The sequence below is a fragment of the Sphaerodactylus townsendi genome, linkage group LG09 (genome assembly GCF_021028975.2).
Source record: "Sphaerodactylus townsendi isolate TG3544 linkage group LG09, MPM_Stown_v2.3, whole genome shotgun sequence".
Classification (NCBI taxonomy): Eukaryota; Metazoa; Chordata; class Lepidosauria; order Squamata; family Sphaerodactylidae; genus Sphaerodactylus; species Sphaerodactylus townsendi.
The window spans coordinates 75,598,717-75,670,805 of NC_059433.1; the positions used below are offsets into that span (position 1 = coordinate 75,598,717).

The 72,089-nt window shown below is 45.2% G+C and overlaps 1 protein-coding gene across 3 annotated transcripts; it reads right to left on the reverse strand.

Moving 5' to 3' along the window:
- Positions 1-2,095: 2,095 nt before the first annotated feature.
- Positions 2,096-54,422, reverse strand: ZHX2 (zinc fingers and homeoboxes 2). 3 transcript variants are annotated; one of them, XM_048508098.1, is made up of 4 exons: positions 54,165-54,421; positions 19,984-20,087; positions 4,532-7,099; positions 2,096-3,302 (listed from the first exon to the last, which is right to left on the reverse strand). In XM_048508098.1, exon 3 carries the CDS (start codon positions 6,927-6,929, stop codon positions 4,536-4,538), a length of 2,394 nt encoding a protein of 797 aa, XP_048364055.1. In that variant the 5' UTR covers positions 6,930-7,099; positions 19,984-20,087; positions 54,165-54,421; the 3' UTR covers positions 2,096-3,302; positions 4,532-4,535. The 3 variants fall into 3 exon arrangements, with proteins under 3 accessions (XP_048364055.1, XP_048364056.1, XP_048364054.1); XM_048508099.1 differs by lacking the exon at positions 19,984-20,087 and having other exon boundaries at positions 4,622-7,099; positions 54,165-54,422; XM_048508097.1 differs by lacking the exon at positions 19,984-20,087.
- Between the last annotated feature and the right edge of the window lie 17,667 nt (positions 54,423-72,089).

Sequence of the window (72,089 nt, forward strand, 5' to 3'; positions counted from 1 at the left end):
GGGTATGGGATCCAAGCTTGTGTGTGGCCAACCCGACTGCACAAGAAGATTCTTGACTGAAGCGCTGAGATGTTCACAGGGAAAAGCAGTATCTCTTTGTCCCTGAGGACGTTTCCCATGCCCTATTTGTCGGGTGGCCGACTGCCTCCTTACAAATCTGTAAAATGCTTGCAAAGAAACAGACTTCGAAAGGCGAAATTGGCTTGGTCGGCCCCAGTCTCATTTGCAAAACACCTGGAATGAAATCAAACGTTCAGGAAGGGCTCATTGATAGTCCTTGTAAGGCTGAGCCTGTTGAGCTGGTGCCACGGTGTCCAGCGCTGTTCCTTGAGCCTTTCTCAAAGCTGGAGGTGCTCTTTGGAGGTGTGGCTCGCTCCCCTGGCATCAGAAGTCCCTTTGCTTGTGGAAAGCACGTGTGTCAACAACAGAGTCTCAAACTGGCTTGTCTCACCAATCGGCAAGCTCCAAAAATTCACTTTATGTCACTTGGCACTGCTTTTTGTTGGTTCCCCTCAAAGCACTTTTGAGCTGCCTTCAATTCAGCGCAATGGCTAATTCTGGCGGAAGATCAGTACTTACGTTCTTTTGTATAGAGATCTCTCTTTTTTTGGTAACCAAATGGGTTTTTTGTTGGCAAAACTTTTACATTAAAAGCTGTAAAACTCTGTGTGCTTGTCTGGTCTTGCTGAGTTTTGTTCGCTCGCAGGTCCTCAACACGCGGGGCCACCTCAGGAAAGTTTCTAACCTTTTCTTTCTCAGCTGTAATGCAAATACTTCAGTTTCAACAGCTGGTAACTACTACTATAATTTGCAGGGCAGGAGATTAAAATTGACAGCGGACATATAATTTTCCATCTACTGTTCCTGTAAACCTCACAGCATAAGACAGATGAGTTATTACTTCACTATTTCCAATAAATGGATTACTCAAGATAATGACCGCCACAGGCTTTATATATTGCTCTATAGGTGTGTCTTTGTTTATCTGTTGGGAGAGTTTGATGACTTTTGCCCACACTGTTAGGTTTGTACTTATTGTAGCATCACAAGTAGGTGGGGAGTCTTTATGGATATTCATGTTGAGGGTTTTGCATGGACAAGGGAAGTATGTTTAGAACAGGGGTAGGGAACCTGCAGCTCTCCAGATGTTCAGGAACTACAATTCCCATCAGCCTCTTGGCCATGCTGACAGAGGCTGATGGGAATTGTAGTTCCTGAACATCTGGAGAGCCGCAGGTTCCCTACCCCTGGTTTAGAAGTTCCTTACCATGTATGGAGCTTTCCCAGAATTTATAGAATACCACTAGTGTATGAGATAACGAGCTTTTAACTATTATTCCTGTAGTCTGGCTACGCACAATGTCTTCAGCCACCCAACTTAAATCCCCAAACTTGGCTGGGGTTCACAATTCCTGCCCATAGTGCAGCGTTATGTTTGGATCCAGCACTCAGAGGGCAGGATAGTTCCTTTTTAAACTACACACGGCCCTAAAACATCAGCTTGTGTGGAAAATATAGATGGGCTCGTGTAGTTCTGAAGGGAGAACCTCTTAACTTGCTATGCAGCAAACGCTTGCTGCGGTTCTTTTAGTTAGGGGCTGCCATAACTTCGAAGTTAAATGTTTGCTATAGAGCTGCACAGCTAAGAAGAAAGGTTGGATCCAGTGGTCAACTTTCTGAGGTAAAGTGCTTCTGCCAGTGAATGAGGACGGGACTCTTTCAGAACCCTATTTACCCCCTCATGCTTTTCCTGAAGGCTCCTTGTCTGCACTGAGTAGTATTTTGAGTGGCCACAGCAGGGGTTTTTGCTAATCGTACCATTTTTATACTAACCTCTAAAAAGCAGAAACAAAAACACTTGAAACAACCGGGACTTTTAAAGAAAGCCTGCAATGAAACACATTCTTCCAAAATTATATAAATTAAATATCAAATCAAAGTGGGTAGCACTGGCCATAATTTTACACTTGGTCTTCTTTCCCAAATACCGAGCCTGCTCAGCTTCTGTGATCTCATGACACGGAGCGATACCATGCTACTTTCCCTCCCGTTACGCCCAATGCAATGAATTAAAAAGAACCCGACGAGACAAGGCTTTACCGAAACTACCAAGTCTTTGTTTTATTGAAGTACAACAACTAAGCAATGTTAGAAAATGTTTTTATCCAAATGCCCTAGCATTAGACTTGTGCAGCGTATGCTGGGAACCGACGACCTGTCTCTCGAAGCCACAGCGGGTCACCTGTTAACATTTACACACAACCGTTCTCTCTCCCTTTTGCCTTGTGACAGTTGTTCAAAGGAGAGGTGGAAAGTGCCAAGTGCACTTGGGGACCTAGAAACAAACTACAAAATTAGGGGGACGAGTCCAGGCAACCTTTAAAGCGTTAGCGATGCCCGCTAACAATCTAAAGGCTGAAAAGGCGAGGCAAAGAAAAGCCAGAGCCGGGCTTTCCCATCTTAGATGCCCGAGTAAAGAGTCACCCGAGCAAGTTTTGCTATAAAGGTGCTTGAGCCCTCTGCTGTAAAACACTCTTTATTCTGAGATTGTACTACGTGTAGAAAAAAAAAAGGGGGGGGGAGGAAGGTGCTTGGAACAAGTAAAGGCGTGCTACCAACATTCCTGGCGTTTCACAGTCCAGATGTTTTGGCAGGAGACTGGCTATCATGACAACAGGGGGTTTTTTTTGCATGCAGATGAACACAGCCAATTGCAAACAAGATGGCCGTTGAGAAAGTCAAACAGCCTGCCCAAGATTCCCAGGATGGACTGTTGAAATCCATCAAGGATGTTGAGATAGGACAAGCTCTTTGGGGTTAGAAACCCATCCTCTGAAACTAATGCAGCAGGACAGAAGGATTCCGTAACAGTCTGCTCCTTCCTAAGACAACAGATGAGCCGCACCAAGTCCTTGAGACTGCAGTGATCCGCAGCAATGTAGCTTATCACACACTAACTGGGAAAGGCAGCAAAAAGGTTTCCCAATTGGTTAGGACATTATACTTTTCCAGTGCATGTACAAACAGAAGGCAAGCAAGTAGGACAAAGGAGAAAACCTATATACAAGGGCCCTTTTAGAAAAAGCCCCTCACAGGACTTTGGCACCATCAAATCTGTTGCAACGCCACCAAGGGTGGTCTCCTCTTCACTGGTACGGGGCGAGCATGGTTTGATCCTGGAGTCAAAACTCACTGGATACCCAGTCTCCGGAACAAAAGGTTTATCCCGGGCTCAGTACTGGTGAAGTCCCAAGATTGTCGCTGAATCAACGAGTAGGCCTAAAAAAGTGGAACTGACAGGCCTAAGGAAAAGAGAAAAGCGTGAAAGGCAGCCGTGCAACCAAAATCACTCAAAACACATTTCTTCATGCTTCTTTATGCATGCTGCTAAGTTTCCTTTCTCTTAAGAAAAACACAGTATCAGTTCAAATTGTGAATTTTAAAACGCGGGGTTGCCTGTTGGAGAGAAGGGTCTTAAGCCCAGTTTCTCCTTGCCTTGTTTATTTTTTATATGTGGTTTCTTGTGCAAAATAGCACCCCAGCTCTATGACGATGGAATAATGCACTTTCAACCCACTTTCAATGCAGTTTGCAGCTGGATTTTAGCAAAAAACCCACTTGCAAACAATTGTGAAAGTGGATTTAAAGGGCATTATTCTGCACATGTGGAAGGGGCCGATGAGAACCAATCCCACTTTCAATGCGCTTTGCAGCTGGATTTTATTTGCGAAATAGCAAAATCCACTTGCAAACAATTGTGAAAGTGGATTGAAAGTGCATTATTCTGCGTGTGTGGCAGGGGCCCAGAACTGCTCTTTGCCTGTATTTATTAAATAAAGCAATGTAGATGTGGATTACTTATTTTATTGACGCTATAAAAAGAACCATATCCCAAAGCAAATGTATGTAAACTTAAATGTATAAATATAGCCTTTAAAGAGCCCAGTCCTTACGCACACGCTGCATAGCGTACGCATATGCCACGCCTGAAAGAAAAAGGGATCAAAGGAGTTGCACTCAAACCCCCTGAAAATATTCCCCACTGAGCTCAATGGGGTACTGGTTTTGGCCCATATGCATGAGTAGGAAATGTTAAGTATGCCAGGATATGTATTCCCCACTAGAGGGTGCAAGTGTTAGGAGTCAAAAATACAAGGATATGCCCCATAAACCTAGGGGGCAAATTGCTGGCTTTCAGTCTCAGTTTTTTCCTATATAAAAGGTAACCTATTTCACAGAGTGGTTGTGAGCTGGTAGAACGTTTACCTTATTATGATTATTTCATGAAAGAGCTTACAATAGCCCTACAAACTGGGTGAAATAGTTCTTTAAGACACCGGCTAGCTAGCTAAATTTGTCTGGGTAAAAAAACAACACATTTGGCAAATTCTTTGCTGCGCTAAGTTGCCTGGGCGAAAGCCTTCTGTTCAAAGGGCACAAGCAGGCAAGAAGAACGGGCACTGCGAACAGGGCAACAGCAAAGGGAGAGGAGAAAAGGCCAGAGTGAGATCAAAATTACTGGCACGGTTACCTGTCTAGGTTTGAGAGTTATCACCAGATTTACTATCAGGATCATACTCTACTTTGACTTCAGGCACTGTTGGGGTCGAGCTGTTCATACCGTCTGAAGTGGCATAGTCGTCTTCTATGGTCACCTCCACCCAACTCCCGTTCCCGTCTTCCTCGGTATCCTCGTTGCCCTGGCTGTCTTGGCTACTGCATTCCGATCGTCCCGTCCCGTCCCTGTTTAGCTTCCCCAGCTTCAGACATTCCTTCGGAGGCTGCTGAGCCACACCACTACCGATCTTGGTACAAGCAACAGGAACTGGCCCTTTGGGGTCTTTAGAGCCATCGGTGCCATGTTGTTGCTGGTGCTGGTCCAGCCATTTAAAAGGCCCAGTCCTTAGCAAGCTTCTGTTCTCCTTGAACCAGCGAACTATTTCAGTCCGAGTGAGTCCCGTCTGAGCGGCCAACTCGTCGTACTCTTGCGGCGACGGCCACTGAGTTCTCGCAAAGGTACTTTGTAGCAAGTGTTCTTGGCTATTGGCGGTAAATAATGGGAGACATCCTGACAAAGATGGTGGCGCTTGGGAGATGTTCAGCTGCTCCATCTGACTCACTGCACCATTGGAAGTCCCTTTGTCTTGAGTCTTCACACTTGACCCCATTGAGTCCAAGACCGCCTGTTCCATGTTATCTCTGAGCTTCCTCCGCTCGGCAAACCAGCAGTCCACCTCTTTCCGATTCATCTTGGCTTCAGTCCTAAGCCTTTCCAACTCGCTTTGGGTTGGGAAGGAGCTCTTCAGGAAGCTTTCTTCGAGGATCCCAAGCTGCTCTTGGCTTTTGTCTTTGAACTTCTGGGTTAGGAAGTCTGAGGGGTCATAAATATGCCCCTGCCGTGCAGCTGCTAGGGCTATCTGGTCCCTGGCTATGGACTCGCTCGTGATGTTGACGATTCCCCTTTGACTTCGGTATCGGTAGTCACTGAACCACTTCTTGATTTCGCTTCTGGAGAGTCCCGTGATTTCGATAAGCCTGTATATTTCCGTGTTATCGGGAAACTGGCTGACGAGAAAGCTTGCTTTCAGAGCTGCTATCTGTTCCTTGGTCTTCTTGCGGTCGCTTGAGGAGATCAGCGGCACAGCAGGCGACGGCACTGTAGGCGTAACTGCGGGGGGAGCAGGAGGGTTTTGTTTCGGTGAGGTTTCTACAGGGACGACACTGGGACGTTTTGCCTCCGGGGCAGCTGGCTGGTTCTGGGCGCACCGTTTCTGCCCTTGATTGGCAGTGACAGCAAGCGCAATTGGTGTAACATTTGATCCATTTGACACTTGTGTCAAAACCAGGCCAGTCTGACTGAGTATCTGGCAAGGCACAGCTGTTTGGATAAGCGGCTGCGGCATTTTTGCAGGCAGGACAGCAATGGTCTGGGGCGCTGCCGGCTGGATGGTGCCATTGAACATCTTCTTCCTCGCCTCTTCCACCTCTTCTGGAGACCAGCTGATGCCGTGCTTCAAGCGCTGAGTAGCGAACCAAATGCGGATCTGCTCCTCGGGGTGTTTGGACGCCGCGGTCAGCCACGACAGCTCTGCCTGCGTAGGGTACGGAAATTTGTTGAAGGAACTGATCATGGTTGCGTTTGTGTCCAGTGCGCAATTGTATTTGGTACTGTTGAGCGGGACGGGGACTTTGGGAACCAGGTTGATATTTGGCGGGAGCTGCACCGAGGGCATCACGTGAGCAAGTACGTCCTGAAGGAGCTCTGCGGTATTAATACATGTGATAGGCTCACTGGTTTCCGTAACAAGATGGCGGAACCCGTCCAAATGGTTGACCAGGGTAGCTTTTTTAGCCTCCCCTTTGGACTTTCCGGTGTTCGCGTTTGGAGCCATTTTATTTGTAACGCCTGCCCCAAGGGGATCTACCTCAATCTCGGGGATTACAGAAGCAACGGGGTGGCTTGATACCTCAATCGACTGCGCTAGGATAGTCTGATTATTGAGTTTCATTAATTTAAGCTTGAAGTTGTTCTCTCCGGGGTGGAGTTTTGCATTGTGTTCAGATAAGGAATCGTACTTTTTGGTTTTGAAGTTACATTCTGCACATACATAGAGAGGGTTGAGGATCACATTGGGGTGCTGTACGTCTATGTGCTCTGTGAACTCATTCAAGTTCTGCGAGGAGTACGGGCAGTACTTACATTCGTAACCGCCTAAGAGTTTTTTGACCGGATTGGCCGGGGAAGATTTCCCCTCAATCACTTCACAGTCATTCTCACCGTTGTCCTTAACGCCAGACAAACTATCTCCCGAGTCCTGCTCCGGAAGGCAGGCTGTCTTTCCCGCCATCAAGTCCTTGGAACCCTCCTGCACTGTGGCGTCAGCTGATCGCACCATACATGGAACTGTTGATTTCCTTCTGCTGGCCATGGTAGCCCTGCGATTGGCCGCAGCAATTTTTCTTTCCTTGAACAAGCTCCAGAGATGCTCTTGGATGGTTTTTCACTTTCAGGATGCCGCACGAGATATTTCCTAAAGGATTCTAGCACCGGCCACGGCCATGAAGCTCTGGTCACCCAACAAGTTGGGCTGCGTCATGCCTGCAACACAGAACACATGCCGTTAAAATACATTCATACTACTTTTTGCCAGCAGCAGCAGCAGCAGCATTCTACCACCATGTGACCTACAGCAATAATGTGCTTTACTTCTGTATTTCTTCCACACTACTGGGCCTAAACATGGGAAAGTGGGATGGGATCAGGGGAGGGAATAGTGGGGCTTGTACATGACCTAGAAAAATGATGTTCGGGCCCTGGTTTATGGTTCAGCTTCTTCTCTATTATGTGCTTCAAATGTCATCTTAACTCCCCTTTTGCTTGGCAGATTTAACCTTTACCTCTAGTTCTAGAACCAGTTTTTCCTGTCCCAGCATTTGTCAAAACTGTAGCAACCTGATGAAACTTATTTTGATTTAAGTTTGTTTGCAAGCTCCCAAGTCCCACCCCCTCCCTCATGCGTGATAGCCAGGTAGGTTACCAGTCATAGTTGGCACTCTGATGGGAGAATTTGGAGGGCAGGAAAAAGCTCATCCGCATTATACCAACACATGACAGCACTTCCAGTATGAAGATGGAAGTGATGTCATGATATACAAATATTGGATCGGTGCCAGAGAACTGTAGTTGTGGGAGGGCATACGGGGCCAAAGTCCTAACTGTATGGTTGCCATATTTGAGATGTTCAGCCAAAGTGTAGACTCTAGGATTAATTTATGCATTTTAAAATGTATGTTATTTAAGGTGGATTACACAGTACAATCAACACAATAAGATTATAGAAGCCAGGAACCACATAACACATTAAGCAGTACAGAGATTACATAATAGGATCCCACTATATAATCAGCTATACACAGCAGTATAGACCGCTATCCTAATAATTTATCCAGGTAAGTTTGGAAACCATTTTGTACACCGAATAACATCCTTCTTCAATAGTTCAATTTTTGCACAGTTTGTGGAAGGCCAGGAGAGTGAGTGCTTTCCTGACCTCTGCAGGTGGGTCATTCCACAAGGCAGGTTAAACCCCACTCAGGTACCTCCAACAGTTTCCCAGCCTGGATCGGGCAACCCTACCACCACTATTTTAAAGCTTAATGCCATGGGACTAAGCACTCTAGTACCCCTCCCTTTCTGCATGCCTCTTCATGTGCCAAAACAGTCTCACCCACAAACATACTACAGCTGTTTTGGCACTTGGAAAGATGGATGGGTGCCTGGGTGAAAACAACAATGCCTCGTCCTGCCACACAGTGGATCCATGGTATTTTTAAACTGGCAGCATTAGGCTTCAAAATGAAAGTCGTGCCCAGGGACATGTCATGTCTGGTTTGGCCCTATGATGACTGTACTTCCTACTAAGGCTGTACTTCTTTGGTGTCGCTAAACCCCTTTAGAGTTCCTTGGCCCAAGGTACTGTGCCTCAGACTCATTCCGCACATGCATAATAATGCACTTTCGAACTGCTTTCAATGCTCTTTGAAGCTGTGCGGAATGGCAAAATCCAGTTGCAAACAGTTGTGAAAGTGGTTTGAAAACGCATTATTTTGCATGTGCAGAAGGGGCCCAAGTTACCAATCATCACATTTTCTAGCTAGTGCTCTGAGGTAAACTGGAACCTAGGGGATCATCGCTCGTAGTGGCTCTCTGAGCTCCTGACGTTCAGAAGAGGGCAAAACTCTTTCTGCTTGCTTCCCCTCAGGCCAAAAGTCTCTGTCTTCATTCCTAAAAACAGAAGAGGTTCTACTCCTGCTGGACCTATGTGAAAGGCGCTCACCCTCTTTTTTTAAAAAAAACACCAAAACTTGTGGACTCAAGAGTATATTTATGGACCTCACTGAAAAATTGCTGCCCTTTTCTATGGGTGTCCAACCCTGGATATTCCTAAAGTGATTTTCATTTTCCCCTCAAAATATGCCACATAACCATTTTTAAAAATCCCAGACAGCCTCAAGAACGGTGTGTAGAAGTTCTTAATCTCTTAGCTTCATCTCCCCCTTTCTTCCACTGCAATATGGGAGAATAATAGCGATTGACCTTATAGAGCTGCTGCACAGAATTACAAAATCATTTATTTGAAGTGCTTTGAATATATGAAATTTCTGTGGTAAAGCAGGGACTTGAACTTGGGTCTCTCAGCTTCTAGTCTGATATGGTCTTATTTCAATGTGGAGTCCTTCAAGATTTTTCTCTACCTATCAACCACAAGGTCATCCATTATTCCGAAGTAACGTGCAGTTAATGAGCAAAGAGGATGTTTTACCGACGTTTTCATTCAGGTACACACAGCTACTATGTAAGGGGGGGGAAAGGCCCTTTAGAAAGCTTGCAGCCTCCTGAGAAAAACTGTACTGTTTGTAGAAAGCAGACTTGGAAATTTAATTGCTCGAAAATTTGCACCAAAGCAGTTTTGGATTCATTAACTTTGCATATTAAAACAGCAGCATATTAGTAGTGCCCCTAGAGAGGCCCAGAGAACTTGAAATAATCGAGTCATCTACAGCAATCTATTCTGCTGAGGGTCACACACTGCCGCAGTTCATCTTCCTTCCTTCAAAATACCGGCCAACCTTTATGACTCTTGCTATTTTCCACACAAGATCCTTACTGTGAAATAGACAAAGCTATCTGTGTGGTTAGTTCTTCAGTCTGTTTACACAACCAGAGCAGTGGGGTATAGTGATTTGAGTGTCAGACTAGGATCTGGGGATCAGGTTCAAATTCCCACTTTGTAATGACAGCTTTTTTGTGACCTTGGACCAGTCACTTCTTTTCAGCCTAACCTACCTCACAGAGTTGTTGTGAGGCTAAAACAGAGGTGGGGAGAATGACGTAAACCACTTTGGATCCCCGCTGAGGAGAAAATCAGGGTGTAAATGAAATAAATAATTTTTTAAAAAATACACCAACAATGGGACACCCATACTAAGCTTCAATTAATGTTTGTTCTTTGTTGATGACAGTGTTTTCAAATTTCTAAGTGCCCACTTGGAGGATATGCAAATATTGGATCTTGGTGCCAGAGAACTGTAGTTGTGGGAGGGCATACGGGGCCAAAGCCCCAACTGTATGGTTGCCATAGTTGTTGAGATGTTCAGCCAAGTTTCCCTTGCCCATGGCAACTCAGGTGAAGCTCACCAGCTCTGGTGAGAAACTCTTAGAGGAAGGGGCATACTCTTGCTGCAGGGTAAAGCAGAGGAACCGGAGAGCCTTCTGGGGTGGTTGTGGCTGACCTGCAGGCTTTTCAGTTTTGCGCAGAAATGTCACCAACCAGGCCTTTTAAGCCCCGGGATCACAGTTTCATATTCTTCCCTCTCCATGTGTATAAAAAGCTTGCTGATGGGTTTCACTTCATGACTGACAAAGTGGACTCAAGTTTTTAGAAGCTGTAAGGACTGAACCCAGTGATCAAGCTGGGAGCCTGCACATGCCCCTCTGGCTCCAGGGGTGCTTGGGCCGGCGGTCTGTCAAGCCTCCGCTCCGATGGGGGTAGGGGGGGCCAGGCACCATATTCCCTGGTACGCCTCTGACCTAGCCAAGAGCAGTGCACTGCTGACTTGCCAAACTTTTTCTTCCTCTGTTCCTCGGGGTACAGAATCTTTTCCCCATCAGAATCTTGTGAACTGTTCCTCTAGCCCAGGAATCGTAGTCCATAAACATCTGGCCACCCCTGTTCCAGCCCAAGGCCCTCCAACCATTTTAAGCCTACGAGCACCTTTGGAACCCTCACACGTCATGGTGGGTGCAGCCAGAAAATGCCCGCCTGCGTAGGCCGAGCCAGCCACAAAATGGCTGCTGCAGCTTACTTTCAGCCCCACAATAAAGATCTTTGTGCTACGGTGGCAGCTACTGCCAAAACAATGTTTTTTAAAAAAACCTGCACAGTCTATCAAATCTCCAGTGGCCAATCAGAAGCCTTGCAGAGCAAAAGCCCTGCCCATTTTCTAAAAAACACCCGACAGGTGTCAGGAAAGGGGTTGATGGGCACTATGGTTCCTCTGGGTACCCCAGCGGGAGTCACATCTTGCCCGAACACCGTCAGCAAACGGGCCTTGCTGAAAATGTTTCTCCCGGTCTTACGTTTTGCTCTTTGTGGACCTTTCATGCTAGCAGGAATCAGAGACAAAGCAATCACAAAAATTTCAAAGCTGCCGCAACAGGCATTGCCTGCTCCTGTCGGAGGAAATAAAATCAGTATTTCTGAACTGCTCGTGCTGACCTCTGGCCTAATGGCACAGATATCTGGATGCTCAGAACGCCAAGGTGTCAATCTCTGAGAGATTTCAATTGGCACTTTCTCTGGGGCACACGCATAGGATCAAGAGCGCCACATAGCTTGGCGCAAAGGTAAGGGTCAGTTCTCAGATCTCATGCCCAGTGATGGCTGCATATGCCAAAGTTTGGAGGGATCACACCTTATGGTTTGGGAGCAGCTGTCACATATAATCACAGTGCTCTTCGTCATCAGGGAAGTCAGCCACTATCTAAGCTGCATTTCTTACAGCCTTCAAAAGGAAGGTTCCTGTCAAGGCAACCAAGCTCGCCAATGGCAGATTTAACCCTTGCAATGTCCATCCATGGAGCTGTTAACCTATTCTGCCCTGGGGGAGTTTCCCTTCCTCTGCCACAGTCGTATTTGATGCTCCCCAGAACGACAGGCTTGGAAATATACCAGACTACACCAAAAGGCATAACAACAGGGGAGGGAGTTTCTAGAATTAGAGCGTCGGACGCCATTGTCCCCCCCCTTTAAGGGAGGGGTGGGAATTAGAGTAGTAGATTGCTGAACGCTATTTATTTTATTGTAATTTATTATATTTACTGGATATGTTTTTTTACGGTTGTCGCTGCTTTTAAATGTTTTAATTGCCTATATTGTTTTCCTCTGTGTTGTACACCGCCCAGAGCCCTCCGGGGATGGGGCGGTATACAAGTTCAAAAAATAAAATAAAATAAATAAAATAAACAACATACGGTATATTGGAAATACATCAGACCATTTGCAAACGCCACCCTGTTTTTAATCAGTGCCAAAAGAGAAGAAACAAAAGGAAACAAACTCTATGTGACCTTAGGAAATGAGATTTTATTCCGAAGGACATTAACATCTAGTGCAGGGGTCTGCAACCTGTGGCTCTCCAGATGTTCATGGACTACAATTCCCATCAGCCCTGCCAGCATGCTGGCAGGAGCTGATGGGAACTGTATCTGCACCTCCTGGAAACAATTCTGAACTTTAATCTAATCAACTGCTGACTTTTAGACCATCCTATTTCACGTAAACGGAGAGCCAAGTAGTATGCTGCTAGGACTTCTTTCTAGCTTTTCACATCCCTGATTATTGCCTGGTCCTTCTAACTGAGATGTCAGGGATCGAACCAGGCACTTTAAGAACATAAGAACGTTAAGAGATCATCTTCTTTACAACTGGACTATAACTAGGTGTCGATACCCAGAATTTATTGCAAGTTTCCCCCTCCATTCCACAAGCAGTCAGCGCACAGCCCCCTCCTCACCATACAAACATACTGCAGAACTTTATAAAAACTGAAAGGGAACAGGAATGAGAGACGGAGGGAATACGTGAAGTTTCCTTCTCCTGAGGCAGACGACTAGTCTATCAAGGTCAGACTCAGAATGGCAGCTACTCTCCAGAGGTCCTTCACACAACCTACTGGCTGAGTCTTAACTGGAGATGCCAGGAATTGAACCCTAGACCTTCTGAATGCCAAGAAAATGCTCTCCCACTGAACCACAGCCCTCCTAACAGCAAAATAAGAGTACACGAAAGAACGAAGGAAAACAGCACAGGAATAAGGGCAGTGCTCATCTTCACATTCTGTTGTATCTTTTTGTTCTTCTTCGCTTGTATGTAAGAAACAGCTTCTATTAATGTGTAGTTGAAGGCTTTCATGGCCGGAATCACTAGAATGTTGAGGGTTTCCCAGGTTGTATGGGCCGTGTTCCAGTAGTATTTTCTCCTGTGGCATCTTGCCAGCCACAGTTGCAGGCGAAACGTCAGGAGAAAATACTACTGGAACACGGCCATACAACCCAGGAAACACTCAACATTCTAGCTTCTATGAAACTCCTGGCCTTGGATCCTGTGAATCTCCTCCACTAACAGTGATGCTTTCCTTCAGTGTAAAGGAAGACTGTTAGCGGTGCAGATCTGCAGGATCCAGCCCCGTATACTTAACTGCACAGGACTTGGTTCCTCCTGCAAAAAATATCTCCTTCAGCACATGCCAGATTGCTTCAGCGACATGGTTTGCCATTTGGTGGGTATCAGAGAAGTGTGGGAGAACTTTCTTCAAGATTAGTTTAAAAAAAGAAGAAGAATGTCACATTAAAAGAGGTCAAGTTTGTACCTCTGGTTATCACCCATTATAATGAAATGAAATCTCCATATGCAGAGGCAGTATATCCCTTAGACCAGTGGTGGCAAACCTTTGGCATTCCAGATGTTATGGACTACAATTCCCATCAGCCCCTGCCAGCCTGGCCAATTGGCCAGGCTGGCAGAAGACTGATAAAGAGGTATGAATCCCTAACATCTGAAGATATACAGGTTAGCCACTGCGACCTGGAGACCAATTGCTAGGGACAAGGGAAGCCTTTGCCTCTAGCAAAGGTACAAGTCAAAGAACGAAAGTATCCAACTAGCCAATGATGGACAAGATTCTGTATCCAACACGGCTCTGATTCTGAAGAAGGCGAAACACCCCTGACCCAGACAGAGGCGTACCGAGATAAAATGGCACCTGGGGGCAACACCTGCTTCGCCCCCGCCCCTATGTCCCGCACCCCACTTACCTCCTCTGGGGCGGCAGACTCCTGGCCTGGCTGCTCCTTCAGTTCACATGGGGGGGCACAATTTTGTGCCCGCACGTGACCTAATGGTCAACCCCCCAATGTCCCCCTGGCAGATACACACCCCGGACCCAGAAATCAGGCAATAACAGCTCTTAAACTGTTCTCAGTTCTCTTCCCTTTTATGCTTGTATTAAAACCAGCTTTTCAATCATAATAACTGCTGATGTTTTGCCTTGTTCTCTCTGATTTACATGGGAACCGTGAGAGCTGAGTGGAAATCAGAAGCAGATAAATGCTTTGCTTATTTCCCAGCGGAAGGGCCGGCCTTTTCCCTGCATAAAGGCCTCGTTATAAATAGTCCGGCTGCGTTGCACCATAAATTTGGCTGTAGTTTGTTTCTGTGGGCGTAAGTGTGCGTTTCCGTTTAAGAGATATGCTTCATTTGAAGCCAGTGTAAACATTTACTTTGAAAGCAACTTCCAAACATTGGATACAATCCAGTCAAAGCCCAGCGCATGGAATCCCATTGATTTCACTGCAAAAGACTGAGAAAAATATAATGTGCATTAACAGGTGGGGTACCCTAGTAGTCTATGAAAAAGGGTCACGGCTGTATAGTATAGCATAAGCTTTGATAGCAGAGCTCAGTGTCAGAGATCAGCACTCGAATCTCCAGTAAAAAAACCCCCAAAATAAACAAACAAACTCAGTGTATTGCTGAAGGCTTTCACAGCCGGATTCAACTGGTTGTTGTGGGTTTTCCAGGCTGTGTGGCCGTGGTCTGGTAGATCTTGTACCTAACGTTTGAAATCGCCATGTGGCCGGCATCTTCAGAGGTGTATGTAACACCTCTGTGATACACCTCTGAAGATGCTGGCCACAGATGCAGGAGAAAGGTTAGGTACTAAAGATCCTACTGAACCGACTTCACGCAACCAGAGAAAAACTCACAACAACATAAACTTCAGAACTGTCCTGGGAAAGTCCTCTGACTGAAATTCTGGAAAGTTCTTGCCAGTCAAACTAGACAATACCATGCTTGAACAGGAAAACAGCATCCCCTGGCTCGCATGCCAAACAGGCATTCCAGACTGTTGTCTTTGGCACAGAGGTAGGAATGCCAGCCGTGAACTGGCAACTTTAATAATTTTGGCTCACTTGGCATGAGAAAGAGGGAGGAGTTACTGATATGGCAATGTCATTTCTGGGTGATTACCTTGAAATAGCATCATCCCCCCTCCGCACCATTCTAGGAATCCCCCCCCCCCCCAATCTCTATAGTAAAGACCATAGAGCAGAGGTTTCAAACATGCAGCCTGGGGCTGAATCCAGACCCTTGAGAGGGCTTATTAGGACCACGAGCTACCTGAGGCAACCCCTCCCCAAGACTTGATCTTGCCTGGCAAGGCTGCTGTGGGATCACCATTGCAGGCACATCCCCTGCTCTTCATCTGGCCTGGTGAGCACACTGCAGGCTCGCCAATCAAGGCACCTACCCCGCTCTGCTGCGGGCCAGGCATCCACCCCACCCCGCTCCCAATCTGGTTGGGCACATCTGCTGCAGGCTTACTAGTCCAGGCACCCACCCTGGCCCACTGTGGGCTTGCCAGTCCAGGCACCGAGTGCGAATCTGGGCTAGTGAGTGGGCTGCACATGTGCCAGATAAGGCAGCCACCCCACAGTGCGGGTGAGCCTGCTGCGGACTTGCCAGCAAAGGCAGCCACCCCCTAAGCCTGGCTGAGTCACATTTATGTCATACATGGCCTCGTAACAAATGAGTTCAATGCCCCTGCCATAGAGATTGAGAAAGCTCCCAGAACAGTATGATAACCAGAAGTGATGTTGCTGTGTCTGTGAGGTAATCTCCTGTGGGGAGAGCTGGGAAGAGTGTGGGAGAACTTGTGGGAGGCTGGAGGTGACCTGCAAGACCGGTTCTCTATATAAACAAGCACAGCAGGCCGCTGAGGTACTGGCAGTGCTGCCGGGGGATGGTGGCATGGGAGAAGGTATGGGCCCAGTTTATGATGGTGATATATCTTGGGCCCAAGCCTGAGGCAAGGCGCCTCTGAGGCTGGAATGGTCTAGCACTGTGGTGGCGAACCTTTGACACTCCAGATGTTATGGACTACAATTCCCATCAGCCCCAATTGGCCATGCTGGTAGGGGCTGATGGGAATTGTAGTCCATAACATCTGGAATGCCAAAGGTTCACCACCACTGGGCCTAGCACTTGTCTTATTTGTAGTCTGTCTGGTCAAGTACAACCTTTGTCTCCCCATCAGCATTTGGGCTGCAGAGAAGGCAACCCCCATCCCCCCAACACTCAGGCCAAAAAGTCAGAGGGATCATCTAAGTCAGGGGTCTGCAACCTGCGGCTCTCCAGATGTTCATGGACTACGATTCCCATCAGCCCCTGCCACCATGGCCAATGAACATCTGGAGAGCCGCAGGTTGCAGACCCCTGATCTAAGTCAATATAAGATTGCTTTTCTGTGTGTACTTTCCACCGGTTGTGTAGGAAAAATCTCAAGTGTAAAGTGGTTGCAGGGGCATTTTCCCAGCCAGGACACCAATTGCCTTCATAATTTCCTGTATCTCTGACAATTCATGTCCTGTTCTGGACAGGCAGAAATCCAGCAGGTGAAGCTTTTCACACTGCATCACGTGAGGGAACATCATACCCAATGTTAGAAGCCCTGTTTGCGAGTTACAGCGGGTGTACATACAACGTATGTGCTCGCTTTTTAGTTAAGTGTGTGTTGAGCAATTCTCATATTAGTTCACACATGTGCTGCTAGATGTGCGATTTAACATGACTTTTATTCGGATTCTGGTCCCCAGTCTCACTTAGCAAAAGTGTACACGTGTTGCCTCTTTCACACAAAAAATCTGTACACACATATATGCAGGATGCACATACATGCGCTGGAACATGCAACCAGAATTCCTTACACCAGTGATGGTGAACCTTTTTAAGACCGAGAGCCCAAATTGCAACCCAAAACCCACTTATTTATCGCAAAGTGCCAACACGGCAATTTAACCTGAATACTAAGGATTTAGTTTAGAAATAAAAAGCTGGCTCCAAGTCGCACATTACTCAAGAGTAAGCTTGGTGAAGCAACCGTGCAACACTTCGAATGGGTGAATCTCGACTCTAGGAGGGTTTACTCAGAAGCAAGCCCCATTGCCAGCAACCGGGATTACTCCCAGGTAAAGGATCGTGCCCATGCCAGCCTAGATGTGTGTGTGTGGGGTGTGTGTGTGTGTGTGTGTGTGATTTTCCACCCCCACATGATGAACTCTGTGTGCGTGCGTGCCCACAGAGAGGGCTCTGAGTGCCACCTCTGGCACCCGTGCCATAGGTTCACCACCTCTGCCTTACACAGTTGGAAAAGGCACAACAGTCCTGCTGAGAAAAGAAACAAACTACCAATGGAATGCAAGCATGCAACTCAGATCAACCACACCTCCTGGGCTGGCACATTGGTACCACTGATGTTCTGCCAGCAATGGGAAACCGAGGCTGCTGGCCAGGATTAGTATATTGCCAGTCTGTGTGGGAGGAGGGATCTCAGCTGTTGTTACTGGTGTTCTGCAGCACTAATGGGGTGTGGGTGGGGGGTATAAACCTGTGAGTCATTTGGACTCAGTACGTATGATTCACTTGGCCCGTAAGACCAGAATGAAAGCCACACATAGTGCAAATAATTTATTTCCCTCCCTCTGACACCTCAGCATTTCTCCTTTCCAAATGTCATTGTTAATACAATAAACAAGAGATTAAAATGTTTAATTGCGGGTGGGGAGCGCTATTAGTTGGCCAGCAAGGCTAAGCTCAAAGCTGGAAAACAAAATTTGTAGGAAATGAAAGAAAGTGTCTTATTTGGACAGATTTATACAGTCACAGTAGCCAGAGGCGTTGTTGGGGGGAGGGATGGCGCCTGAGGCAACACCTGCTCTGGGCACCGCCCCCACCACGCCCCACTTACCTTAGCGGAAGAAGCAGCCTGGCGAGGCGGGGCTGAGGGGCATTCGGTGGCGGTCCAGCCAGGTTGCTCCTTTGGCCAGTGGTGTGTGCTGGGGCGGGGGGGGGGGGGGCATAACAGGCAGAGCCTCCGCCGGCCAAAGGAGCAGTCTGGCTGGGCCACTGCTAGGCGCCCCTCGGCCCCGTCCCGCCAGGTTGCCGAGGAGGGGTGTGTGTGGGGGGCATTCTCTGCCCCCCCACGTGACCAGCTGGCGTGCACCTGGGGCCATGTAACCCCACATGTCCCTGGGCCTCTGACAATAGGGCTACAGGAGTATCAAATGAAGCTTTATAATTCAATTCTTCAGTAATGTGTTATTGAACACATATTAATTATTGCACCAGACCATTTAAACAGCAAATATATCCTGGGAGATATAATGTATAGCATATCCACAGGGATTATCATTTAACATTGTCAAGCCCTGGCCTGCATAGCTCAGGTTAGCCTGATCTTGTCAGATTTCAGAAGCTAAGCAGCATCGACCCTATTATGTATTTGGATGGGAGACCTCCCAGGAATACCGGGGATGTGATGCTGAGACAGGCAATGGCAAACCACCTCTGAACATCTCTTGCCTTGAAAACCCCACCAGGAGCAACTCGGCAGCAAAACCAAAAGAAGTTGCAGATGACTTACATGAACCCTCTCATGCTACATATTTTGAGCAAGAAAAAAACGCTTGCTTTAAAAGGAACTGTGCTCATTCCAAAGAAGAAAATATTTTGAGGTTTTTTTTAATGCAACCCCAGATTCCCCTATTTTCCATTACAAAGACTGCCAAAACACTGCTTGAAAAACAATAAAAAGCAAATGCGCTCCCTGTAATGTAATATTTCCCCCCAGATCTTCTGATTTCTACCCTCAGTTGTTTTTGCTACAATGGAACAAGTGAATACCACTTCAAATTTGCAAATGGGGACTCATCTAAATTAAATAATTATCGCCATTAATAGTCCACCTTTCTTACTGAGCCCCAAAGCGGATTACACACATGATAAAAGCAGCCTCTACTCCACAAAAAGCATATACTGGAATAAAATCTCATTTGCCTTTCAGGCACTACTAGACTCCTGCTCATCTTTGCTACAAAAGACTAAAATAACTACCCTGATGGACTTTTTAAAAACAGTTAATACATTTAGTAGTCAGTACTCCTGCTTATTTGATTGTTATCAGATTACCTATGCTGGTTACTATTATTTTATACAGAATAATATATTTAGTCCCAGAGTCTTTTTTACTGGCATTATTTTGGGATACAGTCGGATAGAGCCTACATCTGTACAATGAGAAGACACTGTAGTTGGCATGTCATTGGCAACAAAGGCAGTGTAGGGTAGTGGTTAGTGTTAGACTAAGATCAGGGAGACCCTGGTTTGAATCCCCCCGTTGGTCACGGAAGCTTGGGACAATTATCCTTTTTCAGACTAACCTACCTCCAAGGGTTGAAAGAGAGGAGATCAGCACAATGTAAACCACTCTGAGTCCCCACTCCCCCCCAAAAAGGTGGAGCATCAATGAACTACATAAATAACCAAACAAGTCTTCAGAAAGAGCGATCTATTTTATGTTTTAAAGACCGAGAAGATCCAGAGGCCGCTGTTAGGAAATCTTGCATTCTACAATCCAACATCTTGCTGGTTAAGGATGCCAGTGGATCCAGATTTTAGGGGTTATTTCTTCTTAGAAAAGCACCCTGGTCTTACACAACATAATAGATGCCCTCTATTTTGCCATCTCAACACTTCTTAGGAATATAATGCGCTCCTCCAATTCCAGTCATAACTTCAAGGGGTCTCTCAGTTCTGAAAAATTGACCCACTGACCTTTTCAAGGGGCTTTGTTCTTTGAGGACAGCGCCAAGAGATACTTTCATCCTAGTCACAAAGAAAGGGATGCTACTACTTTGATGAAGAAGGCAGCATACGGTTGCTGTATCATATAGACATTTAAATGCAAGGACAACTGCCCCTGCCACATTTTCCAATCATTACTGCAAGAAAAAGGTCTTAAAAAACTATTTCTCTCAACAGCTACCCAAATCACAAAAGACAAATGGGCCACTTTCAAAGGTACCTTGAGAAGTCAAGAGATTCAGGTCACACAGTGTGCGTTTGCTGCTTTTATGCCATAAAATATGAACTCTGCCTTGGAAACCATAAGCTCTTGACTGCAGGAAACTAGAAAGGGAGAAAAGAAACCAGTGGAATATAAGCGTTGAGCCGGGTTGTCAACTTCCAGATAGTGTAGGGGTGGCCAACCTATGGTGCTCCTGATGTTCATGGACTACAATTCCCATGGCCAATTGGCCATGCTGGCAGGGGCTGATGGGAATTATAGTCCATGAACATCTGGAGCACCATAGGTTGGCCAACCCTGAGATAGTGCCTGGAGATCTCCCAGAATTAGAGCTGACCTACAGACTACAGAGATCTGGGGACAATGGCTGCTTTGGAGGGTGGAGGGTGGAGTCTATTCCATTATACCCGGCTGAGGTCCCCCCTGTTCCAAACCCTGCCCTCCCCTAGTTCCCCTGTCCCATATCTCCTAGAACTCTTAAAGTCAGAGCCACTGAGAACCATGCCAATGAATAACAGTTATCCGTAAGCAAAACAGATGAAATGATTAAGAACAACATAAAAACAATTAAAGTTTCAACCCAAATTAGAAACAGGGTTAAATCTATACACTCGGCCAGACCCTGTTCATCATTTTCTTGGTGATCTCATTGGGTCATTGGGAAAGTTTAGTTGAAACCCAGAGGCTATAATGTAAAAAAAGTGAGGGTAATGGGCTGTCATGGTTAGGAAAGAGTTGTTCCTTTTTCGGTCACCTGTACATAGGGATGGCAGCACTGGGTGAGGAGATTTTGGGGGTGGTACTCTGGGTGGGACACTTTGGAGGTGGAGCCTGGGGAAGGCGGGCTTTGGAGAGGGGAGGGATCTCATAGAATCATAGAGCTGGAAGAGACCCCAAGGGCCATCAAGTCCGACATCCATTAAGAGAGTAACAAGATTTGGAATGACAAGGATAATGGCAAATACGGAGCACTGAAGAAGGCATCGAAAAGCTTTAGTTACGCGACTAGCTTCTGCTTGCTGAACTTTTTGCTTGCTGAATTTTTCTCCGCATTGCAACAAGGCTCCTTTAAATGGACTCCAGCAGGAGCTCACGTAAGATTTCAGCCACGTATCCAGAATAACAACATACTCTTGAAGAATAAGAACTTTGTAAATGTCAGGTTAATATCCTATGACTATGGTTTTGGATACAAATATATGAAGAGCAGGACTAATACGATGGACTGTTTTGAGTGTGCACTAAACTGAGAGTGAACTGTTTCAGCACGCGTGAGAAAATCCCTGCGCTCCTTCCAAGGAAGTCCACTTGGAATAGAAATACAAATAAGCATTGTTGCACTTGTATTTTATGTATGATTAGAAATATAAGAGGGTAATACATTGAATGCCACTTTAGCAGCATACGTGTGTCTTGTATAATTTTTCCGGTCCATTTTTTGACACCATCAAGTCCAACCCCCTATAATGAAGGAACACACAATGGTATAAAGCCATAAAGTTCACCCTCTAAGCCAGTGGTGGCGAACCTTTGGCACTCTAGATGTTATGGACTACAATTCCCATCAGCCTCTGCCTGCATGGCCAATTGGGGCTGATGGGAATTGTAGTCCTTAACATCTGGAGTGCCAAAGGTTCACCACCATGGCTCTAAGCCATTGTCTCCAGGGACACACATCTCTCTCCTCTGGAGATCAATTACAACAGTGAGGGATCCCCAGGAGATCCCTGGATTTACTCTGGATCTATAAAAATAATAACCTCTTTGAGCGCATGGGAGATAGGGCCCCGAGAATTAGTCTTCTCCCACAGCAACAGGCCAACGAGGCAGAAAGAAATCTCCAAACTAGGCCACTGTCTCAACCGGTGACACGAAAAGTGGCTGATTAATACTGACAGGGTATCTCTGCTTCGGGCTGAGACCACAAAAACTAACTCCCCAGCCATTCCTAGCAGGTCAGCAGAGCACTGAATCTTCCTTGTGGAACTTGGTCATCCAGGGGTCTTACAAAACAAATCCTGCCAAGACAATCCAAGTGAAAATGGAGGAAAGTTTGCTTGGGTAGACTGAGTACCCCCCCTCTCTCCCTCTGTCTCTCTCTCTCTCTCTCTCTCTGCCGCACCCCATTTCTACCAACCCATTTTTGTTCAGTCTAGGCTACTATAAACATTAACAGAAAACAGGGATTTCAAGAAATTACTCATGTAGGATTCATAGAACGTCCCGAAATTTGAAGCTGGGGGAAAAATATCAATGAGACCAATTCTGTATTTCTAGCAACCAACCACGTTTTATTCTGCCTTTCTTGGAAGGAGCAGCACACATGATTCTCCACTTCTATGTGGGTACAAAGATTTTAATAAATAAACTTTGATCAGAAGGACATGCCCCAGGGCTCCAGAGATTTCTGGGGAATAAAATCTGACAGACCTCCCTCTCCAAATTGTCTTTAAAGGTCCTGGTAAAATACAAAAATATATACATTATACAAACTCCAAGGAACAGAGTGATTCACCAAAAAAAGCATACAACTCTGCATCCCTGTACTGCTGTTTTCTGTCCCCCTGCCAAAGGTTTGTTTTATTGAATTCCCTGCCGGCCAAGAGAGATGCATTCGTCCCTGCCCTGCCTTTTCCTCCGCCCTTTCTCACTGCACATGGATCCAGGCTTCTGTGTAAACTGCAGGAGAGAAAGCCATCCAAGTGAATTCACAGAAAACAAACAAATGAAATCTGGACAAATTAAAAAGGGAAGGGAGGACGTTTCAACGGTGGCTTCATAAACGTGACCATAACTGCTCGGATATTAATGAGATAAGGAAGAGCCAAACTTTGGCGGAGGAGTCCAAATGATGCATTTGCATTGCATTCGCTATCTGCCTTGGCAACAGACCCACATTTTTGCACAACTAATGAATTACAGCGATTTGTCAGGGGAGCGGAGAGTCTGATGCCAAAAATCTTGGCACGGGAAGCCCTACTTCGCTGCTAACCCTTCGCGGCAACCATCTCGTCCTTCGCCTTGCCAAAAGGCATGGTTTCCATTAAATATTAAAACAGCTGTTTGTTAAAGTAACATTTACCATAGCAACTGGGGAAAGCGAAAGCATGCCAAATGCAGCGGCTTCTATGAAATTGTTGCTAAACTTTGAAACAGCTGGAGAGATATGAGGACCCTGCTATTAGGAACATGCTGGTAAAAGGGGCTATCATGGTTTTCTGGACAGGAGGTGTTCAGAGGTGGTTGGCACTGTCTGCTTCTGCACAGCAGCCCTCAAATACCTTGACTGTCTCCCATCCAAGTACTAATCAACAGGGCCAGCAGGGAATGAGAATGCGACAGATACAGTGTATGACCATTATTGGCACCCAGACCTGCAAAGCCACTGGCCAAATCCAAGACAAGTCCCTGAGATGCCGGTAGAAGAAGAAGAAGAAGAAGAAGAAGAAGAAGGAGGAGGAGGAGGAGGAGGAGGAGGAGGAGGAGGAGGAGGAGGAGGAGGAGGAGGAGGAGGAGGAGGAGGAGGAGGAGGAGGAAGAAGAAGAAGAAGAGGAAGAAGAGGAAGAAGAGGAAGAGGAAGAAGAGAAGAGAAGAAGAGGAAGAAGAGAAGAGAAGAAGAGGAAGAAGAGGAGGAGTTTGGATTTATATCCCCCCTTCCTCTCCTATAGGAGACTCAAAGGGCTTACAATCTCCTTACCCTTCCCCCCTCACAACAAACACCCTGTGAGGTGGGTGGGGCTGAGAGAGCTCCGAGAAGCTGTGACTAGCCCAAGGTCACCCAGCTGGCGTGTGCGGGAGTGCACAGGCTAATCTGAATTCCCCGGATAAGCCTCCACAGCTCAGGCGGCAGAGCTGGGAATCAAACTCGGTTCCTCCAGATAAGAGTGCACCTGCTCTTAGCCATTACGCCACTACTGCTCAGAAGAAGGAGGAGGAGGAGGAGGAGGAATTTGAATTTATATCCCACCTTTCTGTCCTGTAAGGAGATTCAAGGTGACTTACAAGCTCCTTTCCCTTCCTCTCCCCACAACAGACACCTTGTGAGGCAGGTGGGGCTGAGAGAGTTCCAAAGAAATGTGCTAGCCCAAGGTCACCCAGCAGGAATGTAGGAGTGCGGAAACCAGATAAGCCTCTTCCAATCAGGTGGAGGAGTGGGGAATCAAACCCGATTATCCAGATTAGAATCACCTGCCTCTCCCCACACACCGGCATCTTCACAGAAACATGGTATTTATTCAGCACTTGGACTGAAAAAGCTGCCCACCCCCAAACTATGATGACACTTGGATGTCCAAAAACATGAACATTTGCTTCCAAACTCTTAGGGCATCTAGGCACTCACTTCCCCATCCCTGGATTTGCTTTTGATAAGTTTTGCTGAGCTCTTTCCTATTCTTGCAGGACTTTCCAATCAACAGTTTGAAAATCTATGGCCTGTGTTTTATGAAAGAGAAAGGGCCTCCTCTGTGGTGGCTCCAGATCTTTAGAATACTTTCCCCTCGGGAGGTCTGCCAGGCACCGACTCTGCAGGAGTTTAGGCGCCTGGCTAAAATGACCCTCTGAACCCAGGCATACAGCTGACCCCTTCTGGATGGCGCCTACCTTCCTTCGTCTTATACAGTGGTGGCGAACCTTCGGCACTCCAGATGTTATGGACTACAATTCCCATCAGCCCCTGCCAAGTGACCATGTTGGAAGGGGCTGATGGGAATTGTAGTCCATAACATCTGGAGTGCCAAAGGTTCGCCACCATGGTCTTATAACCTTTCTGTTTTTGAAACCTGTACCAGCTCTCTCTCATTTTTTAAATATTTTATTATAATTGCATTTTATATCATTGTATTTTTTGTTGTGCTTTTATGATTATACCTCACCAAGGGGTTTTAGTGATGGGCAGGAAATAAATTTACAGAAATAAATAGATACAACTCCCTTGTACATTTTATTAAAGCGAGGACTCTCTGCAACATCAGCACACCTGAATACTATGCTTTGCTATCTCGGGTCACCTCGGCCTGTCCAAAGCATCAACCAGCCGGCTGGGCAGTTGAGGAATGTGAGTCGTGGTATTCCGGGATCAGGAACCGTCTGTTTGGGTGTCTCAGCTGGGTGACCATGACGACTATAAGCGAGCGCCCGTGCTGTTGCAAAGCAACGCCTCCTTCCTGTGTCAACAAAATGTGTTGTACGGTCTGCTTGTTAATGCCCTATTTAAGAAACGGCAGAAAATAGTTCTTCTTTACTCTCGCTTGGGACTGTTAATTATAATTAAAACATTATGCTATTCATACATCAAGGCTGAACCAAGGTCTGACTGCTGAAAATGCACGCGGGATTTAAGTGCTCCTTTCTTCCGGAACAAGCTAATGTTTCCTGGGTTCAGGGCAAACTTGGCATTTTCAGATTCCACCCCCCACCCCCACACCAGTGGGGGATGGGGGAATTAGGGTTGTCAGGCCGAGGTTGGGAAACTCTTGGGAGATTTAGGGATGGGGTCTGCGGAAGACAAGGACCTCAGTAGGGCATGATTCCACAGACTCCACTCTCCAGAGTACAGGTGTCAAACTCATGGCCCCCCAAATGTTATGGACTGCAGTTCCCATCATCCCCTGCCGGCATGATGCTGGAGGGCCACGAGTTTGACACCTATGCTCCGAAGCATTCATTTTCTCTTGGGAAACTGACCTCTGGAGGTGAGGTGTCATACCGGGGCATCCCTAGGAGGCTGGCATCTCTATGCAAACTACTGTTTTGGGGCACCGTGGGTTGGCTAGGATCCAGTAGAAATGTCCCAGAGGTGGAAGTATTCCTACCTGTACAGCATGATTTTCTCACTTATTCCTTCATGCTGCACCCCAAAGTGACCCGCAAAATTTAAGGGATGTTTTGGGCTACAGTGAGAGGGTTGGGAAATGAGGAAGTCACACCCAGCAGGCAAAAATTTTCCTGCTGCACGGAAAAGCTCCACTGGATTCAAGACTGCTTTGAAATCAAAACTGGAAACCAATGTTTTAAGTGTATTTTCAGTTCTGGCTTTGAAGCAAATTAAAGCCATGTTCAGATATCACAAACAGCTGAGGTCTGTTTGTGACAAATTATTTGTTTATTAAGTCACATCATTTATACTCCACCTTTTCTCAGCAGGGACCCAAAGAAGCTTACAACATTCTCCTAAGCAGGTCTATTAAATGGGGATTTACACCAGGAAAATAGTCTTTCAAACCTCAATCCCAGAATGATTAGAGTGCAGATTCTCTCACAGCATCTGAAGAAGTGGGCTCCAGATCATAAAAGCTCATGCTAGAAAGAAGTGTGGAGTTTACTTATTTAAAATATGAAAAACTCAAGGCGGATAGCAATAAAAACATAAAACAAGGTTTTAAAACATCAAACAGCTCTAAAGCAAACATTCTGTAAAAACCTGTAAAAACACACTGGTTGATCTAGCTCCCATTTCAATCACCCAGTGGCTTTCCAGATACTCATGGGACTACTACTCCCTGTGCAGCCCCTGCCAGCAATTTGGCCAATGCTAAGTAGGCTGATGGGAATTGTAGTCCATGAACATCTGGAGAGCCGCAGGTTGCAGACCCCTGAGCTAGCTAGATCAGACATTCTTGCTGGAGGAAAGACCATTTGCAGTGTTTTCCAAACCACCATTACAAAACTCCAGCACAGCGACTCACAACAACCCAAGAAATAAGCTCTTGTTCTGGAATAAAAACTTGTTAGTCTTTTAAGTGCCACAAGCCTCCTTGGTACTGTTGAATGTTGTTGAACAAATGAATACAACTATCCCTTTAGAACCAGTCACTGAGAACCACCGGTAAGTCTCAAGTCCAGAGAAGAGTGAAATTTTATTACAGATTTCCCTACCGTTTATAAAATTAATGTTATCGATGGTCTTCATTGGAACAACTCGTGCGGTTCTTGAGATCTCTCCTGAGTTCTGCAATCAGACAGAAAACTGGGTGTCTGGTACAAGAATATGGCATTGCCAATGACCTGGTTCATTCAGCCCATTGCCAAGTTTGCCAACTACATGTGACCAGTTACTAGAGCAGCTTTCTGATGGGTCAGCTCTAAAACTGAGTTACAGCCCTTCAAGCTCAATGGGTTTAGAAGAGTGTAATTCAGGAGTGTGTTCAACTTCACTGTTTCTCTCAGACAGTCGATCGACTATTTATTTCATCAGGCCCCTCCCTGCCAGCATGAATGCTGGCAGGGGCTGATGGGAATCGTAGTCCATGAACATCTAGAGGGCCTGAGTTGGAAACCCCTGGTACAACTCTTAGGATTACACTGAGAAACTCTTAACTAGAGATGCCAAGAATTGAAGGGGCTCCCAGTGCAAACTATGTGTTCTACCACTGAACTAAAGCCGAATGTCTAGGGATGGCAACAGGTTCCAAGATGCCCCCACCAGCAAGGCTGCATCTCAGGGCAGTTCCAACAATATGCGATCAGCAACAGCCAGGGAGGTGGTCAGAGCATGACCAGGAAGAGTCACTAAGCACACCCAGGCCCGGTAACAGCCCAAGCACTGAAAAGGCACCATGACACATAACAAGTAGTGGAGCAGGCCAGAGCTTGGGGAGGAACAGCCCCACCCTGGGGGCGGGGCTTGGGCTGGAAGCAGGAAGGGATTCTGAAAAGGTGCCACTTTTCAAAAATGTGCTGAAGGGGAGCGGTTGCTCCCATTGCGCCCCCATCAGCTACGCCACTGCCAGCCAGCCCTAGCCAATGGGAGAAGGTGGCTGAAGACAGAAGGAAGAAGAAGAGGAGATTGGATTTATACTCCACCTTTCTCTCCTGTAAGGAGATTCAAGGTGGCTTACAAACTCCTTTCCCTTCCTCTCCCCACAACAGACACATTGGGAGGTAGGTGGGGCTGAGAGAGTTCTGAGAGAACTGACTAGCCCATGGACACCCAGCAGGAATGTAGAGTGGGGAAATAAATCTGGTCCACCCGACAAGCCTCTGGCACTCAGGTGGAGGAGTGGGGAATCAAACTTGGTACTCCAGATTAGACTCCACCTGCTCTTGACCACCACACCACGCTGGCTCTCACAGCCCTGGTCCTGAGAGGAGTTGTTTCCACTCTGGAGTCTAGGGAGACTCACCAGCAAGATGCCTGAAGCCTGGCTGATGGGGCTGGAGATGGAAGACCCTCATACCCCCTCCTCTAACAGCTATTCTTTGCTGAGGTTGCCGGTCATTCCTCCTCCTAGCCACTTCCACACTCTGCAGCCTCTCAGATCTTGCTCTGGTAGCAGACAGCGAAGGATATAAAAACGTTTTTAAAAACGTTTTTAAACTGAAGCTGAGAGACGTTTGGGAAAAGCAAAGTTGTCTAATTAACTCGCTGGGGAAAAACAAGGAACTTACGAACTCGCTTGCAAATGCTTTTTCCAACCCGTGGCTCCTTTAAATTAGGAGATGTGCTGGCATATTTTTGCCCAGAGGTGAAGAAAGCAACAGGAGAATTCAAATGCCACCCAAGAATCTAATTAAGAATTGCATTGAGTACCACGAAAAACAGGATTTGCTATTTGAGGAGGAACTTCTTTTACAAGGCAAAAGAGGCGTGTTGAGGAGAATAGAGTTTGGATTTATACCCTGCCTTTCTCAACCATAAAGAGTCTCAAAGTGGCTTACAAACTCCTTTCCCTTCCTCTTCCTCAACAAACACCTTGTGAGGTAAGTAGGGATGAGTCCTGAGAGAACTGTGACTAGCCAATGGTCACCCAGCAGGCATCATGTGCAGGAGTGGCAAATCAAACCCAGTTCTCCAGATTAGAGTCCATCGTTCTTAACACAATATTGGCTATGTATTATTATTATTATTATTATTATTATTATTATTATTATTATTATTATTATTATTATTATTATTATTATTATTATTATTATTATTAAAACTTATAGGCCGCCTCATCCCCGAAGGGCTTGAGGCGGCTCACCATATGGCTGTTCTCTGAGACAGCAAATCAATACAACATAAAACTTAAACCCATTAAAACCCATGTAGTGGCATAGGGCTGTGTGAGACACACAACCGGAGATCCTTGAAGATGACACTGCCCTCCTTGGGCAATAAAAGTACACTTGATGAGTCTGTTGCCCACATAAGGCAAGTAAGATGTGATGTTGAGGCAGCAGCATTAGGGATTGCTGGCAGCCACCCTTTTCAATGAAACTACTGAAGTTTTAACCTGGAATTTCCCCAGATGCAAAGTATGCACTCCACCATCAGCCCCTTAGCCCAATACTATTCAGGTCACCCAGATCTGGAGATGTGCCTCAGTGGTATGGCATATGCCTTGCATGAAGAAAGTCCCAGGTTTGATTCCTGGCCTCTTTGGTTAAAAAATCTCAGGTGGGAGATGTTGAGAAGATCTTTACACCCTGACAACCCAGAGAGTTTCTACCAGCCAGAATAGAGCATATTGAGCAGAGCAGTGATACAGCTTGGTATAAGGACATTACTCAGCAGCTGAACATGCGCTTTGCATTCATAAAATCCCAGGTTCAGTTCCTGACACCTCCAGTTACGGGATCTTAGGCCAGAGATGAGGGAAAAGGCCTCTCTCTGCTAAAGGTAGGGCCATAATCTAGCTTGTTATGTGCATATATTCCCCTTGACAGATACCTGATGCACCAACACCTGTACTGCCAGATGATCCCCGTAGTTGCTAGCAAATGACCTGCACTTGTAAAGGTACAGTGGAACCTCGTTTTTCGTTGGTAAATCTGTCTGAAAAGAATAGATGAAAACTGAAACTGATGAAAACTGAGGCAAACTTTTCCATAGGAATCAATATAAATCCAATTAATCCATTCTCGTTGGTAAATCTGTCTGAAAAGAATAGATGAAAACCGAAACTGATGAAAACTGAGGCAAACTTTTCCATAGGAATCAATATAAATCCAATTAATCCGTTCCAGGCACTCCAAAAAACATACCAAAAACACATTTTTGGGTGAATAAACATAGTGTTTAATGCTGAAAACAGTAACAATAATAATACTAGGACCAGCTTCAGAGCCAGTGGACCAATGTCGCACCAGAAAGCTGTCCAAAGAGGTCTGTTTCTGACGCCTCTTTAAGATTTGTCTGAAATGGGGCAAGACATTGTCATTAAACGAGTTGCAGACACGGCCTGCAACAGCTTTGTCCGGGTGATTTTTCTCCACAAACCCCTGCACCTTACTGCAAATCGATGAAAATCCGAAAGTAAATCGGCTGAAAACCAAGACAAATTTTTTTCACTGAAAAAATATCGCATTGTCCTAAACCTATGAAAACCGGTACGCCGAAAACCAAGGTTCCACTGTACTTGGAACTATCTATTCTACATTGGTTAGATCTCACCTGGAATATTGCGTACACTTCTGGGCACCGCAATTCAAGAAGGATATTGACATGCTGGGATGGGTCCAGAGGAGGGCAACCAAAATGGTAAAAGGTCTGGAATCCATGCCCTATGAGGAGAGACTAAGGGAGCTGGGTATGTTTAGTTTGGTGAAGAGAAGGTTAAGAGGTGACATGATAGCCAAGTTTCGATATTTGAGGGAATGTCACATTGGTGAGGGAGCAACCTTGTTTTCTGCTGCTCCAGAGACCAGGACCAGGAGTAATGGGTTCAAGGGGAAGGAAAAGTGATTCCACCTAAATATCAGGAAAAACTTCCTGACAGTAAGGGCTGTTCGACAGTGGAATGCACTACCTCAGAGGGTGGTAGTCTCCTTCTTTGGAGGTTTTTAAAGAGAGGCCGGATGTCCATCTGTGAGAAGTGCTTTGATTATATGTTCCTGCATGGCAGGGGGTTGGACTTGATGGCCCTTGGGATCTCTTTCAACTCTATGATTCTATTTTTAAAAAATCCAAGCATCTATCCTCTTTTCCTTTGCTGAAAAAATCATGAGCTCTGGAGTTATTTTCTCACCAAGAAGAAATATTAGGAATTTTCTCACACACACTCTTCAAACCTTTCCCTAATCAGGTCAAGTTCAGGGAGACCACAGCTCAACACATCTCTAATGAACTGGAAACAGACTTAGTTGCCCACCAAAATGACAACTACTGCTGTTCATGCCTGTTCATGGCCTTATAAGTCTTTTGGAGTCAGAGGAAAAAGAGACAGCTTTTGTAAAGTGTCCCTGCCTGTTCACCTGTCAGGAGTTTCTACTTGCCGTAGATGACCAGATAAATAAATGATCCTTTCAAAGGCTCTGTTGAACGGGATAATTTATGCAGTGCTCTCCTAAGCAATTTCCCCCTTCTTCCCTACTAGCTGTAACTGACCTAAATTGTATTTGCCTTAGTTTGAGGCTGTGCGCTAATTGATTTCTTGGAGCCTTGTGATCTTAAAAAAAAAATTGAAAGAAAAGCCTTCTGAAAAACAAGGCCAGATAGAATAACATGGCACACAAGAATGGCAATGAAAGAACAGCTAACTAGGCAGAATGCCCCCTCCCCCCTCCAAAAAAACACAACTTCCCAGCAAACTAGGATGGAGTTCTGTTTACCAGGTCTGCAAGTAAATCTGTCTCTCAAGCAGTAAGAGGACACCATAGCCTTCAATAACATGCTACACTTCTGCTGCCCAATGATGGCTTGAAGGACTTACAGGCAGCTTGGGTAGTGCAGTGGTGGCAAACCTCTGGCACGGATGCCAGAGGTGGCACTCAGAGCCCGCTCTGTTGGCACGCACGCACGCAGAGTTCATCACGTGGGGGTGGAAAATCACCCCCCCCCACACACACACATCTAGGCTGGCATGGGCACGATCCTTTATCTGGGAGTAATCCCGGTTGCTGGCAATGGAGCTTGCTTCTGAGTAAACCCTCCTAGGGTCGTGATTCACCCATTCGAAGTGTTGCACGGTTGCTTCACCAAGCCTACTCTTGAGTAACGTGCGCCTTGGAGCCAACTTTTTTTTCTAAACTAAATCCTTAGTATTCAGGTTAAATTGCCGTGTTGGTACTTTGCGATAAATAAGTGGGCTTTGGGTTGCAATTTGGGCACTCGGTCTTAAAAAGGTTCACCATCACTGGTGTAGTGGTTAAGAGAAGGTGGATTCTAATCTGGAGAACCGGGTTTGATTCCCTAGTCCTCCACTTGAGTGGCAGAGGCTTATCTGGGGAACCAGATGTGTTTCTGCCCTCCTACATTCCTGCTGGATGACTTTGGCTAGTCATAGTTCTTCGGAACTCTTTCAGCCCCACCCACCTCACAAGGTGTCTGTTGTGGGAAGACGAAGAGAAAGGAGCTTGTAAGCCACCTTGAGTCTCCTTACAGGAGAGAAAGGCGGTGTATAAATCCAAACTACTACTACTCTTCCTCCCCCTCCTCCTTCAAACCTATGTACAGTTCCTCAAAAGCATGTTCTACTGCTTTCAAAGAGATTTGCTTTCAATTAAGTCTGCGTAGTGCACACTTCCTCGTGAGTCAGTGCCATTAAACCTGACCAAATGTACTTCCAAGTAAACATGCCTAGACTTGAGTTATAAAGATGCTGTCACTGAATTATTTTAAAAAACCACACTATCATAACTACATTTGAGGGAAGCATCTTCATTTTAAAAAACTTTTTTGACTACTGCATAATTTATTTCCTAGTTTGTTTTAATGCAGCAAAACTGTCAGTGAAATGAGATATCTGCGAACACTGGGGAGGTGATGGTGGTAAACATAGGATTCTCTGCCTCGTATCAATTGTATCCCTTTATTTAAAATAGTTATATCCTGTTTTTTCAGATGCACAGTATGCACAAAGCAGCTTACTAGGCTTCTACTTACTTTCCAAGATGGGGATTTCTCTGCTCCAGTCTCAATTCCCCGCCCCTGAGCAGTGGGAAAAAATGGCCTCTCTGTAGTGATGGTCTATGAGTTTTCCTATCTATGGTAAAAACCACAAAGATTAGGAGCAACCATCCAGAATGACATTCCACCCTCCCCAAATTCTGTCCTCCCCAGACACTGCTCCCCAAATCTCCTAGCACTTGCCAAGGCAGCACAGGTAATGCTACAGTTCATATAAAATTTAAATTCAAATACTATTAAAAGGAAAATTATAAATAAAAAAAATATGCTGGAAATTGTTGCCCACTCACAGCCAAGTTATGGAGACTCTGTAATTGCAAGAAAAGCCTTCTGTACAGGAGTCCCTGTAATTGCAAGAAAAGTTTTCAAGATTAACAGAGGCGGTTTGCTATTGCCTGCCTTGGCTAGCAACCCTTGAATTTCTTAGCGATCTCCTACCCAAATACTAACTGGGGTCAACCCTGCTTAGCTTCCAAGATCTGACAAACTACAGTTAACCTAGGCCAGGGGTCCCCAAACTACGGCCCGGGGGCCAAATGTGGCCCCCTGAAGGCATTTATCCGGCCCGCCAGGCATGGCAGCGATGGCTCCATTCATGTGCAGTGGGGGCTCGAGGGAGAGGAGGAACTGGCCCCAACGGCCGTTGATTGCAGTTACATGATGGCACCCCCAAATCTCCATGAATTTTCTGACCCAGAGTTGGAAACCTTACATGTGGCAACGCCTGCTCCGCCCTTCCCTCTCAGCTACTCCATGTGTTGCTCTCAGGCTTTCTGTTCCGCCTCACTCCCATTGGCACCAGCCAGGCTGGCGAATCGCTCGCTGGCTGCTAGGGAGGAAAGAACCCAGGAAGATACCTGATTCTGGGTTAGATGGAATGCTTCATTGGGAAAGTTCTGTTTCTTTTTTTTTTTTTTTTATAGGGGAAGGTATTCCACAGCCTCCCCAACAATATTTGGAGCCCACCCTGTACTCTTCTGATAATACTTTAGTCACTGTTCTAAAAATAGACCATGACAGAAAGGCTGAAAGGTGAAATCAAACATTTTACAATCATTTGTGCATAGGAATTTGTTCATAGTTTTTTTTTAGTCCGGCCCTCCAACAGTCTGAGGGACAGTGAACTGGCCCCCTGTTTAAAAAGTTTGGGGACCCCTGACCTAGGCTATCCAGGAGGGGTCAAGACAGGGCAAAAAACAAACAAACCCAAACTCATTGGGGGCAAGGCCAAACCAAGGTGCTTGCAAAAAACAAAACAAAACAAAACAAAAAAACAAAAATAGCCCTCCCACAAAATGCAAACTTCAGAACAGTAAGCCTGAACTTAATACAATCATGAATAAGTATCAAAGCCCTCTAAAATCACCCACCATTTGTCGCTGGTACCTAAAGGCCTCTTTGGAAGGAAATCCCACAACCTCGTTGCCCTTACAAAAGATATACATGCACATATCACCCTGACTCCAGTACGCTGATAGGGTGTTCAAACTATTTCACATAAAGTTTTTTAAAAACACACTCTTCCTAGAGTTATTGGAGGACCTCAAGTTAGGCAAGCCAGATGTCCCTCCATGGCAGAAACCAATCAACCCCATTGCCCGTCAGCAGAAGAAAAACAGCAGTGAAACCTCAAAGTAATATCATTGTGGGAGAGGGCGGAGGGACTAGGATTTGGCAAAAACTCCATGATGTAACCACAGTTTCTGCAAATCCTAGAGTGCCCCCCCCCCCCCCCAATTTTATAACATCAATTCAGGATGCTGGGATATCTGCCTCCGCTTCCAATATGTTCCCAGAAGTTCCACCAGGCTGCGGCCTGGCAAGCCTACCTAAAGTAGCAGCCAATTTGCCTCAGGAGGACTCCAGCTTTTCTGTAAAATTACATCTCAGTGTTTTAGGACTATCAGGAATCCTTGGAAAGGAGAAGGCGGTCAACACACCCAAGCACAGCAGGGCTGCACATCCATTCATTTCCAAGAGGCTGGTTTGATTATAGTGAGAAGAGACTGTGAGACCTCCTGGTGTGCTTGAGCACAAAAAACCCTAAGCTGTTCACATAAATCACTGCTCTGCATATCTTGTCATTTCGGATAACAATGGATAATAATTTTTATTTTCTTTCTCATGTGAAGAAACAAACAAAGCGCATACACAGACGTCAACAACATCAACAGAAAAAACTACCACAAAGTAAAACATAACAAAATGCCACCAATTTACACACACCCTACAACGACTTCCAGCTATCTCATAAGAACAAGCCAGCTGGATCAGACCAGAGTCCATTTAGTCCAGCTCTCTGCTACTCGCAGTGGCCCACCAGGTGCCTTTGGGAGTTCACATGTAGGATGTGAAAGCAATGGCCTTCTGCGGCTGTTGCTCCCGAGCACCTGGACTGTTAAGGCATTTGCAATCTCAGATCAAAGAGGATCAAGATTGGTAGCCATAAATTGACTTCTCCTCCATAAATCTGTCCAAGCCCCTTTTAAAGCTATCCAGGTTAGTGGCCATCACTACCTCCTGTGGCAGCATATTCCAAACACCAATCACATCGTTGCATTGAAGAAGTGTTTCCTTTTATTAGGTTCTAATTCTTCCCCAGCATTTTCTTACAATGGAATGCCCCTGGTTCTAGTATTGTGAGAAAGAGAGAAAAATTTCTCTCTGTCAACATTTTCTACCCCATGCATAATTTTATAGACTTCAATCATATCCCCCCTCAGACGTCTCCTCTCCAAACTAAAGAGTCCCAAACGCTGCAGCCTTTCCTCATAAGGAAGGTGCTCCAGTCCCTCAATCATCCTCGTTGCCCTTCTCTGCACTTTTTCTATCTCTTCAATATCCTTTTTGAGATGTGGTGACCAGAACTGAACACAGTACTCCAAGTGTGGTCGCACCACGGCTTTATATCTCATCTTTGGATTGAAAGTTAACTCTCTAGATTCATGCATATAATTAAAAAAAATAGTTGTCATTTTTTGTTTTACTAATATTCTAATAAATTCCACTGTCTTCTTTTAGATTTGAAATCCTGCTGTTGTTTTTCTGTTTGAATGGGTCTTCAAAAGGTATTCCGTAAAAGGTTTCCGGTTGTCTGAAAAGTTGTCCATGCTATCATCCTTTAATAGAGATGTCACCTTTGCCAGTTCTGAAAATTATTTGACTTTCAAAACCCAGTCCTCCGTAATTGGAAGCAATGTTGGTATCCTTTCACTTCTTTTTTTTAGAGTTCTCTAATTATAATGCACAGATCTTTCCAGCCAAATCTTTTCCCACAGAACAGCCAGTAGTTGGCACTTCATGGCCCCATCAAATTCTGAGATAGCTTCTTTTTCCCTCTTAAGTTCAAATATACCAGGTACAAGAAATCTGGGTTGGGACAGCTTTAATCTTCTTCAAGATTCCTCAACAGGGTTTAGCAAGGATGGTAGACCATCTCCCCATACAAACACACATACATTATAGCCCTCATTTCCTGTAGCACCCTAAAAACAACACATCTGTACTTCATTAAGCCTTCACTATTCCTATTCTGGCAACTGGGAAAAGAGATGACTATTAATGGCAATAAAATAATTACAATTGAAAACATTCCTTAAAATGAGTAATGAGAAAAGAAGTATCATGGGCAGTGTATCTAGCCTTCTTGCTGTTATCTGATTTTCTATGTACAGGGATTTATCACTCTCATTCTTCCCACAACATACAATTAACTTCAGGCAATCATTGCCCCAAGATTTACGTACGGGGTTCGGCAGGGATGTATTGATAAGGGTTGTTTCGCTGTAAAATAGAAACCCCATTCTGCAAAATTCACCCAACCTTTTGTGACACAGTTCCGGTTCATCAATAACGTTTCTTGTTATCTGTCCAACCTTTCTCCAATTGTTTTACACCCCCTGACAAGATCCAAATGGGGAAGAAAATGGCACATTACTGATGAGGATTTGGGAGTTCTGGTGGGATCCCATGTCAGAAAGCAGGAGCAGTCACGGCTCCCACAAGCGCTAATTAAATCACCGCAACACTTGAAAACACGCGGAAAGTGTAAATTTTCATACCCTACATATCACTGCTTCCAAGCAGCATTAATTTCTGTCAACAGAGACCCAATTAAATGTTGTTAGATAAGAAGCTCTGTGAAGAAGCGTCTTCTTCACCCTAGTCATCTCTCTGATGGTCTGAGCTTCAAAGTTAGTTAAGCCACTGACTAATGCTCCTTGTGAAACATTTAGGTGTCACAGTAACTGATGGTTTGCAAGCTTCCTGCTTTGACAGCAACCTTCGACCTGGGCTCCTGGCATTTGTTGTAGGGCATAACCTGAATTCATGAACCATCAAGGCTGGTCTTGATGAATCTTATCTGATGTAGCCCTGCAGCTCCTGAAAGTGAAACTTCATGTGATGGTACATGCAGGACTGCTACCAAAAATGGAAGCCCTGTGTCAAATTCTCTCCAATACTGAGGAAGTCTTGCCCAGTCATGGCTCTACTTTACCTTATCACCAATGATATGGGGGCAGAGACAAGGAAATACACGATGTGATGTTACAACATGTGTACACATGCCTACACATTATGGTTAGGTAGAAGAACTTGACACAGAGCGACCTTTTAGTGGCATCCTTATATTCATCTCCACATCTATTTCTATCCTCAGAGCTAGCTCTCTCAAACAGAAGATGAGGAGATAAAGTTTTTCCAGGACTATATAATTTCAGATTGCAGGTGGGGTTCTGTATCACTGTGTATAAACAAGCAAAACAAAATACAACCTTGCTACGCTCAGCAAAGGATAAGAGAGACCCCTTCACTTCTGCAGGAGTCTATTGCATACCCTGCAGCTGTGGAAAGGTCTACATAGGAACCACAAAACACAGCATTCAGACTCGCATTAGGGAGCACAAAAGACACTGTCGGCTTAACCATCCTGAAAAATCTGCAGTTGCAGAATATGTCTTAAACAAAACTGGACATAACATTTTATTTGAGAACACTGAAATTCTGGACAATTCGGAAGGTTACTATGTCAGACTGCACAGGGAGGCCATTGAAATTCACAAACACCAAGACAACTTCAACAGGAAAGAAGAGACTATGAAAATTAACAAAGCTTGGCTACCAGTACTTTAAAAAATGGACTGATGACCCCACCTGCAATCCAATGCACTCAACCACACCTTTGCATAGCAAGTTCCACCCAAACACTTACTGATTGGTTTCCCACCCTGGGACATGGACAATATACCCCACTAAACTTTCCCTTCTCACTAGATGCAGGTGAAACGTTAGGAACAAGATCTACCAGACAACGGCCACGCAACCCGGAAAACCCACCACAACTAGAATACAACCTTGTTCACAAAAATCAATCCAGCATACCTTTTGCTCTCAAATGCTAGTTTTGTTATATGTAAGGACACAAAAACATTTATTCGTGCAATTCCCCAACCTGACAGTCTCAAAGAAGAAGCAGCAGCAGCAGCAGCAGCAGCAGCAGCAGCAGCAGCAGCAGCACCCCCCAATTTGGATTCAAGCTATTAACCACTCCTTGAATTCCCTTCAATCCAAATTTTTTCATAAGATAACTGGACTCCCGAAATGCGTGCCCTAAGCAGCCCTTTGTCTGAAGTTAGGTCAAAACTCCTTGGAATCAGCCGCTCGGCTGAGGGCTTTTAGATTCTGGGTGCGAATCCATTTTCTCTCGGACTGTAATTCCCTGGACCACCGTCTGCTCTCTGACACCCATTCCAACCCCTGGTTTTCAATAATCGAAGAAAAAATGGCTTCTATTGGACTGTCAGTGGATTCACTTTGCCCTCTGTCCTACTCAGAAGCCTATAGAAAATTAAAAGGTCACCGCAGCCGAGAAAACATGCTCCCCCCTGTATTTTTCTCTCCCATTTGAACGGGGCCACTTGGCACACTACCTGTATTGTTTAATAAACCCTGCTCAAAGGAGAGCCATAATGCTCACCAGGTTTAATGTTATGCCTTGTTACATGACAGATTTAACAAGCAAGAAAAGGCTAAAAGATTGTGCCTGTGTAATGATGGCTCAGTTGAATCTCTGGCCCAGCAATTACTACACTCAAGGAAATCAGATCCAAGTATGTGAATCTTACTCCTTTACATTTACCCGAACTCCCCGATTTATTTAGATTACACTACTTGCTGGACATCCTGATCCTTCTCTCTGTATGATAGTGGCAGACTTTCTCCTGGAAATTACTAAATGCCAGTAGATTTCCCTCCACTTAACATTTATTTCCTGTACTGTATATGTTTTTAATCAGTTTTTTTTACTATTGTTGTACTGTGTCTATGCCAATAAAGGCTTGCTTGAATAAGCAGAAGCAGCAGCATCTGGATTTATACCCCACTTTTCTCAACCACAAGGAGTTTCAAAGCAGCTTACAAACTCCTTTTCTTCCTCTCTTCACAACAACCACCTTGTGAGGTAGGTGGGGCTGAGTGAGTTCTGAGAAAATGGTGACTAGCCCAAGGTCTTTATGTGGAAGAGTAGAGAATCAAGCCTGAGGTCGCAGCCTTTGTGCCCTGCTTTTCCTAGTCGTAAGGAGCGGCTAGCAAACTCCTTCCCTTCCTCTCCTCCCTTAACAGACACTTTGTGAGGTAGATGGGACTGAGAGAGTTCTGAGAGAACTGTGACTAGCCCAAGGTCCCTCAGCAGTCTTCACGTGTAGGAGCAGAAAAGGAGTCCATCACTCACGTGGAGGAATGGGGAATCAAACCTGGTTCTCCAGATTAGAGTCCATCACTCTTAATCACTATACCATGTTGGCTTTGAAGAACTCCAGTTAAGCTTTTGGGAAGCTCACCATCAAAAAATCACTGCCAAGGAGAACACAGAAAAGGAGGACACCCAGTTCCCACACCTTAGGATACAATGAGAAAAATGAATGGGTTGGGTTCTACAAATCACAACTGCCTTCGTGTATCTTTGGCTCTTTCTCTAACAGTTCCCTGAGACTTCCAAAAAAGTTGCTGCAGAAGCCAAGTGAACAAAATGCTATGGAGTAAGGGAGAGGCTGCTGCAAGGGGGAAAAGGAACTCCAAGCTCAATGATAAATATGAGTGATTTGCTTTTTTCTGAAGCTCCTCACGATTTCATTCCTGGACACTTTATATCAGACCTGGGCATTATACGGCCCGCCGGATGACCCTGACTGGCCCGTATGACAGACCTGGCCCTGGCCTAAGAGGACCTGTTTAGAACCGCGTGGCTCATTCTTCCGCTAACCCTCCCCCTTCCCCCCTCACCTTGCCACTGCGCTGGAAAGGGCCTCTGAGAAAGGCCACTCCTCTCGCGCAGTGGCTTCTGGGGCGTTCCCCGCTCTTCCTTCTGAAAGCCCATGAAGAGCTGGTTGCCTTGGCTGCCCGGCTTCTGAGGGAGCTTTCTTGATAAAGCACCCTCCCATTAAGGCAACCAGCAGCTTCTGGCGGGGGCTTTCAAAAAGCACACCAGTCGATGAAAAAAGTAGGTCAAGGGACTTAAGTCTCCCCACTTGCTTGATTGTCACAGTGGACAACTATGCAGGTAGGTTAAGCCTGTGATTCTTTGTGCCAAACAGTGTTGTATGCAGAACTGTTGCCACTGATTCCAAGTTGATCTGTGCACCTGTCTGTCACTTATCAGCCCCTATTATGCAGAATTGAGTTCAGCCTTTTGGCCCGGCCCTCCACAATATTTTCTGTTTCTTATGCGGCCCGGTGGAAAAAATAATTGCCCACCTCTGCTTTATATGCTGTCGTTGACTTCTGTACCCTCAGAGAGTCAAGGATTGGATGCAAAAGGAAAAAGGCCAAGTTTCCTGTTCCGACTATCCTGATGAAATGATCGATTTTTGGAGCGAGGATCAGCATTTTGCAGAGAGCAATAAAACAAAGCCAAACTCAATCAGCATCTTTTAAAAAGTATATTAAAAAAAAAACTGAAGTTATTTTCATATTTTAAAAGATAGTCTGGTGTAGTGATTGAAGTACCAGACTAGAATCTAGAAAAATCTAGGTGTTTGAATCCTCATTCTGTCACGGGATATCACTTGATGACCCTGGACCTCTGCGTGTGTGCATGTGCATATCTAATCTACATCAGAGGAGGTGGGGAACAAAGTTGGAAACAACTTTGGGTCCCCACTGGTGAGAAAAGCTTTAAAAAGGGCTTGGACAGATATATGGAGGAGAAGTCGATCTATGGCTACCAATCTTGATCCTCCTTGATCTGAGATTGCAAATGCCTTAGCAGACCAGGTGCTCAGGAGCAGCAGCAGCCGCCACAGAAGGCCATTGCTTTCACATCCTGCACGTGAGCTCCCAAAGGCACCTGGTAGGCCACTGCGAGTAGCAGAGTGCTGGACTAGATGGACTCTGGTCTGATCCAGCAGGCTCGTTCTTATGTTCTTATCAATCCCATGTTATACGAGGAGCGGCTTAGGGAGCCGGGTGTATTTAGTCTGGAGAAGAGAAGGTTAAGGGGTGACACGATAGCCATGTTTAACTTTTTGAAGGGATGCCATGCTGGAGATGGAACAAGTTGCTCCAGAGACCAGGACAAGGAGTAATTGATTCAAGGTACAGGAAAAGAGATTCCACCTAAACTTTTGGAAGAGCTTCCTGATGGTAAGGGCTATTAGATAGTACAATACCCTGCCTTGGAGGGTGGTGGAATATCCTTTGGAGGTTTTCAATTGGAGTCCGGATGGCCATCTGTCAGGAGTGCTTTGATTGAGTATTCCTGCATGGCAGGGGGTTGGACTGGATGGCCCTTGTGGTCTCTTCCAACTCTATGAATCTAAATGTCTAAATAAAATAAATGGTTAGAATGTTGACTAGGGTAATGAAGACATGTTTTTTAACCTTTGCACAAGAATGAGCTAACTCTACAACACTGGAGCAGTTGTGTGCGTGCGCTCTCTCTATTATCTTAACCTACTTCAGAGGAAGATAGTAAGGATAAATCAGAAAAGGGGAGACCCATATATGCCACTTGGAAAACGGCAGGATAAAGGGATAGGAAATAGATATGGTACGATTATACATCAGATAAACCACAGTTTCATTAAGCTATCTGATTGTGCAAACAGGGGCCGCTCAATTAACCAGTTATTTACATTACTTACTTATGTAACCACCGTTACGCCAACCCAAGATGTGAAACCGTGGTTTACTTATTTACTTTACTTATATCCCACCTTTCTCCCCACTGGAGTCTCAACATGGCGTAGACTGATATTCCATTCTATGCTCACCACCATCCTGAGAGGTAGGTTAACATGTGGCTCCGTGGTGCCTGGGTGCGAATGCTGCTGCAACGTTGGCACTCCTCCACCGGAGGAACCTGTGCAGGCTCCGATGGGGCATTCTCAGGAATGGAGTTGACTTCAGAACACTTCCTGATAGCTTTCAGTGTAAAATGGTTTAAAATGGTGTAAAAGGGTTCACGCCGTTTTCACACCGCTGTTTTTGGCCCAAGCGGAATCCACCTAAACTCTGCTTTTTGGTCCTCCTGTTGGGCTACTGTAGATCGGTTTAATTCTTATGGAGAAATAGTACACTTATATTAACCTCAATAACTTGAACCCTTTTAACTACTAGAACAGAGACAGAATATCTGGTTACAGAGCAACAGAAGGAAAGGCAGAAGGAACTTGTTGAGCTGCTGTATGCCGTGCTTCTATGGTTCTTGTCTCTTCTGGGCTATAATTTGCTTGCTCCTGGTAGGAGCTGTTTGTTTTCTCTCTGAAGAATCTTTACATATTTTTCTGGTTGCTTGAAGAGCCCGGGTGGACAAGATGCCCTCCCTTCCTCACATCAGAAGGAACCTTTCTCGGTAAGTCATCAAGGGGAAGGGCATCTTCAATGCGGTGTGTCCAAAAAGGGCGTCTTTATATGTGTTGGGTTCCTCAGCTCTCTATCACGTGCTGTTTCACTCTCCAGCCGAAGGTGGCGTCCACTGAAAAAATTGTTTAACCTACATCAAAATGTAGGATTCAACCTACATCAAAATGGATGACCAGGTGGACATACCTCCTCCACTGTAGCTTGTTTACGACACATCTCCTCCCCCGGAGCTTGTTTACCTAAGGCAGCATTGGTGGCCACACTTCTGACAGAGTGAGCCGTAATGTCTAAAAGCTGCTGAATCTGTTCACTTATATCATAGGTGTCAAACTCACGGCCCTCCAGATGTTATGGACTACAGTTCCCATCATCCCCTGCCAGCATCATGCTGGCAGGGGATGGTAACTGTAGTCCATAACATCTGGAGGGCCGCGAGTTTGACACCTGTGACTTATATGATGCACTGGCTAATGGTATAGCTGATGGCCTCTGTGGTCATCCTCTTGCCCTTGCCAGGGGCCGAGATGAGGATGAACAGTGAGTCAGTTTTTCTGAATGACTGTGAGGCAAATCTTCAGGGCTCCTCTCAGGTCCAGAGTGCTCCATGGTTTTTCCTTTAGATGTCCTGGCTTGGGGCAAAACAAAGGCTCAGCGGTAAAGGACCAACATGGCAAACAGAAGGTCTCCGCTGTTTCTGGTGGGTTTTCCGGGCTGTGTGGCCGTGGTCTGGTGGATCTTGTTCCTAACGTTTCGCCTGCATCTGTGGCTGGCATCTTCAGAGGTGTATCACAGAGGGATGTCTGTGACACACTGTGTCCAGTGAGAAGGGAATGTTTAGTGGGGTATCTATTGTCCATGTCCCAGAGTGAAAATGTAAATCACTCCCTGGACTGATAAGCGCCTCTCGCAATACAATACTATCAACCACATCTTTGCATAACAAGTTCCACCCAAACATTTACTGATTGGTTCCCTACCCTAGGACATGGACAGTATATACCCCATTAAACTTTCCCTTCTCACTAGACACAGCGTGAAACAGACATTTCTCTGTGATACACCTCTGAAGATGCCAGCCACAGATGCAGGCGAAACGTTAAGAACAAGATCCACCAGACCACGACCACACAGCCCAGAAAGCCCACCAGAACCAGTTGAATCCAGCCGTGAAAGCCTTCGACAATAGAAGGTGTCAGGTTTGATCCCCAGTAACTCCACAAAGGATCAAGTGGTAGGTGTTAGGGGAGGCCTCAGCCTGCGACCTGGAGAGCCACAGCCAGCCTGAGTAGACAGTATTGACCTTGATGGAACAATGGTCTGATTCAGAATCATGCAGCTTGGTGTGTTCCTGACCCTTTGGTTCAAATGGAGCTGCACAGATTTGGACTACGGTACTTTTAGAACACAGCAATGGATTCCTTCCCACCTCCTAACGACGAACAGCTTTTCTAGTATCCCACCCATTGTGATACAGTTGTACGTCGAGAGGAACATAGTGCTCCTATTTAATTTCAGTTTAACAACCCTGCAAAAGTATGAATCAATTTACGACAAACTTTTTTACTAGGTTTCCATCCAAGTCATTATTAAAAACAACCTTGGCCCCAAAGTGCTTTCAGAAACGTTCTTCTTCATACCAGATAATATAGCGTGTAATTGGCATTAAATGTTTTAAACATCCTCTATAAACCCAGGTTTGGCATGCCCCCTGCCTAAACCTTTTCTTTAAAACAAAAAGAAAGCTACAACCTTTCCGTCCTCAAAATGTGGCAGTGCTTAAATTTATGCTGGACCTTGACACAAGGAATCAATACGATTCACGGTTTAAAGCCACAAGCCTACGCCTATTCACTTGGGAATAAGCCGTAAGATATATTCAGATGTCAGTCTCTGCAACAGGCACGGATGCAGCTTGTGCATCCCCTCTCGCACTCTCAAAATGCAAATGAAACCAAATCTACCCTGTTTCCCCGAATATAAGACATCCCCTGAAAATAAGACGTAGTAGAGGTTTTGCTGAAGTGCGAAATATAAGGCATTCCCCCGAAAGTAAGACGTAGCAAAGTTTTTGTTTGGAAGCATGCCCGACGAACAGAACACAGAAAAATAAGACATCCCCTGAAAATAAGACATAGCGCATCTTTGGGAGCAAAAATTAATATAAGACACTGTCTTATATTATACTTCCTGCTACCTTGTCGTCTCCGAGCCCTCGACCATTCCTGTGTGTCATCGACATGGGCATGGGCAGGCTCTAGGGTGCCTGGCTCCCCCCTTTGGGTCCCTCCCTGCCGGCTAGGCTCCCAGCCAGCAGCCAGCAATCCCTTCTGCCCTCTCCTCCAGGCAGGTCAGAAGATACTGCAATCCCTGCAATCCCTGGGGTTGGAGAGCCCACATATAAATATATAATTTTATATTATAAAATTAATATAAGACACTGTCTTATATTCGGGGAAACACAGTACAATCCTGATTTGTGGGGAAGAAACAGATTTTAGCTTGCCCAGGTACCTGTGTCCAGATCGCATGATTAATTGCCGATTGATTCAAAGCATGTGGTGAAGAGGAGCTGTGAATCAAACCATCAGCTCTGTATACAAAAAGACCCACACTTACCCATGGCATCTCCAGGTAAAGGGATCAAGATAACCGCGAGCTATAAAATCATGACTAACTCATGACAACCCCAGGACGATGGGGTTTTCAAGGGAAAAGATAAGCAGGAGTGATTTGCCATAGCCTTCCTCTGCATAGGTACCTGTCAGGGTTTGCACCTAAGTGATTTAAATGCATTCCCAGCTCAATGCAGTGGTTGCAAAATAGACTGGCGGTGATTATATCTAGATGATTGAGATGCATTCCTACCTCAGTGTAATCGCTACATGATATATGCAACCAGCCTGCTATATGTTACCATTGCTGTAATAGGATTCTTTCCTTGATCTTGTCTTTATGGCTTCACATGCTTCATAGATAACTAGGCTTACCCCTGACACCTTCTGCTCCCATGGGGAACAGGATGTTTTTGTTGCTCTGTGGGAGCAGGAGGCCAGGTGGCTTCATCTCTATCTGTCGCAGATCTTGGGGTGCCTCAGCTCCGCCGTAACTCTTTCTCACATTTTTGGGGAAATGAAGGGGGGATTGTTTCTGTATAAAGGGGGTAGCAAAAGCTAGGTTCGCCAGAACTGGCTTTTCCAAGCTGGGTGCTTCGTTGCCTTCCAATAAACGCTACTGACCTAACACTACCCGAGTCTTTCTTTGGGTTCTCCCATCCAAGTACTAACTGTGACCGAGCCCACTTAGCATCCAGATGTGAATGTGAAAACTGGAGACCTTTCAGTATATGGTGCCCTCACATGAACTCCATATAACACGGTGGTGTATTTGCCTAGGGACAAGGGGCACCCTTGTCCCTGGGTGCCACTCTTCTGGTCACATGGGGGGCACAAAATTGGCACCCCATGTGACCAAGAAGCTGGCAGTAAGGGGCGGAGCCAGGCACCCTCGACCCTGCCCATGTCGATAACACAGTGGGCGGGGTTGAGGGTGATCAAAGATGACAAGGCAGCAGGACTTCCTGCTGCCTCGTTGTCTCCAAGCGCCCTTGACCACGCCCATGTCACCCTCGACATGGAAAGGGTCTAGGGTGCCCAGGGGCGTGGCCACACCTCCCCATGCCCCACCCGCAGCCTCAATGCTTATAAAAGCAGCTCTCCAACCCCAGGGATTGCAGTCTCTTCTGACCTGCCTGGAGGAGAGGACAGAAGAGACTGCTGGCTGCGAGCCTAGCCAGCAGGGAGGGAAGGACCCAAAGGGGGGAGCCGGGCACCCTAGACCCTGCCCATGCCCATGTCGATGACACATGGGCATGGTTGAGGGCTCGGAGACAACGAGGTAGCAGGAAGTCCTGCTGCCTTGTCGTCTTCGAGTGCCCTCGACCCTGCCCATGTGTCATCAAAATGGGCCAAGGATTGAAGAGCACCCAGTTATGCACTCTGATATAAGCTTTGAGAAAAGGGTGGAGGAGGGGCTTAGGAATGGGAGACAGAACAGGCTTTGCGCTGGCCCATCAAAGACAAAGAGGTTTGTTGTGATGTCATTATGCAGCTTTGCCAAATTCATTCGGCCTTATTTGCGAACAAACAGGAACAGAACAGTATCTCTATCATATTAAACAGAATCCACCATACTGAAAGTCTGTTCAAGTCTGCATACGGGCTCATTTTAAAATAATACTGCATATCTCTATCGGATGCACAGGACATAGGTGTTACTTTATTATCTACGCAATTAATATGCTATAACATGTATGATGACATTACACCAATTGAAGGTTCAGCGTTTCGAATATAGATATAAAGTTTAAATCTATATTCAAATATGCTGCTAGATCAATTGGGACTGTATGAGATCACTGCTCTTCATATCTTTAGCATGTTAACTACAACATTTGTCTCAATCTTTCCCTCGTTCTCTGGTACTAGATAGATTAATAATTCTTCTCGTACAGAACAAAAATCATTTAAACTTTTAAACATCATGAAACCAATAAGAAGAGCCCTGCTGGATCAGACTAGTATCCTGTCCCATACGGTAGTTGACCAGTTACTCTGGATTTCCAACAAGAGGACATAGAGGCCAAAGAGGTCACCTGATGTCACTTCCTGGCACTGGTTTTCAGAGGTTTACTTCACCTAAACATGGCAGAGCCAGCATGATGTAGTGGTTAAGAGCAGGTATACTCTAATCTGGAGAACCCGGTTTGATTCCCTGCTCTGTCACTTGAGCTGTGGAGGCTTATTTGGTGAACCAGATTAGCTTGTGAACTCCAACACATGCCAGGTGATCTTGGGCTAGTCACAGTTCTTCGGAGTTATCTCAGCCCCACCCACCACACATGGTGTTTGTTGTGGAGGAGGAGAGGGAAAGGAGATTGTCAGCCCCTTTGAGTCTCCTTACAGGAGAGAAAGGGAGGATATAAATCCAAACTCCTCTTCTTCTTCCTTGACAGACTGCTGCTTGAATTAGAATTCATCAAAAAGCTGGACACTATTTTCGATAGGCATAACCATAATCGATAGGCAAAACTTGGGATTCCTAAGAACATAAGAAGAAGAGTTTGGATTTATATCCCCTCTTTCTCTCCTATAGGAGACTCCAAGGGGTTTACAATCTCCTTGCCCTTCCCCCCTCACAACAAACCCCCCTGTGAGGTGGGTGGGGATGAGAGAGCTCCGAGAAGCTGTGACTAGCCCAAGGTCACCCAGCTGGTGTGTGTGTGAATACACAGGCTAATCTGAATTCCCCAGATAAACGCAACCTCCACAGCTCAGCACGACAAGCGGGGAATCAAAGCCCTATGGATTCCCTCCACGATATAGATACACCTGCTCTGTAACTCCTGTCTACTGTTGCTTCTATAAGAAGAGCTATGCTGGTTGAAATCAGTGGCCCATCTAGTCCAGTATCCCATCTCACCCAGTAGTTGTCTACAGAAGAAGAAGATTATTTTGGATTTATACCCCCATTTTGGATTTATATCCCCAACTTACAAGCTCCTTTCCTTTCCTCTTCCCACAACAGACACCTTGTGAGGTAGGTGGGGATGAGAGAGTTCCAAAGAACTGTGATTAGCCCATGGACATTCAGCAGGAATGTAGGAGTGCGGAAACACATCTGGTTGACCAGATAAGCCTCCATGACTCAGGTAGAGGAGTGGAAAATCAAACCCGGTTCTCCACATTAGAATCCACCTGCGCTTTACCACGATACCACACTGGCCTGGCACGATAAAGCCTAGGGCCTCAAAATCTAGGGGGCCTTCAGCCAAGGTATATAATATTTTTGACACTGCCATAGACCTTTCTTATACATGCTGTCATCACACACTGTAGTTTATTTCTTAACATGTGTTTTAAAACTGACTATTTATTGACAACATAAAGTAGGATCTAAAAGAGTCACACTGTCACTGTCAGGTAGTCATGTTCATCTTATTAACACTTCTCAGGCAATAAAATTTGCAAGCTCAAGGTGTTTTTTTTAAAAAGAATATAAGAGCAAACTTACAATTACATTTTCCTAAAAATTCCTGCTTATTCCACAAAAATGTCTATGAAGTTCAGTTATGGTAAATATTTTTCATAGTGTTAATTTAACATTTATGCTTTCCCCCCAATCTCTATGGTATTTAGTAATAACATCTTATGTCTGTCCTTTAGAGGAGGAATTGTGGAATTTTAAACAGTCGTCATCACCCTCCGCTTTACTCAACTTTAAAACACTCTTATTTGATCTTCCTCTAGTCGTGAGCGGAATAGCCCTAGGGCCTCTGCATCTAAATTTGGCACTGCCCAGCAGCCAACCAGTGGAGGGCCAACATTAGGGCATAGAGGCCAAAATCTTCCCTTGATGTTTTCTCTTGGCATTGGTATTCAGAGGTTTGCTAGTTCTAAATATGGAGGTTCCCTCTAGTCACCATGCTGATAGACCTGCCCTCCATGAACCTGTCGAATGCCCTTTTAAAGCCATCTTTGCCTGTGACCATCACTACATCTTCTGGGAGCAAACTCCACATAATGTCACAAACATGACAGTACACTTCTATAAGCTAAATAAGTTCCAAATAATGCAATTCGGGCATGTTAAAGAAGTAAAATTATTGTAGGATTGAAAATGTGAATACACATTTTCCAGTCCCCCGCCTTTCTCATTTCTCCATAGGGAAAATCTATGCAGTAGGACCAGTGGTGGGATCCAAAAATTTTAATAGCAGTTTCCGAAGGTGGTGGGATTCAAACAGTGGCACCGCCGCACACAAGCACCTCCAGTCCCTATTGGGCAGGGAGGTTGCTTTAGTAACCCCTTCTCGGCACTCAGAAAAAATTAGTAACCACTTCTAGAGAAGTGGTGAGATCTGGTTGGATCCCACCTCTGAGTGAGACCGTTCAGAAGGTGTGACCACAGAGGTGGCTCTTGTGCAGCCTCTCACTAGTGTGGTTTTTCATGCGGTGGTCCAGATTAGAATTGTGTGAACAAGCGCACAGTTCATATTGGGATGTCTTTTTTCACTCCTGTACAGAAAGCCAGTCTTTTTAGGAGTCTTAAATGGCAGCCCATCTATACAGACAGGCCAGGAGTAACAGTGATGTCATTACTTCCAAATTATAGTTATCAAGTTCATGTCGCTGGGGCTAGAGGACCAGCACTCCCTGCGATCTGGAAATCTGTGTAAATTGTTTTGGCCCTCTCTTTGTACAAGAGAAGTAATCTGATTTTTTTCTTTTGTTTAACTTTAAAGAAGAATACGTGTAAATTTATGGTATTAAACAATGAAATATGCCATTATACAATACTATACATATACTGTATGCATTTCTGAGTTTCTAAACTTTCTTGTTTCAATTGCTGGCCTTTGTGTGTCATCTGAGGCTTCCCAAAAACTCCCCAAAAATTCCCATTTAATTTCTCACGCTGACCTACAATATATCAAAACCACAGAGGCGTACCTCCAAGGGGACGGGGGTGCGCTACGCACCAGGCGCGCGCCCCTGTGGGGGCATGGCGAGGGCATTCCGGGGCGGGGGCATTCCAGGGGCATGGCAGGGACGTAGGACACACCAGTGACCAGGCGCTTCCCCCCCTTGCTACGCCTCTGCAAAACCATGATAGGGAAAGTCGTGATGTGGGATAACCGTACCACATCTCTACTGGATACAAGTGATGCTTTAAAGTTCAGCAAGTCTTAGAATGGGTTAGGTCTGATTTGGACCTTGGTACCATTCAAGCTGCTCTTAATTTCTAGAAAGTAGAATAGGAGTGATAACAACAAACAGAAGCCTGAACTGCCTAGCTGAACTCAAGTTTTAATTATACCAGGATCTATAGCAGTGGTTCTCAACCTGTGGGTCGGGACCCTTTTGGGGGTTCACAGGGGTCGCCTAAGACTCTCTGCATCAGTGTTCTCCAACTGTAAAATGGATAAATGTTAGGGTTGGGGGTCACCACAACATGAGGAACTGTATTAAAGGGTCGCGGCATTAGGAAGGTTGAGAACCACTGATCTATAGATATGGGATTCCGAATGGGTTGCAGAATTCCTCAAACACCTGCCAGTTGTCATGATGGATACCAGCAGTACTTGAGGTAACCTCTGGTTTGACCTCTTCCGGTAATGCCGTGGCAGCTTCTCCACCTCTCCTCTGTTTCTAGAGCAAGGAAGATGCTCACCGTGCCCCACAGCCAGGTGGAGCAGAAGACACCAAGAGAAGATATAGCTGCTTCTGCCTTCATGATGGAGACTGAGTCAGACGGGAGGGTTCTCCAGCTAGGAACCAGCCACCTCGGTCTTAGACACGTCACAGACCCCAGTTCCTGCCTTCTGAGCCTCTTTTCTGATTATTGGTGTACAGGGCTTCATCTCCCTTAAATTGTAGAGGCAGACAACAACAATAAATGAGGTTACCATATTAAAACTTTTAGGAATGGGTATGTAGTTGTTTCTGTCCTACACAGAGCAGGATTAGAGAACACTACTGTGTTCTCTAATAAGCAGTGTCTGTTTCAAAGTCCCAAGCAGGGAAAGGTCTTTCCCGGTCCTGCATCCTGACAGCCACAGATTTAACCTACGGCCTTAAGCATGCAAAGTATGTGTTCTTATCACTGATCTACCAACCCTTCCAACATGCACATATTCCGCAAAGCATTTGAATCACTAAGGCAGACCTGCAGAAGCACAGCCTACTAGGGACTCAATAAACCTCCTGAGATGAGTGATTGCCAAGAACTATTTTAAAAAGGGTGGTGTCTAGCATCACATTGTGTACACTTTGTTGTTGTATAGGTCTGTCAAGTCACATTCGACTTACGGCAATCCCAGAGGGCTTTCAAAGACAAGAGACATTTGGAGGTGGTTTGCCATTTCTTGCTTCTGTGTCTTGTCCCAGATATTCTTTGGAGGCCTCCAATCCAAATAACTTGCCAGGGTCAAGGCTCAGTGCGTGCGACCGGCCAAAGGTCACTCAGAAAGTTCTCATGGCAGAGTGGGGATTCGAACCCGAGTCTCCCAGATCCAAATCCAACACCTTCACTACTACAGGACATTGGCTCTCACGGGTCTGCTGTACTCAACATGAAATCCAGCCACCATCCATAATGTTACTTCTACTGGACAAAAGGTGTTTTTGAAAACCTGTTACCATCTCTTGCACAGGCCAAGTAAAAGGGGTTGAGGCCCTTTTTAAAAGTGGGTTTTTTTGCTAACCTGCTAACCTGTTTTAGTACCCAGAACCCGGGTTAAATGGAAAAATCGCTAATTTAGCTACTTTTTTTCAATGCACACGCTTCCTGGTTGCCTGTGCAAACTATGGCAAACAGGAAGTGTTCAATCCCCACCCCCTTCCCGCCACCATTATGGTAGGTCCCCATTAGAGGGGATACTCTAATAGGAAGATGCCATGCCATGTAGATAGGTGGGGGGATTCTCAGTTGGGGAGGGGTTCTCAGAGCGGGGATTCTGGGCTGCTCAGTTCGCACGGAAACACACCTTTCCGTGCAAACCATACTGCCTCCTACCTTTGAGATCCCAGCAATCCCGGATGGACTCTGTACCCACTGTGCAAATGGCCACAGAGGCAGAAGAAATGGGTTCCATGAACCCGTTGCTGCCTATGCGGAATCAGCCTTATTTACATGGAAGTGAAGACTCCTGTACAAATAAAAAGACCACAACCTTTTTTGGGCGGAAATGCTCATTGCGTTTTGTCCAAAGGATTCTCATTTGCTCCCCCAACATCCATTTTTTTGCCGCCACTGACAAACCCAAACCCTTCTTTGTTGCTTGACCAGAGTGTCAGATCAGCCAAAACCTGTGAAGACATCTCAAGCAGGGAAAGAAAGGTGTGATGTGCCTTTAAAAACGAATAAACACCCACTGGGACAAGCCGCCTGAAATCCCCACACCAAGTAAACAAAAGGCAATCAGGAACTAGTTGAGGGCAAAGACCCTCACATGGTCTTTCAAGTCAATCAACAATCAGGTGGTGCTCCGCAGCAAATCACAACTTCACAGCCTTCAAAATCAAGTTTCCTCCCCAATAAGAGGGGGTTAAATATATATATATATATACACACACACATATCCCCAGCTGTGAGCCAGCCAGAAAAGGTGCACATTTTTAAAAAGCCCCACATAGACGCATGCCATGAAAACGAAGCCATCAATCCCCAAAAGAAAACCAGTTTGCTGGGAAACTGCTCCAAAGGGATTTGAAGGACCCGAAAAGGCAGACTCCGGATTTCTGGTCTTGGGCATCTTAAAGGAACAAACCAACAAGTGAAACAAAAAAACCGACCACGGGTAGGAGTAACAGGGTCGATTTTTTTTAAAAAAAAAAATGCACTAGCCGTGGGGTAAGAAAAAGATATATATATATAAAAAAAAGCCACCAACAAAATAGGGGCGTGCAAAGAAAGGATAATGAAGTGATCACCCATGCGGAAAGTGTGTGTGTGTGTGTGTGTGTTGGTGGGGGGGGGGGGGGAAATGTGATTTTTGCTTTCAAACCTCCGAGTAGTCTCCATTCAGGTCGAAATGCAATGTCTGCTCCCATCTTCAATTACCGGGGGCGGGGGGGGCTGCAGCCTGCTCGCCACATTTAGGACATCAAGGCGGGGGGGGGGGGGGGCGAGGCCATTTCGGTGCCAACTCCGAGCTGGAGCCCAGGGTTACGTTACTGGGGCTGCTTCCAAGGGGCGCCCTGGGGACGGGGGGGGGAAACGCCTGGAGGGGCTTTTTTGCCCCCATCCCCGCGTTGCAGCTGTCCGAGGGTAAGCCCCCACTCCGACCCCCGTGGCTGCTTTTTTCCAAGGCTGCCTTTCCGAGATCGCCTTCTCCTCGCCTCCCCACGTAACGCCCTCTCCAAAGCGGACGCCATATTTTGTATCGCTGATGTCGACACAGGGAAACGTAGACATGTTTTTTTTTTTTAATTTCGGGAGGGGGGTGGACAACCCTCATCTCCCCCCTCCCTTTACCTTCCTCCCCCGCGCATTCACCCTTTAAAAAAAACTTGCAGGCTGCATTGAAAAAGAGAGAGAGACAGAGACGCGTGTGCCAAAACAAACAAAACCCAAACCCGACTTTGGCTTTTGGGGACCAATACACCGATTTGCTCTCCTCCCCTCCCTCCCCCCCACGCTATTTCTCCTCTCTCTGCCGCCCCTGAAGTGATCTCAACCCGACCGGGGATTGGTAGGAGTAAAGGAAAAGTTGCTTTCCCGGCCGATCCCCCCAGTTCAGGGCAAACAGCTCCAACGCACCCAGCGTGGCCAAAGGCACCCCCAGCTGCCAACTTCACTTCCTTTTTCCGATCAAGGCTTTTTTGGGGGGGAAAAATGTCAGTCCCCCCTTTCTGGGCGGGCGAGCTTAGGATAGGGAAGGGAGGAGTGGGGAGGGGGGCGAAGTTTCCCAACCCCCCCCCCCCCTTACCTGCGATCAAAGCTTTGGAACGCGGCGACACCAACTTTCCCCCGGATGGAACTCCTGGGCGCGCGTTCTAGAACGCGGCGGAGGCGCCGGCCCGGGCGAGCCCCCCGCCCCAAAAGGAACCCGGGGGGGATTTTTTTTGTGCAATTTTTTTTAATCTCTCCGATCGGCCGTGGCGATCGACGCCAAAACCCACGTGATCCCTGACGTCAGCTTGCGTATTTGCATACGATCCACGCCGCGACGGCTGCTCCCAGGGTCCCCGGGCTGCTGCGGGGAAAGTTGGGCGCCCAAAACCAACTCCGGCCGGCGCCCCCCTGCCCCGAGCTTCTCCCACCCCTCCCTCCAGCGCTCCCTTGGAAAATATCTAATTATTGCGTCTATCCCGTCACGTTTCACTTTGGCGCGAATTTAGGGTACAAGCCCTTTTAGTGGGACGAAGCGCCACTAAATCCAGTGGGGATTACTCCTGAGCAAGCAGGATTGGGGCTGCAGGGGGAAGCATCTCTTTCTGCCGTTTTGCCTACACGTGGATCTCCAGCCTCTTCCCCCCCCCCCCCCAACAACATCTGTGTCACGTTTTATGCTAACTTTAATGTACCGGTCGTGTAAGAAGCTGGAAGTTGGAGGCTGGAAGGGGAAGAAGTGGTGTCGTTAACATGGTAGGAAAAAAGAAGAGTTTGAATTCATGCCCCGCTTTTCTCAACCGGAAGTCTTAAAGCACCTTGCAAACTCTTTCCCTTCCTCTCCCCACAACAAACACCTGACTGGTGAGGCTGAGAGCGTTCTGAGAGAACTGGGACCGGCCCAAGGTTGTCCAGCAGGCTTCATGTGGAGGAGCGGGGAAACAAATCCAGCCCGCCAGATAAGAGTCCGCCTTTCAGGTGGAGGAGTCGGGAACCAGACCGGGTTGTCCAGATTAGAGTCCGCAGCTCTTAACTTCTGTCCCCATTTGGTTCTGTTGAAGAGCTAAATTCTTCATAGGAGTGGCAGGGCAAAGTAACTTGTGCCAGGTTATTCCAGTGTAAACCCACGGAAGGCTTAGACTGGAGGAATTCTGCATAGGATTGCAACAATCTGCATAAAATAGGACTAGGTTGCATTGCCATACGCAATTGCTTGAGAGTAAGTCCATTGGAAGGGAGCAGGGCTTTCCACGCACGCTCCCCTGAGATGAATGGGGCTTACTTCTAAATGAGACTACAAAACCATAGCCGATTGAATGCACGTTCAATGGGACGGTCTAGGAGAAAACAAAGGAAATGTTGGCTCGTGCCCATTTATATGATGTCGAGTCTATTTCTCTAACGCCCCCTTCCCCATTGACTTCCAAGTAACTTCCACAATTCCCATTTTATTTGTAGTTTACATTTTATGCTTTTTTATTACTAACAGTTATTTCCTGATTGCCCTAGACCTATATGACCCAATCATTTAAGTGCTGTACCTTATATGATTCTTGACAAATATATTTTTTCTTTTATATGCAGAGGCATATGCAGAACAAATTCATATGTAGCCAATCCATGTGAATTCTATTCTATTCTACTTACAATTTCATTTTATTTTATGATTTTACATTTTATGTTTTTATTACTATTGATTGTTTCCTGATTGCTTACTAGACCTATATGACAATCATTAAGTGCTGTACCTTATGATTCTTGACAAATGTATTTTCTTTTATGTACACTGAGAGCATATGCACCGGAGACAAATTCCTTGTGTGTCCAATCACACTTGGCCAATAAAGATTCTATTCTATTCTACTGTAGTAAACATCTTAAAAATCCAGAGTTCAACAAGTGGAGATTTCTGCATCCTGAACACTGTTGAGCAGCAACTTCTACAACGCAGCACACGTAGCCTAAAGATTTCGCCAACCCCCCAAGTGGTCTCCTATTGCACAGAAATATGATCACGTTTTATGCAGAATGGGATACGGCCAGATTATCCCCCCCCCCAATTGAACATCCTCCGTCCTAAACTGAAAACTCCATTCATCATGTGACACTTGCTCCTAAATAAACTCCGTCGCAAGAGCAGGGTTGAAATTATTGGGGGGGGGGGGGGGTAGAGACGACACGTGTCGGTTTCTTCCAAGCCTCACTTTTCTATTCAAGTGTTTTGACCCTCAGGGGATGGTCTCTTCTTGGCCAGAGCGCTGGGCGTTTCATTTCCAGCCCACCCCCCACCCCAAGAAAAAAACCTGATAAAATCTTATCCGAAAATGGCAGACTCTTCTGTGAACCTAGAGGATCTAACCCCAATTGCCCAGCCGTGTATTGTGGATTCGGATTCTATTGGCGCAGAGAGCGGCGCGTCTAAACTCGAACGCGGCTCTCACAACAGGAGCGTGCGAGTAAGAATTAATCTCGGGCATGCAGCCAGGATCAGCTTCAGAAGTGCTAAAACTGCTGAGGGTGGGTTAAGACATTAAAAGTCTCTCTCTCTTTCTCTCTCTCTCTGCGATCCGGGGCCAAACCCCAGAAGGAAGTTTAGAGAGTAGCCGGGGTCGCTCTTCGATTCGCCTCTCCCCTTGTCCAAGTGCAAAAGGGGGCAGACGGGTGGAGGTGCCAAGGGGCGCATGATGTGCCAATCTGCTGGCAATGTTCTGTATAGTTTCGCTTATGGGAAACAAAAACCAAGTGCCATGTGGATCTGCAGCGCTCCACAAACTGTTGAGCGCGCCCACGTGGGGCTGCCAAGCGCCGGTGCATAGTCTGACTCTGATCTCGTTTGTATGGGGCTGAATCTCGCGCGCGGGGGGGGGGGGGGTCTTTTCATTTGTGTGGAGGGAAAAGGCTAGGCTTGCCACCTAACCCGGCAAAACTGTGTCCTGCCCCTTTCACTGTGGCTTGCTGGGCAGCTATTTACCTCCATGCAATGAAATGCTTCACCGGCCGATTTGAACGCATCAAGCATCTGTTAAAGAGACAGATCTCTTTTTTCTCTCCTCCAGTTTGTTGGCAATCCAAGGCGTGAGCTGCTGCTGCCGCCGCCGCCGCCTTGGGAGCAGGGGGAGGGGCTGAGATCTTGAAGTCATTTTGGATGGAAGATTTCCTGCCTCCCTGTTTATGACACGACAAATCTTGATTGATGCAGCTAAATGGAACAAAAAGGCAGAATACTGATTTTGTAAACAGTAATAGGAATGTGTGGGTCTACCTTAGTGGAATCGTTGACTTATATTATATTGCAATTTTTAAAACAGTTCTAGTGCTTTGAACAGCAACCATCTGAGATGTGCTATTTTCTCTCCCCCCTAGTGTACAGATGCCTACCAGAAAATCTGGGGAGCTAAACCACTGCACCCCAGGATGAAAGTCAGTTGGTGCAGTTTAAAGAGGTTGTGATGGGATAAACTTCCCCTCTTGCTTCTCAGCCTGTCATGTAGCTGTTAAAGAAAAACAGCCCTGTCCCAGTAGCTGATAATTGCTCTGTGTAGTGCAGCACAGTGGTTTCAGACTATATTCTGAGAGTCTCAGAGACAAATCCTCGCTTTGTCCTGGAAGTTCACTGACAAAGCTTGGGCCAGTCACTTTTCTCAGCCTAACCTACCTTGCCAGGTTGTTGTGAAAATATAATTGAGAAGAAGAATGTCATAAGATTCTTTGGCTCCCCAGAGGGGAGAAAAGTGGGGTATTAAATAAGTAAATAACAAGGAAACACTTATAAAAACTTACCTGGAACAATGTATTGTCAAAGGTGTCATGCTACACTGCAACTTCTATTCGTTCCAAAGAGACAAATTCATAAAACCTCATCTGAACGAAGCCCTACTCAGACTTAAGGGAAAGTCAGATACTTAGTGCATGATAAGAACATCCAGATCACTATAGATGTTGCCGCATTTTCAGTAAAGGCGATGAAGATCCGGAACTTTAAAGTTACTCCTGATGAATTGTATGGATAATCAAATGTAAATCGTTTTAACATTTTCCTTCTCCCTACCTACATTGACCCATGTAGGTAGTTTTATTCTATTTTTATTTTAACTTATTTATATGTCGATAAAAGGTGTTGTGTTGTTGTCGTCTTGTCAAAGGCTTTCTCTCCCACATCTTACCATGACATGCCTCTGAAGATGTCAGCCGTAGATGCAGGTGAAAATTTAGGAGCAAATAGTACCAGGTCACGGCCTCGCAGCCCAGAAAAGCCACACCAACCAGTGACCTTTGATTTATTGTTTATTATCTATGTTGATTATTTATGATGCTATGTTTATTGATGTTTTATAGCTTATGATGTCGTGATTTATCGATATTTTGTTGTTATGTTGTTGTCGTTCATCGCCCTGATCCCTTTGGGGGAGGGCGGTATACAAATAGAATAATACAATACCATACAATACAGGTTAAACTGGAGTGTTGGGGAGCTTCCAATTTGTCTTGTTTGTACATAGAGATCAAATCTGACTGAATGGAGAATCCACTGGATTCCAGTTAGGGAGGCTTGTGGCCAGTGGTGGGATTCAAACAATTTAACAACCGGTTCCAAGGGTGGGAATTCAAATAATTTAACAACTGATCGTTTACAAGCACCATTTTAACAACCGGTTCTGCCGAATCGGTGTGAACCAGCTAAATCCCTCCACTTCATATGGCCCAACTGCGTATTCATTGGATGATGAAGCCACCTTTTCTTAAGCTCTCCATCTTTAAAAGTTGGAAGGGGGGGGGGGGAAGAGAGAGAAAAGGCCCATCTCACAAGGTTCTTGAACAAGACGCCAGTTAGCAATGAATGCTTTGCCAATGCAGTACAATTTTTGAAAAATACGGTGAGGTGTAGGATCCAAAAGAATTTTAGTAACAAAGGTTCCCCACATGGTGGGTGGGATTCAAGAGCTGTGGTAAGCACCAATGGGGCTGGGCAGGGCATGATGGAGGCATGGCTGGGGATTCTAGGGGCGGGGCATTCCTGGTGGGGCTATTGCTTAGGGGCGCCCAGCCGCTCATGATCCTTAAGAGCAGGATACGAATGCGCGCAGGCGAAGCAGGCTGCCACGCGTATGTACCAGTGCACCTCCTGCCTAGACACTGCTTCAGAAGTTCCTGCGCGGCGCTTTCTGCACTGCTGAGAGGAGGGGCGTAACTAAGGCAAAAATCACGTGGCAAAATCACCAATTAGTAACCCCCTCTCGGCACACACAAATAATTAGTAACCTACTCTCGAGAACCTGTGAGAATCTGCTGGATCCCACCTCTGAATACATGTTCAATAATATCAGTAGATTTGCACTGATCAGAATAAGTGTTGTCTGTGAGTAAACATGGTCCTTTTTATAAAACATTTAATCTGTGATGAATGGACTCGGTGATTATGGTGCGGAGCTTTAAATCTCCATTCTCCAATAATGCTTTAATTGTATTTCAATTGCACTTAGAGAAACGCTTTCGACATTTCAAATTGCTGCTATGGCTTAATGCCCTTTTGACTTATAACCTCCGCTGAACTGCATTCTTATTTCACACTCGCTTGAGCTTTAAAATTATCCCACTTGCCGGTTTTGCATTTGATTTTCTAAACACCGGGCTGCATGTTGTTATGGCCCGTGAGAACACAATAACAATTTAATGTTGGATAAAAAGTAATTATAGGGTACTCCTTGCAAGAGGATAATTAATAGCTTACTTGAAAGTCACAGAAGGCCTGGAGTTTGGATTTATATTTCAACAACACATTTCATTTCCACCCCCCACCCCCAGTTTGATTTGTGTGTAATGAAGCTATGGGATGTGTCGATATTCTCCCATTTTTTCCTTTTGCAAATTATACGATTGCTTTTGATATATTGTAATTTGCTAGACTGATCCCCGATGGTGATTAAATGAAGTAAGCTGAACTGAAATTGGTGGGATGTAAATACAATGTGACATGGGATGCACAATGGTATAGCCTGATCCCATCAGATTTTGGAAGCTAAGCAGGGCCAATACTTGGTTAGGTGACTACCAAGGAAGACTTTGCAGAGGTAGGCAATGGCAAACCACCTCTGTTTCTCAGTGGCCTGAAAAGCCCCTTGTTGAGTGTACAGTGGGACTGTGACATCTTGAAATTTGGATGTTACGCTTCTGTTGATACGCTCAAGACAACATTAGCTTTTTTGCCATTTCACCACACTGGCAAAAATCTTGTTCTCACCCAGAAATGTATCCCCCATCCAATATGTATGTTTCTCCTTTTGTTACCTGTTTTTGTTATCTTCTGTCAAGCCACAGGTCTATTGTTAGAACAACTCCTGATGAATTGCATTGGGATTGCAAAAATGTGCTAAAAACCAATACGTGCTGACGTCAGTACACAGTGTGAGCATTCACACATCCACATATGCATCATGCCAAAAGGGTTGTAAGACCAGGGCAGGGGTCTGAGCTGTTTGTTATTGACTTTGTGAGTGACATCGGCTTGGCCGCCTCCTGTCATCTGTGAAATCTGATTGTCACATTTGAAACATTTCCATAACAACGTCTGCGATGTGATGAATGCAGACTAACCTATCCCAGGCAGCCAAAATATGTGATGAAAAATATGGATTTAATTTGTATTGTTTTTTGTTTTGGCAAAACGGCAAATGGAAAAAAAACATGAAAGCACCTGTGAAAATACATCGGTACACAGAACCCAACACAGGTTCATCTGTTGTGCTTTTTAAAAACTTCCCCTCCCCTTCTGTCCCCCCCCCCTCCCACACACACACACAGGCTTACTGGTGTCCGCAAATATTTATGATGAGGAATTTGCCCTTTTCAGTGTTTTCAAATTTGGCAATCCTACCACTCATGAGAGGAGACGGTTTTATACAATTGTCTTGATATGTAGGATCACTGTTTGGTTGAACAGGACAACAAAGAAATGCACTGTAGAGGGGTTGCAGAGAAGAAGAAGGAGGAGGAGGAGGAGGAGGAGGAGGAGGAGGAGGAGGAGGAGTTTGGATGCAGGAGACTCAAAGGGGCTGACAATCTCCTTGCCCTTCCCCCCTCACAACAAACACCCTGTGAGGTAGGTGGGGCTGAGAGAGCTCCGAGAAGCTGTGACTAGCCCAAGGTCACCCATCTGGCGAGTGTGGGAGTGCACAGGCTAATCTGAATTCCCTAGATAAGCCTCCACAGCTCAGGCGGCAGAGCTGGGAATCAAACCCGGTTCCTCCAGATTAGATACACGAGCTCTTAACCTCCTGCTCCACTGCTGCTCTAATTTAGAAGCTGTCTAACTTAACTAAACATTTCCAAGAATTGAATTCTCTGGTGTTATTTTGTGTGTTTCAACAATAGTGGTGAGCTTGAATACAATCACTGACATTAAATCACTGTTTACAGGAATATTTTTCAATAAACAATACATGCCCACTGAGCAAATCACTATGCACAGAAATATTTTTCAGTAAACAATATCAGCCCACTAAACTAGCCAGAATCCGGATGTGAACGGGTCTTGTTTACACTTCAAAAGGCTAGTAGTGCATATTATCCACATGTTTACACATCCCAAAATGCATTGAAGTTGAATTAGTTTCTTTGCAACGGAATGAACTTAAATAACCGTCCAGGTCTGTGGTCTGCTCACAAAAATCTTGCTGCCACAAATGTCGTTTGTGTGATTTGCATTGCATGGAGGTAAATATCATCCCATTAAGCTGCCATAAATGGGGCAGGACATTTGTTTCCCAGGTTGTTGGCAACTCTGAGGCCCCTTCCGCACACGCAAAACAATGCGTTTTCAAACCACTTTCACAACTGTTTGCAAGTGGATTTTGCCATTCCGCACAGCTTCAAAGAGCACTGAAAGCAGTTTGAAAGGGCATTATTCTGTGTGTGCGGAATGAGCCTAAGATTCCTGGAGCATTCCAAAATACCAGGGGCAGCCTTGGTGAAGACTAATATTTTTGTAATATCTGTTTGATTGCATGCACAGATGTTAATTGCTTATAATATTAAGAAACTCTCTTTTGACATGGTGTGCAAGCTTAAAAGCACACGTCACGCTTTACAGTAAATCATAGATAAATAAATCTTTTAATTTTCCTGCATTCACAAATCATACTAAAGGGTAAATTTTTTTAAAAAAATCCTGAAACATATACAGATGTTCCTAAAATAAAAAACAACTTTTCTTCTAGTGTTCAAGGATGCTACTCAGAATTTGCAGTCAGTGATTCAAGTGGGGAGTTTGCTCACTGCTATCAGGAACATTCCTCTTCTATTACAAATGGTAGGAGTAAGTAGTAGCCACAGTAGATTTATTGTTTAGTGAATGATTGGTGAATTTTGGCAGAGCAAAGCTAGTCTGGAAGATCTTCCTATGTAGCCTGGGATCCAAACATTTTTGGCAATTATTCCATGTTTTCCCATCTTGGTAGCCCACTCGCCAACCTGTAGCAAAGGCAAAGATTCCTTAAAAATAGGTAATTAAAATTGGATATACTATACTAGACTAGTCTTTCCAAAAACAAAACACAAAGTTGAACCACTGATCTGAGAAAAAGCTGTAACATAGAAATTCAGTAAAATATGACCAAAACCCAGTTAAAAACTAATTATCAGAACAGCTACATTAATGCTGAGTATAGCAGCCAATTTTATTTTGCAGGCTGCTTGCCCAATTGAGCTGACAAAGAAGCCAAACTAATCGACGCAATTAATCCATACTCTGAAGAACTGAAATGAATTCATAGCCGCCTGCACAGACAGGATTCCCTAACTTTGTAAATAGGCTCACCTTTCACATTCCCCCCCCCCCCCGCCCAAGGCTTCCCTAACTTTGCAAATGAATTCTCCTTTCTAAGATTCCCCCTCCTACGCACAGTCTCCCCCAACTTTGCAAACAGGCTTTTCCAGCTCAGTTGTAGCTTGACAGAATTTGTCCTGTGTTCCCAGGCAGGAAGTTCTTCAAAGTTCACCACAGGGACCTATTCCTGGTAGGGAGAAGCACACTGTAGGGAATAGGTGTCAAATTTGCGGCCCTCCAGATGTTATGGAGTACGGTTCCCATAATCGTGCATCGTGCTGGCAGGGGATTATGGGAACTGTAGTCCATAACATCTGGAGGGCCGCAAATTTGACACCTGTGCTGTAGGGGGAGAAGGGGAGTATGGCTTCCTACAGAAAGGGCTGCTGGGAAATGTAGTCCTTGTCCCTGTAGGAGGAGCTGGAATCTGGGTCCTCCCAGATGGCCGAGGGCTACACTTCCCAACAGCCCTTGTCTTTTCTGGTTTGTCATCAGGAACCTGCTGCTCAATTGTATAGTAAGATCAGTGAACATACCTTTGTGTTAACTGCATGTTTCTAAGTTAACACAATGGTTCTTAAACTGTCGTCTAAGGACCACTAGAATCCTTAGTGAACTGTTGTTAATTCTGTACAATCACTATTAAAATGAGAGAGGAGCACTCTGTGGAAGGAAAGATGCCTTTGAAATGTCTACACGGAACCAGTTGGATGACTGGAGGAGAATGGGAACTTGGAGTTGGCTGATGGTGACGGAGTGACATCACTTCCAGCAAATCCTAGAAGTGGCATCACTCCTCTCTAGGAAATCTCTGGAAACTATGGAAAAACCCAGAAGTGATGTTATGCTGTTGGCATGATAGCGATTTCAGTAGATTTTTCACTTGCTGATTCAAAACCAAACGCGTGCTATTTTTTTTTTTTGCTTTAATTAAATATGCATACTTTGTGATTATTAAGGAATAATTGCTATCTTGGGTTGATTCAACATTCTTTACACATACACTCAAAGGTCAAATGCAAAAAAGCTCATTAGCGAAGGATCTGCTTATTTTCAAAGTTAATGAAAACCAGTCTTAATTGATTCATGATATATAGGAATTTCAAATGAGGTATTAAAATAAGCAAATGTTTGGGAAAATCTGTGGGCTCAGTATGTGTGGGTGGGGGAGAAAGACATTTGTTTCTTTCAGATTAAAAGTAATTCTGCCTATTTAGATGCCACGAGACCCAAAGTCTCATTGGAGACTGCAGTGTAGCTTTATCTCATTTTATCCTTCCAGCATCCTTGTTAGGAAACTTAGAATGAAATGGACCAGCTCAGGAATAGAACAAGATAATATGGTCATACTGGCATGACGGGCAACAAAATGTCAAGGAATAGAGCTGAATAATCCTAGAGGGGTTTACATAGCCAATTGATTGCCAACCACAGACTAAGGTTTTCTTGCAAATATTCAAACTTTTCCCTGTCAGTTCTTCTATCTCTGATTCATTCCCCCACCTCCCGATCCAAAGGCTGTCTGTGGTAAAGAAGGAACCTACAGAGGGGTCTGTCATGAATGGTGAATGAATGCCACAGCTCAGTGGTAGATTACAGTCTTTTGGAATTGATCTTGACTTCTCTCTCTTTGACCCTCTGTTATAGCTCATCCCTCTTCTTGGCCCGATTATCTGGCTGGAAAAGGTCTGTAGTTCCAATTCATTCTCATGTTTCCTTAAGAGATCCTAATGTCACCAGGAAACACATATCCTTCCTTCCCAAAAGCCAGAGGCGTAGCAAGGGGGAAAAGTGGCCGGTGAACTGGTGCGTCCTGCACCCCTGTCCTGCCCCAGAATGCCCCCGTCCCGCCCTGGAACACCCCTGCCATGCCCCCGGAACGCCCTCACCATGCCCCCGGAACGCCCTGGCCACACTCCCACAGGGGCGCGTGCCTGGTGCATTGCGTGCGCCCCCGTCCCCTTAGAGCTACACCTCTGCCAAGAGCACAACAGCCTGAAATATTCTGTTTTAATAATTTCATGCCTTTGACATGCTGAAGGAAAATCATAACTCATTGCACTGGAGATCTGCTGCTAATATGCTTGTTCTGGCAAAATGTGTGGTGCCTCTAACCTCGAAGCATGTTATCGTATATATAGGTAGCTATGATTAAAAGAGGATTTGTAATACCATCACTCATCTTTATATGCAGAGTTATTGCAAGGGTTTTTTAAAATTGCTAATGGTTTTTTCATTAATAGCTTGTTCCCATTTTTTATTCTATATGTTTTCAGCATAAAATCAATGGCTGCAATTATGTCTCTAGCGGGAAGCTTATTTAGATCACACTAATTTTTCACTCCTGGTTGAAAGGTGTGTCAAGTTTGACAGCCATCAGAGGGCATTAACTGTGGTTAATGTATTATCATTTGCATATGGGCTCGTTCTCGTAGAAAACCAGATGACAGGCAGAGGGATTCTCGGTCTTTTTCTAGTTTGTTTTCCACATGCAGGAATTTATTGCTACTGTTACTATTATTTTAAATGAAGGAGCATTACGTGGAGGAGCCAGATATACAGCCCAGACACAGGTTTACCACTTCTGCAACAAAGGCCTTTTCCGCTTGGAGAGTATCATTTTTTTTTGATAGAAATTTTATTAAGTTTGTTAAAAAGAGAAAATTAGCAACATAACAATAACAAAACTAACAACATAACATAGATATCTAACATTGATATCTTCTGTCCAATAACATACATTTCGTTGGCATATGTATCAATCTTAGATCTAATTTATAAAATACAACATTAATATTTCTTCCATTATTTCCAGCCTTAAGAACTCCTTAAGGTATCTATTGGAAACTATCTATTTCTATGGTAGACTCTTCTACCTCAATAATTGGCTCCGTGTATGTAATATTTCGGTTCCAGGTCTATTCCATTTTTTTTTGTTACTCTGCCATGTACATTTTTGCTGGAAAATAACAATACTTTTAATACTGAACTTGTCTCTATATTACATTTTCTGAATAGCTTCTTTTTTTTCCTGACTTTTCATCTTATATATCAATCACTTATCTATTATTAAACTTCTTTACTATCTTGGAGAGTATCATAAATGCAGGGTTTTTTTAGGTATATCAAAAGAGTTTTACAACTGTGGAAGCCGCTATTAAGAATGATGTTACTTGTGCTGACATTCTGGGAATAGAGTAAAAAAAATATTGGTTACCCTTTTTTGGCTGCTCTTATGAAATCACTGGTGAAATCACTGGTGGTCAAAGCATTCTCATGGGTATCCAAGCAGTATAAAGTCTGTAATATAAATTTAAAAATTGGGGCATTGGGGTGAAATCCTATCTACAGTCTACTCCAATTTGCTTCCTCTTAAAGAACGTGTCATAATAAAATTTGGATTGTGACAATGTGTGTATTTGAGAATTATAACAATACTAGCAGCAGAGCCCATTGTATGAACAAATACAATGGGCTCTAGAGAACTGTTGGACGGTTAACAGCGCCCACCGAAGGGCCTAGCCTCTCCTGCCTTTTCTTCCAGTTTGGCCCCACAATTTACCACAGATAATGGAAATCCAGCCTAATTATTCAGTGGGGAAAAAAAGCTTACTTACCATACTCCAAAAAGAAAGTAAATTGGCTCTGAATTTTGGCTTGATAAAGTTTTAAGGCAACAGGCACATAATAGCCTCCCTTAGTGTGAATTTTTTTAATGAAATGTAGCATCCTTTCAGCATGTTCAGTTAGTAAATTAAGATGCCCTACAGATGACCCTGAGGCCTTTACCACTACACAAAGGTATTTAAATTTGTCAACTTGTTCAATCACATTTCCTCTCATCCTCCAGATTCTCTTTTTTGGACGTGTACCACAAACCATCACTTTTGACTTGGTATAATTTATTACCAGATTTTCATTATCACAGTACTCTAGAAAAGAGTTTAGTGCTCTTTTAAGACTGGTTTTTTTCTTAGACAAAAGGACCGCATCATCCGCATACAGTAATATTGAGAGGTGACGTGTCAAGCTTAGGGGGATGGCAGTCAGTGGACCTCAGGTGATTGACTATGCCATTTATGTAACAAACAAGGTAGGGGCTGGCAAGCAACGTCTGATTCCTTTACCAATTTATATTGAATCAGAAAGTAGGCCATTAGGACTGCATCTGACATGCTGTGAAGATAGATCATGCAGTGCTTGAATTAGACAGTATAGCCTTTTGTTTATATTGGAGGGCTCTAATTTCCCCCAAAGTTTTTGCCTTGAGATAGAACCAAAGGCCACCTTTAAGTCCATGAAGGCTGCATATAATGATGTTGGGCCTTTAGACGAGTATTTTTCAATTAAATGTTGCAGAATCAGGCAGTGATCAGTGGTTGATCTTTCCTCTCTAAACCCTGCTTGTTCTATCGCAATTTGTTCCAGCCAAATTTCTCGTTTTTCCGGTAGATGTCTTGCATATCATTTACTTATGATATTTAAAAGACTGATTGGCCTGTAATTAGCTGGGTCGTTTTTATTGCCCTTTTTGTAGATTGGAATAATAATGGCTAATCCCCATTCCTTAGGAATGCACCCTGAGCTATCAATATAAGTAAAAAGCTCCACTAGAAACTGGGCCCACCAGTCTATATTTTCTTTCAAGGCTTCAGGGGGTGGGTGGATTCCATCTGATCGAGGAGCTTTCTGGGATTTTAAACGTTTTATATGGGCTTTTATCTCCTGAGGACTGACTGCTGGCCAAGCAGTCGGCAGTGATATAGGTGGTGTGCCATACAGCCTCTGAAAAAAGTTAATCCACTTATCTTGGGGAATGGATACTTCCATCAGCGATTTAGATTTTTGCCTCTGTCCAGTCACAAGTTTCCAAAAAAGGCCTGTATCAGTTCCTCCCATGATTTTTTTTATATATTGTTTTTTTTCTCCCAAATAATGATTTGTTTATATTTCTTCTTATATCCTAGAAGTGCTGAGTAAGCCTCGCTTTTTCTGTCAGGAGTGCAATTTATTGCGGAGGCATATGCTGAGTTAAGATTTTTGTTTGGCTTGTACACGTTCTGTGTCAAACCAAGGTTCACTATATCTGTTTCTATTTCTATTTGCCTGACATGAGTTGCTGCTTTCTGACTTCAGGAGCTTGTGAGTTGGCCGAATTATTCGCTCTTTATACACCTCTAAAGCACAGGTGTCAAACTCGTGGCCCTCCAGATGTTCATGAACTACAATTCCCATCAGCCCTTGCCAGTATAGCCAATGCTCATGTTGGGAGGGACTGATGGGAATTGTAGTTCATGAACATCTGGAGGGCTGCGAGTTTGACACCCTTGCTCTAAAGGATCCTGATCGTTATTGACAGATATGATCACAGAGCAATACTTTCGAAGCATGTCAGGGGTTAATAGACAGTGTGGCATTTCATGTACCCCAGGAAAACAGTCAGGACAGTGATAGGTCTAACTCAGGGGTCTTCAAACTATGGCCCTCCAGATGTTCATGGACTACAATTCCCATCAGCCCCTGCCAGTAGAGATTTGTACTCTCCTAGAAGTGAATTGGCTCAAATTGTAATCGTTCCGCTCAAACTAGAAATGGCACATAAGCATCTAATAAAGCAGGGAGCCCCAACCTTTTTGAGCCTGTGAACAGGGATGTAACTACGGAAAATGACACCAAGGGCAAGCAATGAAATTGTGCCCCCCCGACTCTACCATACCAGTAGCCTAGTGACAAAGGGCAGTGGAGGCCATGTTGGGGCAGTGGAGTCAGGGCATGGAATTCCCCCACCTAGAGCCAGCGTGGTGTAGTGGTTAAGTGCAGGTGGATTCTAATCTGGAGAAACCAGGTTTGATTCCCTACTCCTCCACCTGAGTGGCAGAGGCTTATCTGGTGAACCAGATGTGTTTCCGCACTCCTACATTCTTGCTAAGTGACCTTGGCCTAGCCACAGTTCTCTCTGAACTCTCTCAGCCCCACTTGCCTCACAAGGTGTCTGTTGTGGGGAGAGGAAGGGAAAGGAGCTTGTAAGCCACCTTGAGTTTCCTTACAGGAGAGAAAGGTGGGGTATAAATCCAAACTCCTCCTCCTCCTTCATTATCATCATCATCATCACCTGGCACCCCAGTGTGGCCTTCACAGCCCTTCCTCACTGTGAGGGCCATACTGGGGTGTTGGATTCTGGGGGGTGGTGAGAGGTGCTGAGCAACTCTGGTTATTATCTAAAAGGAGTTGGCTTCAGGAGTCAAGCTGAGTCCTGTTACTTAATAACTAGGGTTGCTCAGTACCCCCAGACTCCACAGCCCCAGCGCAACTTTGACAACCCTCACTGAGTGAAGAAGGGCTGTGGAGATTGCATTGCAATGCTGGATTCTAGGTGAGGGGGCCCGAACCTGCATCCCTGCTCAAAGAAAAAGCTGCTGCGGTGCCTGTCTGAGCTGTCCCCACCCCTGAACCCTGTTCCCGAGCACGGGGAGAGGGGTGTGTGTGTGTGTGGGGGGGGGGAGCTGGAGTGTGTGTTGTCCCCGGGCGCCATTTTCCCCTGACACACCTCTGCTGTGGAGACATTTAGAATTCTGACATGGTGGGTGCAGCTACAAAATGGCTGCCACAAAATGGCTGATACAGGAGGTGGGGCCATCCACAAAATGAATGCCATTTAAACGTCAGTAGCCCAGTGCAGATCTTTGTGCCGTGGTGGTAGCTGCTGCCAATCAAAGTGTGGTATAATGTTTAAATGTGGTGGACTACAACATGGACAGCTGAATTTGATTCCCCACTTTTCCACTCCGCATGAAGCCTTCTAGGTGACCTTGGGCCAGTCACAGTTCTCTCAGAACTCTTTCAGCTCCACCTACCTCACAAGGTGTCTATTGTGGGGAAAAGAAGGGAAAGGAGCTTGTAAGCCACTTTGAGACTTCTTTTCTTAGAGAAAAGGGGGAGGGGGATAAAAACCAATGCTTTCTTTTTCTGTTGAATGCAGAAAAACTATGTGCATATAAATATATATACACAGGTTTTTGTATGGAATTTGCATGGGAATTGGTTTATGTTCACGCTTTACAGTGTAGAGTAGACTCAGCCCCGAGTGTGATTCAGGGCCTTTTCACATATGTTGAAATTTTGACATGAAAAATGCTCACATACAAAATAGCACACAATCCCGTGGTGTGCACCCAATAATTCGTGCACAATATTTTTCCTGCATTTCTGCCTATTCCTGTAACTCTTTCTGATCCCCGGAAAGATAGTTTCTGGCGCCATGGCATCCATCCAGAAGAACAAATTAGTCCAGTTGCTATAGATATTAGATTCTAGCATTTGCCTTATGGGACGGAGTAAACAACAGGGGCACACCTCAGTTGGGCCTATGAAGATGGGCAAGATCCAAATTCATGGGAGTTGTTCCCACATCGATGACATTAAATTGGAGAAGAGCTCTATTTCTATAGCAACCACACATGGAGGCTCATATGTTGACTCTCCAGTTTCCCGCCCTCATGGCTTTGATCCTGAATTATTCATGCATATAATAACTCCTCCAGCCTATTTGTTTTGCAAGTTTTGCTTCTGCTTGTTTAAGAAAAACAAATTATTTTGGACTAACATTTTGAAGGAAAGAGACAAATCCAGAGAATAGCCCGGGAGCAGATGATGTTGTTATGAGATTTCGTTAACTGAAAGGTAACGATTGCTAATCCTGCATGAAAATCAGGAGTACAAATCAGAAATTCAAAACTATGATGTTTTGATCTGAATTCAAGTATAGCTGCATCCAGAGTTTATGCACAGTTGCTGATCAAGTTGCTGAAGATTTTGAATCATAGAATCATAGAGTTGGAAGAGACCCCAAGGGCCATCAAGTCCAACCCCCTGCAGTGCAGGAACACATGATCAAAGCACTCCTGACAGATGGCCATCCAACCTCTCTTAAACACATCCAAAGAAGGAGACTCCACCACACTCTGAGGTAGTGCATTTTGCTGTCGAACAGCCCTTGCAGTCAGGACGTTTTTCCTGATGTTTAGGTGGAATCTCTTTTCCTTCACCTTGAGCCCATTACTCCTGGTCCTAGTCTCTGGAGCCACAGAAAACAAGCTTGCTCCCTCATCCCTTCAAATATCTAAACATGGCTATCATGTCACTTCATAACTTGCTCTTCACCAAACTAAACATACCCAGCTCCCAAGTCTCTCCTCGTAGGGCATGGATTCCAGACCATTGACCATTTTGGTTGTCCTCCTCCGGACCCGTCCCAGCTTGTCAATATCCTTCTTAAATTGCAGTGGCCAGAACTGCATACAATATTCCAGTGCAGAATAGTAATGGTTTTGGATGCCATTGGAACTGGTTTACTTGGTGGAGGGAGATGTGATATGTATATATATTTTAATTTGCACAAGAAGTTGAGCAAGTTAATGCCAACGTTTCTTGATGAGACCTTTGGATGGAATGGTGGATGAACATTTCAGTCTGGCTTCAGGACAGGACTGGCGATTGAAACCGTCCTGATGATGATCTTTGGCTGTAGTTGGATAAATGCAATCCATTGCGGCTGACACTGTTGGGTCTTGTGTAACCCCTACGTTCAGAATGGGTTGAACCAGAAAGGGGTGGAGACTCAAAGCAGCAGAAAGCTGCAAAAACTGGTGAAGTTGGAGGAAGCAAGGCTACCAGGCTGGGACCTTGATTTAATTCTTTATAAGCTCTTAACACCTTGTTTAAGGTAACTGCAAAGTTGTTGGGAACTAGTGGGAAGGGAGTTGTTTATTTTTGCTATATTGTAAATATTAGAATTTATTGTTTCAGGGCTTGCTATGTATGTAGTTGATGGGAGTTCTTTTGGGGACCTTCATCATCTTGGATCCCGTTCACCAAGCCTCTGAAGTCTTCATAAGCCAACCACCAGCCGGAAGAATTGGACTTGGCATTATCAGTAGACTGTAAATATAAGGACTTGAAATGCAACCTAAAAGGACTGTGAATTGTTAATGTTAAAAGTGTTATTTGTTAAGGAAGTAAACCATTTTGTTTTAAATTTAGTTCTTTGCAACTCCTTCCCAGTTCTGCCCCACAGAACCCACAGATAGAGGTTACCGTTGCAGCAGCATGTTACAGTCCTCCGCAATATTTTGGTGGATCAATTGCCATCAGTATTTGACATAAAAGGAACAGCCCTCTGCTGGAGGAGTTCTTTTCTCGTCA

What these genes read in the sequence shown, in the direction of transcription:
- ZHX2 (XM_048508097.1), bottom strand. Translation starts at nt 6,929, where the DNA reads ATGGCCAGCAGAAGGAAATCAACAGTTCCATGTATGGTGCGATCAGCT.